Here is a 72089-nt window from a genome sequence, read left to right as displayed (position 1 = left end):
TCAGTCAAATAGTTTATGAGTGCAAAACAACTACAAGTTGGGATTCTGTTTATCGGAAAAAACTACTTGCTAACATTACTATCAATTTCATTTACTTTTCAATTATTCGAATATTCTCAACTTTGGTACCTATTCTCGTTTACTTTAGTAATGGAAGTGCCAATTACTTCAAACGCCATAATCCTGTTAAAATACGACCACTATGATGAAGGATAATTAGTGAAACAAAGTGATCGCATCAATCTATCGTTTTGCACCGGCCCACATTTTCCTAAGATATGTATCCATCTTCCCGATAAACTCAATTTTTACCGCCTGTCAGCCATCGTGATGGTCCAATCATATTTTTAAATGTTTTTATAGCATAAGAACCTTTTAGCATTTGATCTATTATAAAATGGCGGACTTTAATACTTTAAAACTAAAATATTACTTGTATGGTGCTTACTTATAACTTTTGTAGAACGTTGACACGGTCGTGAAAGTAATGATTGGGATAATTTTTTTCCACAAACCCACTGTGACCCACACCGCACCAAAGATTACGCTCTAGATTACCCAATCCCAATCGTACACGCGCATGTTTTACTTTTATACTTATTGCCCTTCTCGTCAGCTGCTTCATAGAACTCAGAAAAAACGTCGTCATACCATGGAGTGTCTTTTTATTTGATCATTGTCTAAGACAGCAGCAGTGTGCAACATCTCCAGGTACCTTTTCGCTTTTAATTAATAACAAATCCCATATTCCATCTATCAAAATTTGATTCTGCCTTTACTCTCGTAGCGAAAAAATAGCCGGATGCGTCGTCCATCGACCGGCGGAAGGCAACAACGCATTCGGAGACCGCACTTGCGTCGTCCGGTCGCTGCGACGACGTCACGTCACGTCGTCGCGGCGACCTGCTGTGCACAGTGAACGCGAGATGAACGCGCGCTCGCGGTACTACAACGTCGACGTATGCGCGTGTGTGTGTGTGTGTTCTCGCGGTGCCTTGCTCTTCCTTGCCAGGGTCAAGAAGACCACAAATACGGCTGCGCTGCGTCGCCGGACGTCCACAGAACGGAATTGACTGCAGGATGGACCGATGAAAAAGGAATCTTTTTTTCCCATGAACAATTCGTGATGACGATTGCAGTGAAATTCACGTACGACCACACGAATTTTCCAAAAATAGTAGTGCACATAATGCTTTTAATAAATACTTGTTCACATTACCTATTGTTGGGGTAGTGTTCTAACACCCTCTGCCATACCCCCTCCTGGCGGCTTACACGGCATAACGTAGATGCGTGCGCCAGGCTTAACTTGATACAAGCTCTATGACGACATGTCTTGATCCCATTTATTTGGCACCACAAGTCTCGCTGGAAGAATCAAGCTCATTGCAGCTGTTAACAAATATATCAGAGGTTGTGAAATTCCACGCTTGTTTTGTTGTTGCTCCGCAAATACGACATCACCAAGTCAGACTGATAGATATAATGAAGCCTCCCATTGGCGGTCACTTTCGGGTGACAAAAAAATTTTTCCGTTTTGGAAGGTGTCCGCATTTGAGAGGGAGGCTAAGCACATGCACCAACTATTTTTATGCTGTGAAAACATGAACAATGATTTTTCTTCGACAACTAAATTCAGTGATTTCGGTAGTTACAATCTAAAAAATCGTAAATTTTAATTACTTAAACAACCTCAAGGCCTGAGGCATTTCCTCAAGGCATTGCACGCATAATTTATTTTGTACGATTCTGAAAAGTATTTAAGGGTGTCCGGTGAGAGAGGCGCTTTCCCAAAGGGTGTGCGTAGTCCATGTCCATTTTTTAGAGTGTCCACTATTTAGAGGTCTTAGTCCCGTAAACGTCCATACTCTACTGCTGGGGAATCATAAAATATCCTTTATTGGGATGTTCCCACTATTTAATGTCCGTTACGGGAGGTTTCACTTCACTTGGTAATCCTCGAAGTATATAATACCGCCAGGAGGGGACTGGTGAGTGTTAGGTAGTTAGGTGGGAGAGGGGGCAAAGAGGCAAAAGGGGGAAAGAGGGTTAAGATCTGCGATGAGCTCGATGGGAGGCTGTGGACGTCGGATACTATCTCACAAAGTCCAGGATTTACTACAAAGCTATTGAGAGGGGGGGGAGTATGGAATCATCGTGAAGTCATTTGAAAAGGGTTGTCGGTTTCAGTGGGGTAGAGCGTGACAATGGGGCGTTGGAAACTGTTAAAATCAGTGTGTCATCAACAATAGCGGGCGTTACCTAAAGTATAATATTTATTTATTTCTTAGTATTTCAATGAGATTCTCAAGAAGTAGGAAGACTTAAGTAAGTGAGAGTGGTGTAGCACTTATGCCTCTCGGAGGAAAATTAACATCGTGGTGCGGAGATCGGAAGACGATTAACGATGAAGAAAGGAGCATTGGGAAGACTAAGGGATTTGATGGCAGTTACGTTTTGTTAAGAAACGATTAGCAAAGACTCCAAACATGGAGCGTAGCGTTGTATGAATCCGAAACAAGGTCATATCTTACAATTACGAGGGTTGCTATTAACATTTTCAGCCCAATAATGAAAAGACAGTTATTTATTGTTGAAAATGGCTTTTTTTGTTTTTCGAAGAATTCTCCATGATAATCAATACACTTTTGCAAGCGCTCGAACCAAATTTTCGTAACACTTTTTCCACTCCGATTGAGGTACCTCCAAAACATGGTTTTTGAATGCATCAACGGCTTCTTCACGCGCCGAAAAACTTTGGTCACGCAATTTTTTCTTGATAAACGGGAATAAAAAGAAGTCATTTGGTGCTTAATCAGGGCTGTACGGAAGATGACCCATCAATTTGACGTTTTGGCCGGTCAAATATAGAAGCAAAAGAATGGGCGAAGATTAGAGGCTTGTAAGAGATACAGGGTATGGCGAAGAATGGAGAAACTTGGTTAGGCAGAAAGGAAGAATAGCGACGAAACTTTAACCATGGTGGGAGACGAGAGGATGTTACCAGATGAAATCGTAAGAAGGTAGAAAAATTGGGAGGGGTGAATATGAAAGATAGTGGGGTGATGCTGGCCATGGGAGAATGTAATGTTTAGTGGTGTGGAGGAAGGAAGAGCATGGGCTACTTAGACAGAGCGTGATGACACGCCGAAAGTACGAAGAACAGGGGGAGGAGTGCATAACAGTCGTTATAGACCGTCCTTCCCCCTTAGGCACCTTTGGTTGTTTCATGATTCGGTTTTAGACCTTCGTTATTCTCTGTCCAATAGTATTTTTCTTACTCCCTGACAACCCTTCTTTTATGTTCCTAATAAATTTATTGAACCTACAGATGTGCCTTTTGGTTGCCATTCTCCATTTGGCATTTTTTTGTCACCTTTATGTATATTTTCTCATTTAATTGGCTTCTAACTTATGTCCCCGCTACGCAATGGCTGCTTTTAGTTTCTTTCTTCAAACGATTCGAGGATCATTGCCACTAAATTTGCCTATTCACTTAAGAGTGATTATGCGTGCAGTTTCTTGGGGAAGAGATTAAAACTGATGCCCTTTGGGTTGTCTAAGTCATCTTTGAAGGGACCTCTGCTTAATTGCATTGAAATGTATCATCTTAAGGACATAAGGTTAAGCATTCCATGATAAAAATGTCAAAGAGTAATGAGATTTTGTATTTTAACTACTGAAAAATGGTTGGGGGGTGGGTATGGGTCTCAGTCTACCTCTAAATCGCGGACGTCTCCCAATGGCGAACTCCTTACAATGGCTGGACTCCTCTAAATAGCAGAGATACTTCCAATAATGGACACCGCCAAATAGCGGACTACTCTCCTTAGCGGACACCCGATAGCGGACGCCACTCAATAGGGGACAATACCCATCCCTCCACCCAGAGAGATTCTGCTACTGCGACGTTTCACTGTGAATAGATTCACACGCGCTCTTATGCGATTAAACTTACTCATTTCGTCAAGGGGCAAACCCCCACATTCGCGTCTTGAGCGATAATCATACCGGACTTTTCTCTGAATCCTACAAATCCCCACCCTTCTCCGTGGAAATCGCCCGAGAAGGGTAGGTGGGTGTCCGGGAGAGGAGGTTCAGATGTCCGCACCGTGGTGCGCCTCCCGGGCGCTGTCTGCCCATCCATCCGCTCTAACCCCCCCCTCTCCCCGCACACCCCATCCCACCTCCGCTGTCATATGCGCGCCCTCCCTCGCACACTCTAGCCTCCTCCCGAGTGAGGGAAGGGAGGGAATGGGGTGGTGCGGGCGGGTGGGTGGTCGTGTGTGTGTGATGGGAGAGAGAGCCCGCTTTCCTTCACCGGCCATATGCGCGCCGCCCCCGGACGTCAATCGTGATGCATGGGCCTCTACCTCCGCCCCGCCATTTCCCCGGTCGGCGAGAGCGCGCGCTTCCCGCCCCGGCGCGGGCAAGGCGAAGACGGGGTCTGAGCGGCGAGAGGATGGCTTAGGGTTGAGGTGAGGGGCGGGTGGTAAGGCAGGGAACCCATGCACACCGCATGCGGCCGACCAGCGTAGTATTTCAAATTCCACACACAACCCCCCCCCCTCCCTGCACCCACCCACTCACTTTAGAATCCCTCCTGGGTGGGAGAGGCGTCCGGGGAGGGAAAGCAAAAGAGATTCCTCGCCCATTATTTCAGGGGAGATTTTTTTTCTCCCGGTTTCCCCACCCCGGAGAGCCGGGCCCGAAACCACCAGCGGCGGTGTCGGAAGACGGGGGGCATTCCGCTCCACTCCTGGTTTAGGACCGCCAACGATAAGTCAGGTTTCATTTAACGCCAGCTCGCTAAGAGGGCGCGGGGTGAGGGGTGTGCTCTGTGCGCTCGCCTCCCTTCGGTATTCCGTGTTTTAGTTTCGGGGGTAGCGACGACGGAAGGTCACACCACACCGTAGATTCCGTTTGACGTAAACAACCAACGTCCATGACCTAGGAGGACGAGACCTCATGACACTATAGCCATTACAATCTCTTGCGCTGACCATAGTATACTACATGACCTTAGTATTGTTACGGCCTTTGGTGATCTTTTTCTCACCCTGTTCCATAATATTTCTGTGGATTCCTGTCCTGCAAGATTTCTTGGTGGTCACTCTGGGGTACATCTGGTTAAGTGCTCTAAAAGACATTTCTAACAAAATAATTCTTCCATATGCTAATGTCATTGATAAATAGTAAACAAGGTAGCTGCAAAACTTCTCTTATAGGTAATGAAAATGTATGAAGAATATTCGAAGTTGATAATTTGCGGAATTCCATTTTCGACTATAGGAAAATTGCCCAATAGAAACTTTGCGTTCGACAGATATTATGTGTATTATTGGACTAGTTTCGCTATACTGTAGCGTCTTCAGGAATAGTGTCATTGGTTATTCCTGAAGATGATATTTTGTACCGAAACCAGTTGAATAATTTTTACATTTTCTAAGTAACGCAAAGCCTATATTATGTTTCTTTCGAAACAAAACAACTTGATAAACATGGATATTTCTGCAGAGGCACAGCTGATCTAGGATAAAGAAATATCGCGGTACCTAATACGAGTGTTTTAACCTTATGAACAATGATGGGTATTAAATAGGAACCCAGGCTTGATTTGATTTAATGTTGTTTTATTTTTGTCAAAAATTCAGTCATTCTCTTTGCAAAGTTTAACCACCCAAGACAACTACAAACATTAGATTCAACCGGCCCCTGTGAACGCGATAATCAGACAATTGTTAGCATAGGATAAGGGTATTAAAATATTATCAATATATGTAAGGGCGATGCGGGTCGCGACACTTCTGTTAAAAGCCCATTTATTTAATGAGATAACTGTCCAATTCTCCCTCTGACGTTGAACCAATGGTGGAAAATACGCATTTCGTATTTCCTTATGTTTTCGGCGTTAGAGCGATCATCCTCCGCCGCCTACCCTCGCTCACGGAGGGGTGCCCGCATCTCTCTTCTTTCAGCGTAGAGCCCTCGAAGAGCCTTCCTCCTCCCCTCCCGTCCCCTTTGTCTCCATCGGCGGAAACCAGAAGTGCTCAAATGCCGGTTTGTCACAGCCGAATGGTATAGACGCACGAGAAGCAGGTCAGCATTTCGCCAGCGCTGCTGATGATAGCCTCCGTCTTTGAGCCGACGAGAACTGAGAGTGACTGCAATCCTTACATATTTGAATGATAAAACTTAACAGGAAGTAAAATGTAAAACATTTTTACTCCTTTATGCTTATTTCTGATTCCCAACTTGTCCGAGAAATTCTCTGAAATATATCTTTCAATGAATTTTCCAGAAAAGTGATTGTTACCACGAATTTTAACGTATTGCGTGATTGATATTTTAAGCTCCTCGTGCCGGTTTGAGCTTTGGGAATCCGGGAGAAGGATTTACTGATCCGTAATGGGTTAATTAAATCTTGATAGACGTCCAGTTTTTCAATGAGATTGAAAATTTGGGTAAGAATGTTTAATTACTAGAGGTTAATCATCACAGAATAGTTTACGTTTGAGCGGGCAACCTAAAACGGCTTTAGCGAATGTTAATTTGTCACTCATAACTGTTTAGCAATGAAAGGATTATATGACAGTGCAAGTTTGATTATGTTATGAAATATTAATGTGTACCAAATACGTCACAATCATCAGTTCTTTTACAACATTTAGCAACGAAACCACAGTTCGAATGTGATAGAGAAAAAAATCTCTTAATTCAAAGGGAAAACTTCCTCAGGCATCAGTGTATTAGTGTATTATGGGAAGGCGAAGGAATATGGAGAGCGATTTTGTCACTCCAAAAGCGGAACTCTTAGTTTTTACCCGAGTTTAAATTATTGAACATGACCGGTTTCAATGAAAAATTAACATGCGGCGTTGCATTCAGGAGTAAACATTTTCGCTTGCTATTTTTCTACCTTCTGGTTTACCCACTGGCGTTTGTGAAAGGGTTGATTTACGGTCTCATAGGAGGTGCTCTATTTTTACAAATAAGTGATCCTGGTTTATTGATTTTTGAGTTACCATCCATTAAGGCAGCACTCTAAATGTTTTGTTTTCAGCAGTTTCAGGTCTTACATATTGAATTTAGAAGAGCGTGCATTGCAAATGTTACGGTTCGACTTAATGAGAAACAATATGAATTATTTAGGAATTAAAAAATGATGTAGATTTGTGTTATTAGATGTAAGCCTAAGGTTTTCATCGGTTAGCAAAGGTTTACTTTATTTTCACAACGCATAGGGATTCCATTTAATGATTTTCCGGGGTCTAACGTGGGACGCCCTTTGGGAAATCTGAGCGTGTCGCATGAAGTCATAGGCATTCACTTTCTCAGGGGGCATTCTTCGAAGGCCCGAGAGCTCTTGACACCCAATGTCGGGGGTGTCAAGAGCTCTCGCCATATTTTCGGAACTTTTTCATGTGAGTTTGGGGTCCTATTTTATGGGTTATACGGAAAAAGATCACACGCCGTGTCTGGTGATAAACAATTAGACGATCACCATGACGTATCGATAAAATTATATCACGTTTACGAGATTGTAAAAAGTTCCCTCTATTATTTGACTCATTATCAAACACTTTTGGCATCACCTTGCCGGAGCCGGGACATTTCCTTTGTTTTTTCTTATCTCTACTCGCTTTTATTTTTAGATTATAGCCGGAGAGCAAATTTCAATGAAGTTTCGACCACTGAACATCCATTTCCGATTTTAAACCTTATTTAGATCGATGGATTTTCGATCTTTCGACCTATTCGACCTATCGACCTTTCGCATTTTTTTGTTTGGCCACCATGGGAGCTGGCTACCCCTCGTTTGGGATTACGAAGGAGTATTTTTTCTAAAAGGTGAGACAAACGTGACGTGATAACTTCACCAAACCTTCGGAGAATTTTGTGCTAACGAAATAAACTATCGTCACCGATAATTGTTTTGTTATCGGGAAAATCCGCGTTAAAATAAAATAAACGGTGTTCGCGAGTGAAAATAAAACGACTTCCATCGTATTTAAGTCATATAACTATACATTAGTCACGATCGGAAGCGATGAAATTAAGACTAATGACGAGTTTAATCAACTTCCGCGAAACGAATAAACCTAAAATTTTAACTCTGAGATCGTTTTCTGTAAATCCGATCCAAACTTGTGGACTGTCTGTTGGCGGACACGCACGTTTCTTCACCATCCACCCACCCGTGGATACAGGATACGATTTTGGCAAAGTCCTGTTCCTGATGAAAATGTCTATCTGAATTCATGCCTGGGTGGCTATCACAAGGAACCAAATGGACAAACCTTATCAGTCGTCTGCTGGATTTTGGAACGCTCGGTACTACAGTATGATTGTATGATTGATTCCTTTAAATACTTGGGTGTAACAATTACTCACGATCTGTCCTGGGGAAAGCACATACGAGAAATATACGGTCGTGCTAATGAAAAATTGGTGTATCGAGTTCAGCGGAGGGGGGCTGGATTAGTCAAAAATTGTTATGACCAACGCAGTAGCGTAACTACTTTGCTGGAAAATTTAGGCTGGTATTCTCTTAAACAGCGGCGTTTACAATATAGATTAAACTTATTAAAAACATTTAAAGATGGGTCCTTTTTCGATGACATTAAGAACATAATACGAACCCCAACGTATTACGGGCGGAGGGATCACGAATATAAGATTAGAGAGATTGACTGCAAGACTGACAGGTTTAAATGGTCATTTTTTCCAAGAACAATAAGAGTCCAGAATGCTTGTAATCGAAATGCCCCACTAGTCGGCTCGACATAATAAGTATTAACCTACAAGGTAACGACTGCGCATGGTTATACTAGTATATTTATATTTTTTTTCACAGGTTCCCCCCACCTTTCCCCATCCATTTGAAAACCCCTAACCCCCTCATCCCTTACCCTTTCCTCCTGGTGCTGCACTCCCTGCCACACACCTTTTTGGTGGCTCGCAGGGTATTGATGTAAATGTTGATTGTCTTTGACAACGGGCCCCAGTGCTCATTTGCATTCGTATTAGCGTCTCTTGAGTAGCAGATGTGAACAGAATGGGTCGCTCGGCCAAAAGTTTTGTCGATACAAAAATCACGCATATTTTTAATTCATCGCCAGAACTGGAGTGGAGCTTCGTACACACATGCTTACCCATTTAAACAACTCCATAACGCAGTTACGAAGTGCACTTCCGATGCGTACGTATTGTATGCGCTACTAGTTTTCAAATTTATTTGCGATTACGGTGCGAAATAGCTTTAATTAGCGAAGCGGATGAAAATCAATTTGTCTCCAGGGTGGAAACCATGCACTTTATCCACCATCCTCGTTTTGATCTGACTAATCAAACCTCGAAATGGACGCGGTTCGACGTAGAGCGGTCATTTTTTTTTATTTTGAAAATGTGTGAGTTTAAAAGAAGAGGTGCATATTGCTTTATCGTCTGTTGCCTTTCGGATAATATGTACGGCCCTGGACATGGAACTGAATTTTCTGCAAATCCTATTTACATTTTTTTCCTGTTTATTTTATATATTATCCACTTGATCGACCCTTCTAAGTACAAATGTATAGCTCCTTAATGAGAGGATTTTGGATATTTCTTTTTTTTAATTCTTTTTTCATTTCTAAATTCATCATGTGCACTTTTTTGTGCAGGGGTAAAATTTGGCTGGAGTTGTCAGTTTTGATACATTTTATACATATATTCATCATTGTCGGTGAAGGCAGAGTGATAGGGGAGGCCTGTGTGAACTTAAATGGATTCAAGGTCGGATCGTAGTCTTCCGTGGCGTTCAGGGTTCGTGGATGTCTCCATTTTCCGGGTTCCCGCCGCGTTGGTTGTCATGGTTGACGACAGTTTCGCCTGGATTCCACCAGGCGTCTTCAGGTCGAAGTGCCGATATCATTTTGGCTGCGCTTATATAGCCCTCGCTCTCTCGCTGCTGCGTTGTGATTGGTTGGTTTCTGGAACACTCTCTTCCAGGCGTTCGTCAGGTGGTAACCGTCTTCCCGGTTGAAGTTTCTCGGCGTTTTTGTGATCTCAATTGATTCTCTAATCAGCCGAGGATAGTATCTTTTTTCCTTGGTGATTATCTCGGCTTCGTCAAATTTGATGTCGTGTCCGGGTTCGCTCCAGGCATGCTCGGCGACTGCTGATAGGCTGAATTTCTTATTCTTCGTTGCCCTCTTGTGTTCTTGCAGGCGGGTCTTCATGGACCTGCATGTCTCGCCGATATACGATATCCCCTACGTCGCCGGCACAAGCGAAAAGATCTCGAGGGTCCTGAAGAAGAAAGACATTGTCACAAGATTTAACTGCGTGACCAAAATAAGCCAGATAATTCCAAGGCCCAAGGACAAGATCCCGAAAGGTCTTCTCGAAGGTGTGTACCGCGTGCCTTGCTCTTGCGGCAAATCGTAGAGAAGTGGAAGAGAGTGTTCCAGAAACCAACCAATCACAACGCAGCAGCGAGAGAGCGAGGGCTATATAAGCGCAGCCAAAATGATATCGGCACTTCGACCTGAAGACGCCTGGTGGAATCCAGGCGAAACTGTCGTCAACCATGACAACCAACGCGGCGGGAACCCGGAAAATGGAGGGATTCAAGGTCGTTCGAATTCGGTTTTCGGCTTAGTGACTCGCATATTGCCATTTCATTTGGATTTTCAATAAATTCCAAAATCAAATTCTAATTCAACCATACCAAATTCAGATTCGTCTTCGACGATTCAATTGATATTTGAAAGGCTGTTTCAATCGCTGGAAGGAAAAGGGACGAGTATGCGGATTCGTGACGCAGTCAAGTAGACGGAAGGGTGACCAGTTTTTTTTCTTCTTTATTTCTAATGAGATGATGGATGCAGGAACAACCATGGATTTGTATTGTCCGAACTCTTGGTTTCTACTTAATTATCCCACGAGAGGCTTTGGATTGGATTTTTAAGGCAACAGATTGATTTATAGAAATGAATGTTGATCTCAAGAATGATGATCCGGGGCACTTTCTCGAGCTTCCTCACACAGAGTGACCAGCTGATCAATTTTCCTCGTGAAATGCAGTCTCAGACACGATGCCTAAGTCTCATGTTACTCCGCGTGTCGGGGAGCCTTTCGGTTTGGCGAACTTTTTAATATAAACTATATTTGTTTTAGGTCCGGAGTGATGAAACGTGCCATGGGTCAAATCGTGCTTTTGTTTTAAATTTTAGTAAGTCTATTAATTAAATGTCGAATGACATTAACATCATACCATATTTTTTAAAATGTTTGATGGCTCTGTCCGGAATCCGGAAATTAAGGAAATTTAGATGAATGGGGGATGAGAAATAAAATTGAATGAACCAGCCACTAATAATTTATTCGTTCTCCGGGGTTTGTTCTGCAAATGTTATCGTGAGCAAAGGAATGAGACACCTTGCCATTTCCATCTTAGTATGATACATCAGAACATACCTGTAATTGTAAAAGTTCCGGGCTCCCTGGAATCTCTGCTTTTGTCATGGCAGGAGCCTCATAACACTTCCTCCCGCAATGAGGAGGAGGATCATTCATACATGGTACCCTGCAAGCCACCGCTACGGGGTGTGGCAGGGGGTGGTAACACAACTGACTACTTATGACTCAAAAATCGTTCGAGGAAAAAATGACGTCTTAAATCTATCTGTTCTACACTTAATCCCTTTAATTTTATTTACATGACCTCTCCTACCATAATGCGATGAGGCTAATATTACATTTTCGACATCAACACGAAATAGACATCCTTACAGTATATGTAAGTGATTTAATCTGTACTTGAACCTTCGCTCCATGAGTAATTCTCAACTTAGCTGCTCCTATACTTTTGATACGCGACTCAGTTTTTTATGACGTTTTACATATCTAGCTCCTCCTACGCTGCACGCGATCTAATTCGGCAATCAATCCAATTTCATAAAGATCCCATATATTAGCAGCATATTTCAAATGAGGCCTAGCTAGCGAAAAATAACATTTCTCTTTAACCTTTTCATCAAATTTACCCAGTACTGATCCAATAAATCCTAATTTTTTGAATAACTGATCGTAGCACTTTTCCACTTGATTGCTACGATCAGTTATTCATTATGTTCGACTTCCACCACATCACGCCTGAAGCTACTCAATTTATTCCTAATTTTTTGTTAGCTTTTCCCCATATTCCCCATATATGTTTCACCCAGGAGAGGTCGTGAATGAGGGTAATGCCTAATCATTCAATCGAGTCTACACAGTCCATTTCGGTGTTCTCGATGCAGTAGGCGTTCGGAAGGGAATTACTCTTTTTCCAAAAATTCATCACTACGCCCTTTTTCATGTTCAATTATAATTGAAAGGTGTCGTGCCAACGTTGTATAGCATTAAGGTCATCTGATAAAGCTGTTGTATTCTCAGGATTACGGATATCACGGTAAACCACTGCATCGTCGGCAAATAAACGTATCCTACTAGTGACCACGGAGTCAATTTCGTTAATGTAAAGTAGGAATAAAAGAGGTCCGATAACACTTCCCTGTGGAACACGTGAAGTAACTTCTAGTGCATTGGAGCTGACTTCCATCTATCACTACTCTTGGTACCTGGCTATTAAAAAATTCTTTAATCTAACCCCGAATATTTTTATCTATGCCATATGCTTCTAGCTTTGTGAGTACTTAAATATGGGGTACTAGGTCGAAAATGTTTTTAAAACTATATAAACCGCATCCATTGGAACATTGACTACGATCTAAGTTGACGACTTGATTTGACTACCCGAACTAAGGATATTCTATGAACAAAAAGTGCAAGTCGTGTTTAGCAGGATTTTCCCTTTCGGTAGCCTTGCTGGTTTTTCATCAATAACTCTTTAATATCGAGGTGTCTCACTATCGAACTAGCAATTATATGTTCCATAACCGTGCATGATATGGATGCGAGGAAAATAGGCCAGTTGCTCGGTTTCGCTCTTTCCTCGTTTTAAAATGTAGGTGTGAAAAACTGAAAGTAGTAGAATGATGTGTCAACGTCAAAAAAAGTACCGCCTAAATAAAAACATGAAAAATAATAAGTCGAACCTTGAAAAGTACCTCTCGCCTTCTCAAAACGGCTTAGGTAATGAAAATCCTCAACGACAACCCGCAATCAAACTGCGTGAAGCTGTCATATCGATCACATTTCTCGTGCAAATATACGTATGACAGACTGACACATGTAGAGGCAACGTTAAAAATAAATAGTACCAACAAAGGGAGTCGATTGTGTGAGAGAAAGGGTGCGTGGGGAGATGGAAGTGTTGAAAATAATGACGGCCGCTGCTACGGTACGTGAAATATCGATTTCGCCGCTTTTGATCCTCATCCCCTAGTCCCTCTATAATCCGTCGGGGATCAAGAAACCATTAGGAATGGAATATAGCAGGAAGGCTCAGGGAAAAATAATTCGAGCAAGATTTATGCTCAATTTGTCGTTCTTTATTGGTGAAGTGTTCTCTTATGACGTCCCGTTTGGTTTACTCGTCGAAAGATTTATTTTGTGAATATAAGAACTTTCAACATACTTTTAGAGATTACGGATGAGGGAGGGACCTTCATATAATTTGCTTCAACTGTACTTTTATAATTTCTATTGTATATCTAAGTCATTTTTCCTTCTTTCTTAAGAATATTAAAATTTTCTCGTTTTTTTCATCTCTTCCGTATTTTTCAACCTTAGTCTTTTTTTTTTAAATAAAGTGAAACATAATGTTATGTACCCCAAGGAACTTGATCTCAAATGAGTTCGATTGAGTAAAAATTTGAAATTATGATTAAGATTTAATACACTTTCATTTTTGAAACTATAACCTGAGCGCCAAATTATTGGACCGCTATTAAAAAAAACAGCTTCGTGTGGATGGAAAAATGAAGAGTGTAATGCAGTCGATTCGGTTACCCCATTAATCCTTCCGTCCTATCTTCATAAAATATTCTTAGCCAATGCGTGTCGTCAATTTGACTCAACCGTTTATCAACTTCGAATTTTATGTGAACAGTAGTGAAAATTACAGCTTTGCCTCAAAGTTAAATTCTGTTTCCATGAAGAAAATTAAATTTTCGTATGTTGTCCGCCGACTCATACAGAACGAAATATATCGTCATCATTTGCACACTCACATATGGAAAGACGATTCTTTTTCACAAAGACATAACTTCCTCAACCCGTTTGATAACTCCCATGAACCTAATATCGATGGAGAAGTCTTGTCATTAAGTTCCTTTCCAGTCCTTCTCCCTCTGCCCTCGCTCAGGATTAATTTTGCCCAGAAACTTGCGCCCATCTATTCGACGCGAGCCGATTCGCCCGAGGTGTTTGCATTCTGTGCAATGACCTGCCTCGATTCGAAGCGATGCCAGTGACCTAAGCACTTCTAATAGATGTCGCACCCGAGGTGACCGTTGTAGGAATTTGCGATTTTCATTTCCCAATTTCAACCATCGATATGCATGAAATATCGAGATAGTGATCGATTAATAGCGATAGAATTTCAAATAATATCGATCAATGTAGAATAGTGGCCGATCAGCTCCCTTTGCCGTAGGTCCAAAGGGGCAGTGAGTTCAATACCGAAGCCGCTGTCAGTAGATTTGCGATGAGTGACACAAGGCGTGAAGATTGTGTTTCATTTTCTCAAACTACGTCAAAACTGTGACCTCAAAAATCAAAAATGTATATCCGCCCCTGGTCCATATCGTCAATGTAGACCATGTAGCATATAGAGTGTGGTTGATTGTTCACGTTGATTGCCGATAATTTTGCCCACATCTTGTGTCGAAAATCTGGTACTGTACTCTATGGATTGGATGTCCCTCCATTGATGTCACATTGAAGGCTCTCGCATCATTCTCTTCTATCGTATGTGATCATGGAAAACGTCCCTCGAATTATCTCGATAGTTCATATTGTCATTATCATCTGTATCGCATAACGACTAATTATATAGTCCGTATCGCCATTATGACAACAGCGGAATATCGGAAATATCATAGTATAATATAGCAAATAATATCGTCTATTTAAATAATCCATATCAGTCCGCTCGACATGAAAAAGAAATATAGTCATGATGTCGATATATCGTCATTTCGCGCAGCTCTATACGTTTGGTCACACTTGTCGGCTCGCAACCTCATTTTTCACGGCCTGTCCTTCTGTTCCAGGCTTCCGAAGAACTAGAACCCTTCCGCGTATCCCGTTTTCCTCGAAAAAGGGAACCATTGGACGAAATATTCATTGCCTTCCACCGGAACGCTGTGGAAATGGGATTTTTAAAGATGCATCTGAGATTTCGATGAGAATCAATGTAAACAAAGCAAAGGTCATGCAGTTTTTAAAGAAAAAGAAAAGCTAAGTTAAATATTCAAATAGGAATTCATAAACTAGAGCAGGTGGGACAGTTTACCCTTCTCGGAAGTGTTCTGGACCAAAATGGGCAAAGAAGATAATAGGGAATGGGAAGAAGTATTGTATAGGTCAAAGAAGTTTTCTCGAGGAGGAGGAAGGGAATTGATGACAGGGTCGTTGAGTATGGATGTTAAGAAAAGGCTTGCCAAAACGTTGATATGGAGCGTGGTTTTTTAGGGCGTTGAACCATCAATGAAGCAAGATAATTGGCGTAGATTGGAGGTTTTCAAAATGTGGGTGTGGAGAAGGATGTAGAAGGTGAAGTGGACAGAAGGAAAACAAACGAGGAAGTGCTAGTCATAGCGGAGGAGGAGAGACAATGAGTAGGTGACAGGATAGGTGAATTCAGAGTGTTTTGATTGGGAATAGGATACTAGCGACTGTGATAGAGGTGAGAATATTAGGCAAGCGAAGAAGGGGCAGGAATAGGATAGGGATGTTGGACGGCATAAAGGGAGGATGGAAGTATACGGAATTGAGTTTAATTACTATGGCGTCGCTTGTCAGGTTGTCTCGTATTGGGAGAGGCAAGTAAATGTATTTTACAATTTTATACGTTGTGTCCCTCCAAAAATTACCTTAACCGGTGGAATACCAATAAAAATAAGCCCACTATTCAATTCCTCCGTGGCCTAATTTACATTTCATTTAGGTCGTCGGTAGATGAATGAATTCCCGTCGCAAACCCCGTGGCTTTGACGGGATTCGATCTTATAGTTATTGCGTAATCCACAGGAAAAAGCAAATGGTAATTCATTTCCCGGGTAAAGATGCTGCTGGCAGCGTTAGTGGAAAAATCGAAACCTGGAAAACCAGCGAGAATAGGCTTTTTTCCAATATTCTATCCTGTAATGAGTTTTATTGGAATCATAATATACATGTACAATTTTATGAAAACCATTAACCAATACCAGTTTTAATGTGGCGCTTTGTACTAAAATGTCCTTAAATGGAGTAGTTGCGGGCATTATGTGATGGAATTCGAGCATAGTAAAGTACGGATAGTAACAATTTTCCTATTTTATCTTGTGGAAAATTGTTACTATCCGTTCTTTATTAAAGTTCCTTAATTTGAACCGCATTTCAAATCCACAATGAAGAATACAAATCCCATGGTATATGTACTTCCTTACTTAATTTATTTTACCGAATATAATTCTTGGATACATTGTAGAGAATGCCAAGTGATTTTACTTGTAATTCTTCAAAATGGGCGCAGAACGCTTCCATCAAGTGATCTCGGATACCATTTCTTATGTCCATTCAAGTTGGCCGATTTAACAGTCTTAACGTTCTAAGTTGCCTATTAACCCCACTTACCAGTTAATCATTTAAATATATCCGTCGAAACTTTGGAAGGAAATGTTGAATGAAACTCGATCGCATACCTCATTCCTATAGGATACCTAACTTTGTTGAGAGGAAATCGTAAAGTTCAGCCAAGTAGCAAATAGAATACGAAGAAAGAATCAACGACTTTGCGTTTCCACAGGAAAGGACCTTTCAACCATCTCTCAAGTAGCAAATGTTTAATTTTCGTAGAGTATTTTTTCTTTTTATGTGTTCTTACATGGTTTTTCGCTATCCAAGTTATATATATAGGTGTGTGTGTGTGCATATATGTGTATATATAGTCACATGAAGTGATGTGAGTCAAAATTATTTAATTCGAGCAATATTTTCATCTCTATTCAGTCAATCAATCAGTCGATCACATGCACTCTCACTTTGAACGGACGTTATCTCATCACTGTGTAAACCAAAACACACGCGTAGATTTCTGCACGGGGTCTTGATCCTTTGCGATTCGCCAACTGTCATTATGGCTCGTGTGCGCGGCGGGCACGGTGAAGAGAATATGATAACTGGTTATGGCGGGAAATTGGAGACCACGCTGAACGGTGTGACGCGATTAATCGGTTCGAGAGTTTTAGTAGGTTATCCAGTGTTCCTGAGATAAACCGCCTCACCTGTTACAGTAGGATAACCGATTTTGGAAAATCCACCACTTGTGGATTGTTCTCGAGGTATCTCAATAAATGGCTAAATGTTTTTATTAATGTTATTTTCCGTTACTTTCCTTGATCTTTACAATTCCGAAAATTGATTTAAAAAGAGGCTTTAGGATGAAAAAATCGAGGTTTCGTTACAAATATGTGTGGTGACGTCAATAAAAATATTCACAAGGTGAATAACAACGTCCACATACACATAGCTTTTCACATAGTATTATTATTACATAGCATTTTATTATATCATATTAAAGTAATAAATATTGTAGAAAAGCGTTTTCGAATCCCGTATGAAATTATGTTTTCTACAGGCATTTGCGAGACATTTGGAAGATAGGAATTTTCATCTAAGTACTTCTCTCGCTTTTCATCTCTATTCAGTCAATCAATCAGTCGATCACATGCACTCTCACTTTGAACGGACGTTATCTCATCACTGTGTAAACCAAAACACACGCGTAGCTTCTCTCGCTACATGACAATGACGCGACCTCATCCTTACTACCCCAATGCCCATCTATCGCATACAGACGACCCGCCAATCTCAAAAACCTTCTGAGATCCACCAACCCTTTGGCGCCCCCCCGTGACAAATTTCCCAATATTTCCCCAACTTGCAACCGCCCCCGATGTAAAACCTGTCCTCTTATTATGCCTACTCCCCTCTCCCTACATCCCCTCATAGCCCCCTCACCTCGTTCCCACGCTAATTGCCTCTCAAAAAATATTATTTATCTTTTATCATGCAAGCATTGCACTTCCTTTTACATAGGTGAATGCATTACCCCCTTATCCATCCGAATGAATAATCACCGGTACTCCTGCAATTCTGCCTCACTCTCTTCTCTTCCCATCCCTTCACACGCCAATTCCCACAACCTTTCATTCGACCAGTGTTTTGCTCTAAGCATCCTAGAATCCCTACCTGATTCAGCCACCAACATAGAGGTGAGAACTCGTGAATCCTCCTACATACTATCCTTCCGTTCCTTTAAAATTCCCACCCTAAACCGCCATATTTAATTTCCCTCCCAGCATTCCCTCCACACCTCCCCTCCACGCCCATAGCTCTTTCCCCTCTCCTCTGCAATAGCAATACCGAATTGAAAATGCTTCAATATCCAACGCAAGCTGGCGTAAGGATTAGCAAAGTAAAGATTGGCAGGACAGTGAGTACATTATCATAATTTAGTAGTCTACCGTTTAAAACAGGCTTTGGAAGGACACAGAAAATCGCTCGCTATATTTCAATGCTTCGCATTACAAGGCAACCTGACACTCCTCAAAAAAATAAACCCCTCTCCAATTCCGCATACGTCCGTCCTCCCAAAATTCCTTCCAACATGCCTATCCTTTTCCTTCCTCTACATCTTGTTTGCCTGAAATTCGCCAATATGGCCTTCAACATTCTTTCGTATCGCCAGTCAAAATGCTCTTCACCCATTTTACATGCCTCCTTATGATTTCTCCCAACAATTCTCTCTCTTCCCCACTTCCTCGTTTCTTTTCTGTCCACTTCACCTTCTATATCCTTCTCCACACCCACATCTCAAAAGCCTCCAATCTACGCCTATCATCCAGCTCCAATTACCATGTTTCCGAGCCGCAGTAGTAGTAGTATTGTTCATCATTATTTTCCCTAATCAAAAGGTCCCTCTCATCAACTCCGTATTCCACATTAAAACTTCGAGTGTATTATACTCCGTGTAATATATGAACCCTTATTTTGAGCAAGTTAAAATAATTTAAGCATAGAATAATGCATGTCTAACCAACCTTTTGTCATTTACTCCGCGCAAGTATATAGTATGCTAAGAGGTATCTCGCCTGTATTCTGTGCGCTCGATAATTCAAATCGTACCTCCTTTTACAGTAGGAATCGGATGAAATTTTAATTATTCAATGCCATAATGGTCTTAAAATATTTCCGCTGAGGTAGAAAACTTCTCAATAGATTCCAGTGCTTGAAAAATTGTTTATCTACGTATTCCTCAAAAGGACGGAAACAATCACTGTCATCATACGATTTCCCTCACATGGAGCACGAGGCATATGCTGTACGGAAAATTTAAGATAAAATAAATCCACGCAAAGAAGGTGATTCCTCTCCAATGGGAAGATAGAGGGAATCACCATAGCCTTAGGAGAAGATAATGCTATAATAAACTGAAGCCCCCCACGTCTTCCTTAAGCATCAAAGAATACGCGTTCCCATAACGATCACAAATAAAGACCACACTAAGGGAATGATGTTCTTCTTTCATGGACCCGCAACTACCTCAATCCGATGGAGATTGTCTGTTTGACAAACACATGTTAACCTCAAATGGGCGTTATGGCATTTAATCGGCTCCATTTGATAAACGGTCTTTGAAAAGAGTGAAAGTGTCTGGCTGCATGGGTTGGGGAGGAAGGCAGGGAGCGGAGAGGAGGCTGAGGAGTGAGGGATGATGATGATGATGCATACACACCCCCCCCCTCTTTCCCTCTCCCCATTCTATATTCCTTAGCCCCGCCCCTTGTATCTTCCCCTCTGCGCTCTCTCTCTCTCTAAAACTTGGAGGGATGAGGAGGAACATGAATCACCCACAATTCGCACCATTAGACGAAAACGGGAATTTTCCGACCGCTCGCGGCTTATATTTACTATTTCGCCCCACATTGAAAATAAATGCAAAGATTTCATTCGGCTCGCTTAGTCCTATTCAAAAAAAGCGGACCAGAGCTAGGTCGGTCTTTTCGGGCTTGGCAATTCGCGCCATTGATGCGCTTAGATTTCGTATGTTGTAATGGTGCGATCGCTAAAGCGTCCCTTTTCCGTACCTTGAAACTCCCAGGGCCCTCGCTAATATTCCAAAGAGTTAAGATGTGTTTTACTTCCCCATTTTCCCTAGTTTTAATCAAGAAATCTCTTATCATCCAACTTAAAAAGTCGCGACATTGCAACTATCAGATCCACCGTCTTATTTCTCCTTTCAATTTAGTGTTCTAGCGCCCAGTTTCAGCGCCCGTCGAATATATAACATTTTACTCAACGAAGTACTGGTTTTAGTTTACCAAATTGTGATTCAGACCACATAATGAACGATCGCACTCCATTCGAGCAAAATTACCATCCAATCAGTCGCCATTTTTCGAGCGATTGATTCCAATTTTTCGCCCGTGCGACGCGAGGAGGTAAGTAATCCTCGGACGGTGTGGGTCCCAAAGAGGGGGCGACAAAAGGGTTTTCGTAAATGCCGTCCAGTTTTCTGCTGCCATCATGGATTTCTCCAAGTCCTCTTGCTAACATCTGAGCCGTGCTACACTCTTTATTCACCTTCCTAATTGAATGATGTCAAGAAAAATAACAGGATGGCAATGATTTCAATATCACATTCAACATATTCCTTAGATAACACGTTAAAGCCATTTCAATCAATAGAAATAAATCCTACTGCTCTTGTTCTCGTTTTCTCAGTCAGCGTCGAGACATTTCACTACTTGAAACATGCCGCCTTATTAAGAGTTTTGAAATGGATGAGGCGGTAAAAGGTGCTGTCACTTGTAAACTTATGCAATAAATTTTTTAGACGTATCATCACCAAGGTCTTGAACCATATCATGAACGTACGCCATCTCACGAATTTTTCAATAACTACTAGAGTGCCATAACAGGAATAACATTCTTGACCTACAAAGTATAACGCGTTTCATTTTTTCTCGGACTTTCAAAAAATGAAACGTGTGACATGCACTCGCAAGTTGTTATTTGGAGAATTATTTACCTTAAATAACTAGACAGTAGCTAAGTACGATAGGACATAGTGATTTAATGATCGGCTATTTTTTGGAGTGACATATCAGGCTGAATACTCGCCTTGGATGTAAATTACAACTCTATGGTGCTATAGGCTGTAGCGTTTTTACGCTCCTAAGTGAAATGCTTTCAATCTTAGTCTGGAGTGCAGATAGCGTCTGGCCAAGAGATGAGTACTTAAACGTTACAAATATTCTGAGATAACATATTTGTATGACCGTTTCTCTTGGACTAAGAGTATACAATAGGCACTTAAAGATGTGAAAGTAGACATCGATTCTACGCTAGAATTATGGATGTAAAATGTGTAGGCGATGAGATGACTGAGGAAATCCTTCGTGGAGTAGATGAAGGAAGACTTTTCTGGAAGGCACGAGTATGTAGAGGAGGAAGACTAAGGAGAAATTTTAAGGGAATATTGTGTGCTAAATACTTAAAAGGAAGGAATCATATAAAAAGAACTAAAGGACTGAGTAGTGAGAAGCAATTCATGGAGAACGTTAGCGTTAAGTACTGCGACGGAATGAAGAGGTTGGTAGTGAGGTACTTAATGGCGATTGGTTGGAAGGATACGTAATTCGGGGACTGCCTCAAACCAGTACGAAGAATGATAACCAACAATGAGACGTGATTGCTGTATGGGTTGGGCGCTATCATTTCTTTACATAAATCAGTGCATTCTTTTAACAAATCCCAAATCTCTTTTGATTCATTTAGAGCTATTTTGTTTTAACTACTCATAACAATATGTTATTTTAAGGAATTGAAACGCCCCTTCGAGTAAAAGAGAAAGCTGAATGGTTTTCTTGACTTGTAATTACATTTAGTGTTGCATACACATTCATATAACTTGCGATGAAGCTCGCGGAATATTATTCACCGCAGGAAGTTCTAGTGCTATACCCACTCCACTGGAGGCATTTTTAATTTTCTGCTAATTCGGTGCCTGCACCGTCCCGAAAAAATATTAGATCTCTAGCCTTTATGGTTTGGACTGAAGATTAATTTCAAGTGAAGTTTCATGGCCACGGACAACTCTATAAAAAACTTTAGTTTAAATAAGGACGTACTTACGAAGGTGCTGCTGTTGTGGCCCCTCCAAAGTTATAAAATCGAAAGGAAATTAGGTAATTCACTTTTCAATGTATCTTTTTTAATACAACGCCTTCGAAAGCTCTTTCTTTATAAATCAGCCAAACAAGTAGTGGTGGTTCAAATTCAATGGAACTGAAAACAATTGTTAGCTCAATGTTCATCAGACGATGTTAAGAATTGACGCATTAATTGTATTCATTTTATTAAAATATTCAGTTGTAGAATATTGTCCATTAATTAGTTACCTATCAGATTAATGTTGACTTGACTAGGAACTTTTTCACCCTCATATTCACACACATACCCTTGTTGTTAAGAATATGTGGTATGCATTTTGCCTTCAGTTGAAAAGGAAAGGTGATTTGTAATTATTTGCATAAATGGGATTCAATAATCTACAATGAACAGTAGCCGAGATGGCTGTACAAAATTTGCAACATCCTCAGGAATTTGAATGGTGAATTACATTTTCTATTTTGGACCAATAAATTGTGGCAATTCAAAATTCTCTCCTGGCCAATGTAGCAAATAAATTTTCTTGAAAATGTTTTTTCCGTTTCAAATTAATTTCTCACTTTTTAGGTGCTGCAATATACAATTGAGGTAAAGGAACCAAAGTATGTAATTAAGCCACCCAAGGATCTAAGGAGCAAGTTCATTCTGGAAATGGAGGCAAGGGAGCTGAAGAAACTGGAGGATGAAAAACAACAAGCATTGGAGGAAGAGATGAGGAGGATTGAGGTTGGTCTTCCACGTAATCCAGCAGGAAGTTCTCATTGTGAAAATATATTAGAGCAGTCTCTATTCCTTCAGTAAAGTATAAATTTTAGTAATAAGTGGAATAGCATGGCATAACATGGAGCATAAAACTATTGGTCTGCTATATGAGCTAATGCACTAATCCTGTAAGATGTTGGATCAAATATACTAGAATATTTTTATTTTTTGGTGACTGGTTTCGGTCTGGTGTTCATGTATACAACCCTCAAATAAATAAAATGATGGAGTCAAGGAAAGGGAAAAGTAATTACCCAAGGTTTATTATTCTTGCTTAAACCTTGGACTTAAGATAATGCAGACTTCACTGGATAGGGTGAAATATAAACGGTAAATTCTGTGTTTTTGTGGAAGAATCTCAGGGTTGCCAGATCAGTTTTTTTGTATTTTTTTGGGGAGACCAAGAAAATTGGATCATTACTTTGGGGGAAAGGTAGTCATAGGAGAGAAATAATTTTCACATTCCACATATGTATGGATGATGGCTGAAACTCAATGTTTTGAAACTGCTATTATACTGACATTTAATGCTAAGTTGATGCAATAGTGAAATGATTGTGATTTTCATAGTTTAGGCCAAATGCATAATCAATGAAAATCAGTGGCAGTGACCTTGCTTCAGCTATGGCAATGCTATATTTAAAACATAGTATAAAATAGTTTTTAGAAAAATACAAACTCCTTGATTACTTGTCATCAGTTGAGCTTTGCTGATGAAACTCCTCAGTTCAGATGATCAACATGAACATTTCTTTCCCTTTTATTTCCTTGACAGGAACTTGAAAAACCACCGCCTGATCCACTCTTTGCTCGAAGAGTGCATAGCTGGGTGGTTGTACTCCCAGGGCGACAGGATATCAACTCCCCATTCTTCATTGAACCATCAACCGGCGTCCATCATGAACTGTCAAGTCCTTTCTACCTTGGCCTGGAGAGTGTTTGGGATCATCGCAACTATTGGGTCAACCTGCAACCTTGCACCACAGGATGCCGGGTAGAATATGTTATAATATTCACTTTCGTGTTGACCCAAGAATATGGAACATGCCCTGTAGCAGAGTAACACAACTTAGAATACAAACATATACACACAGTTTATCATGAGATTTCATACAGTTTGATAAGCACATTCTGAGATTAGTCAACATTTATTACCCGAGAAATACTTTTCTTTTGCATCATATTATTTTTTATTGCAAAACATAGTTTTAAAGTCATGTTTAAAACTAATTAGGTTTTTGATAAGGTTGAGGATATAATATATATCTTAGAGATGGAGTATAGGAGCCTGTGATGGCACTGCGCGAGGTAAAAATATATAGCTGAAAGTTGTTTTTAACTCTAATTTGGCACTCATGCATTTGTAGAAAAATAGTTGCAATGCTTATTAACAAATGTGGAACAATGAAGTGAGTATGAAAATGGGAGCGTGAAATGTGTATGTGCTGAAACATGCTGTAACTTTACCTATAAAACAAGCCTCTGGTTTAATTGATATGTTGGCACAGTATAAATTATGCTTTGGTGAGCATATAATAGGTACCATGCCTCTTATTTCAATTCCAGCAATTACATATCTGATGTGAGAGTCACCTTTCATTTATGCAAAACCCTGAAGTGAATTAAAATGAGAAGGGAAATGCAAAGAATTTCGAATACCTTGTTTTCTAATTCTATTTAACCCTTTTATGTACTGCTTCTTGTGCCCAAAAATATTTTAGAGGGAGCCAATAATTATCTGCAATGAATTCATAGAATTTAATGGATTTTGTACTTCAGCATTTACTCTCGGGCTTATAGTGATGAATCTGTTTCATCTCCAGTGTCGATTTACTTCCAAAACTCTCCATAGGGATTCAATAGGTGGTAGACTGTATTCAGAAGATTCCTGCATGTGTACTCCTGTAATACAGATCTTCAAATCATTTACTATATGGTCCTTTTAGAGGGCATCACCATTGTCATACGCTGAAAAAAATGATGACCAATGACTTTTATTGACTCATTTTTGGCCGAATTTTTATCAGTCCTTCTATCCTTAGTAGCAAAGTTAATTATAAAATTTCAAGCTCCTCAATAATATTTGAGTCATCATGCCCACAAAAAGCCTATCACATTCAAACAGATGCACAAAAATATCAAACATTCAGAAAATACTCTGAATGCACCATGATAATGCCTATGGTGAATGCTTCATAATAACCTGAAAGATCATCTGCTGAAGACAATCCTATCCAGGTAATTCCTCAGGATGAATTCATTATATTTCTGTAATATTATTATTTTTACATACCTTACATTATTTGTATATACAATCTAAAGTGATTTTTGACTTGTCATTTTGAGTGGTAGTCGAATGCCCTTGAAGGCATTTTACATGGTCTGTCCCAAAAAAATGGAACAAATCCAGGAAAAAAATTTCATTGCAGATCAAAGTACAAATTACTAAAATTCTTCAAAATAACATCCATATTCAACGACAAATTGATGTCAGTGCCTCTGTCAGTCCCTGCGACACTTCCTGGAAGGTGTTGATGGGATCCTCATTCAGGAACCCTGTCACACCTCTGTGGTATTACCCAGTGTTGCAAAATAGTTGCCTATCAAGCTCCTTTTTATTCTTTGGGAAGAAAGAAGTCTTGCGGTGCCACATCAGGGCTTTAGGGAGACTGGGGCAGTATTGCCACCTTGTGTTTGGTCAGGCACTTTGTACTTCATGAGGAAGGTGATGTAGAGCAGCGGATTGTCGTGGTGTAGCCACCAGTTTGCAGATATCTCCCTCTGAATGGATTGCACTTATCTCTGCACCCTTTTGAGGTCTTCCAGATAAAACTTACTGTTTACTGTCTTTCCCAGAGGTACAAGCTCTTTCTGAATAATGCCTTTTGAGTCGAAAAATTCAATGAACTTGGCTTTGGGATCGACCCTGTGTGTAGGCATGTAGGTGTGCACCCAGAAGGAGAGTATGAGCCTATTTTTCACCTTTCCATCATTTGTGATACAATTTACAAGCAAATTTAATTAAAGCTTGCAACATTCTTCATAATGACAAATTGAGTAGCTTCAGGCTTGATGTGGTGGAAGTTGAACATAATGAATAAGCCATCAAAGCACTTTTCCACTTGATAAATTTATCAAGTGGATAAGTGCTTTGATCAGTTATTCATTTTCTTCATAATGCTTAATTGTATTTTTGAAATTTTTGCAGGATCTTGATTTTAAACTCTCTGACACCGAGAAATGGGAACATTTGCTTGTAGCAGAGCCATGGATTATGAATAAGGTTGAAGGATTAAAAGCAGATGAAGTTGATACTGGAGAGGATATGAAGTTAGCCAATAAGCATTTGGATATGCCTATGTCATGGTCACTGAAGCCGACCATCAGTCACACAGGTGGTTTTTCTATTTTTTCATCGGTTCCATTAATCTAAATTATTACAAATTTATTCATTCATTGCCATTATGTTATTTGTTTTATGTATTCCGTCTATAAATTTAGAAAAATCGGTAGTGTATATTTATAACCTACTTCTTTGACCCTTTCAAGCTGTCAAAAGCATATTGACATGTCATTCAAATTAAAAGGAGGTTTAACAATATGAATTCACGTTTTTACCCAGAGAGCAGGAAATAAAAAAATTTGCATTCAGGAATGCACTTCATTCAACAAATGAAATATACAAACAAAATACTGGGACCTTATTGAAAGTCTTGGATGAAGACGTTCTAATTCCACTAGTATGGTGGAGCAACTCGCTGCTAAAAATAAAAAATAAATGTAATTTGTTATAAAATGCATGATACTGTTTAAAAATAGGAAATACTGCAATTTCATGAATGGCAAGGAGAGAAATGAGATTATCTGGTGCATGAGTTACTCAGATCAATTGTTGCAGAGATACATTTCATTTACAGAATTGACAACAGTTTCTCATAAAATAAAAGGAAGGTTTTAGCATTTGATGAAAGTATTTGTAAATGCGTCTTTTGTATTGTATTATTATTTTAAAAAGATTAACTCCATTTTAGTCTCCCTAGAGCTCAGAAGTTTTTCTAATTGGTCTTATTAGGCTGAAAACATGGTCCTTTCTTGTCCATGGCACAAAAAGTCAATAAAATTTCTTAAAAAACTCAATCTATCAACAAAGAAAGAAAAAAACTAAATTTTGATAATTAACGTAATTAAATTTGATAAGCTACATATTATCCACATAATTAGTCATAGGTTAACCCAAGTATAAAGCCTTTTAGAGCTGAATTTAACTTAATATGACAGTGATGAACAAAATAGCTTTTTATGAATCTAATGTTAGTTTAAATTTGAATGGTAGCCAATAATTTCTGTTAACTGTTGAATGATTATTTCATGAGATACTTATTCTTTTCTAAGGTGATTGCAATATTGATAGAATTACCTTAGCCACATTTCATGGAAAAAACCTTGGGCAGAGAAATTTTTTTATTATCAAAAGTAGAGGTTTTAATATTAATTTGGACAGTTACAAGAAGCATGATCTCTCTTGAAGAACACTTATGGTTGTATGGTGTTAGTGTAGGGCTGACTCAATGGAAGCATGAGTGATAGCAAAAGAAAGTCTTGCCTTGCTCACATAGCTGAATGATCGAATTGCACTGATTCATTGAAACATTCCGAGTAAGTCATATAGCTCTTTGAGGAGGAGGCACTTCTATTGAAAATATTTTTACAGATACCACCTTAAGAATGTTCCTGTTGAAACTGAGTCCTGTTTAGAATCATCATGGATTAACTATTGATTTTGCACTTATTAAGGATTATCCTTGAATATACACAAAAATATATTTTCCCACTTCTGACCTAGGCTACATTTCGTAATCCTGAAAATTCTTGCCAGCTTTTCATACCATCAAGACATGCAAGCCTAGTATATGATTAGATTGTTGTTTCAAATGGCAGTTGACTCAGAGCTGAAAGAATGTCTTCTATATTCTTCCTTTTGGCCTCAGAATATTCTAGGAAATCACTATTTTTTTCCAAAACATTGCCCCCCCCCCCCCCCCCAAAATCAAAAAAAGCTAAAGGTAGACTGTGAAAATGTGGTGATTAAGGTGAATCATATAAATATCCGGTGCCTACGTAGCAATATAGGTAAATTAGAATCTGCCCTGCATAATAAAGAGCTGGACTTTTTATGCTTTGGTGAACATTGGATGAAGAATGAAGAGCTAGAGGTAAACCACATAAACAATTACTAATATGAAATGAGTTTTTCTTGAGCTTGGTCAAAAGATGATGGTGTGGCTATCTTTGTCCACAAAAGAGTAAGTTGTGAGATAGATACAATAACAATTCCCATGGTGGAAGAAAAGGTTTTTGAATTTGCAAATCTGTTTCAGGTGATATGGTATTATTAGTATTATACGAGTCCAGGCAGTGATTTTGATACCTTTATCATCAAATTGGATAAGCTTTTAAGCTTCATTTTTAACATAAACCGAGTAATATTGTTAACAGGAGATTTTAACTGTAATTTTTATGTCTAATGCACCTCAAATTGCTGATCTGCAAAATGTTTTAGATTAATATGGATTAAGTTGCTTAATAACTCAACTAACAAAGTTGACTTCATCATCAAAAAGATTTTTAGACAATTTTATTACTAATTATAATCCTGCCAAAACCAATACAATGGTATATGATGTGGATGTCTCTGATCACTATATGATAGAGTGTAGTCTCAGTATAAACAAATATAGTCTCCCATTATTGTATTTGTTCACTAGATTAATCTCTGATAGTAGTTTGAATCATTTGCTTAATAATGAAAGATAGAAAGAAGTTGATTATGAGGATTCACTTGATTTATCTTTTGATAGTTTTATCACAGATTTTGTTCAATTTTTGATTTTGCAATGCCTATTACGAGAGTGAAAATTTCCAGCAGAAAAAATGCAAAAAAACCATGGTTATCTGATAAGATAATTTGGCAGTCTAGAAGAATAAAGGACATGGCCAGTTATCTGATTCATATCATATCTACCAGAAATACCATAAAGCAAAAAAAGAGTATGGTTTGTTGATAAAAAATGCCAAGAAATCTTTCAATGATCAGAGGTTAGCCAAAGCCTCCAACAAAACTTAAGAAACATGGCAAATAATTAGTGAAGTGTAGGGGAAACGTTCACTTAAACATATTTCTGTTTTTTTTTTGACACTCAAGGTGTAGCCATCACTGACCCAGTAACTACATATGATAAAGTAAATGAATGCTTTCTCAATATACCAAAACCACCAAATGCCTCAAATTTTATCAATAACTATCCCATAGTAAATTAAATCAGTTGTAATAACTCACTGTATTTGTACCCTTACGATGAGAAGGAAGTGAACTCTTGCCTCTATAAATTATGTACCCCTCGGTTGATGAAATCCCAGGGAATGTTCTCTTTAAATATAGGATTTCTAACACCAAACCATTGGTGGTTTGATTAACAAATCACCTAGTTCGGCATCTTTCCAAAGTCATTAAAAATTAATAAAATCATCGCTATTTATAAAAATAAGGGTGACAATAATGATATTAAAAACCATAGACCAATTGCTCTTTTGCCACAGTTTTCTAAACTATTTGAATTAATTAACCATAAGAGGTTGATCATATTATTGGAAAAGTTCAACATTATTATTAATTCACAATGGGGCTACAGTTAAGGAAGATCAACAGAAGATACACTTTTCAATGCAATGAATTTCATATCCAATTCCTCGGATGAAGATTATATTGTCCTTGCCACATTTTTTGACTTATCCTGTGCATTTGACATGGTTGACCACTCTCAGTTAATATTCAAATGCAACAAAGTTGTCCTAAGGGGAGTTGCCTGGGACTAGTTACATTCATTTTTGATTGGGAGATCACCAAGGGACGAAATGAATGTAAATAATAAAAAATGTATGTTGAGAGCCCTCAACATCTCCACTGGGGTTCCACAAGGTTTCATTTTAGGCCCTATCTTATTTATTTTACTTATAAATGGTCTACCATTAATCACAGGCGGCGACAATGTGCATTCAGTGTCATTTGCTGATGACACTAATTCAATTGTCTCTGGGAAGTATGTAACATCCCTTCTAATAGAATTCCAGGTGGTATTGTCCCAGGTTTGAGATTGGTGCAATAATAATTCCCTTCGTTAAATTATGAAAAGACTCAAGTTCTTCCATTCATCCAGAGTCTTTTACATAATGAAGGAAGTTAGACGATGGTCAACCTATCTATTATCTTTCAAAGATGCCAAATTTTTGGGACCACATGTGCAACATACCAGCAGTGGCTGGACTATTCATATATCCAAGTTATGTGTTATATAGTGTCTGCTTTCTTTGCAGCAGTGTCTCCATTGACATGCTGAAAACCATCTATTTTTCTAATCTCCAGACCCGTATGAATAAGGTAATGCTTTTTGAAGCTCCTCAGTGTGCATGTTGCATAAGGTATTTCTGTGGCAGAAAATATTTTTAAGATGTATACTAGGGGAGACTTATTTGACTCCTAGCCGGCCACTATTTATTAAGCCAAATGAGTTAACTATTCCAAGTTGGTACATTTATCACATTGCTGTGTTGGGAAGAAATAACCAGAACAAATATTGCTTCAACAAAGATATTCATTCATATCTCACTAGAATTAGTTACCTCATCCATTTAAAACACCACCAAAGGGAAATATCTTGTAATAGCCCCTTAGCTAGAGGGTATGAGTGCAAAAAAATACGATGTGTTACCCTGCCATGTAAAAGAGGCCAGCTGTCTATTTTTAAGATGATGTTCCAAATTTATCTATGAAAGAATGTTTACTATTTAGTACATGATGGTTTTGCAAAGCAATTGCAATAATCTTTATGTAGGGGGATCGAGATGGTGTGGTAGCTATCCTACTGGCTTCCTACCCAGAGGGCCCGCGTTCGAATCCCAGCGGCATTGAATATTTTTCAGTGGTATCTTGATCCCTACTTGAGGTACTTTGTAGAGGGCACTTTGAGGGAGTATGCCATCTGTCGGATAGGACGTTAAGCTGCGGACCCCTTGGTGCCTTTCGTTAAGAGTAGGCTAATGCTGACACCAGGTTTCTATCCACCCTTCATCCTTTTCTGTCCATCCCTAGTGGTGCAAATGACCTTAGCTGTTGATCCCCTCCCCTAAATACTACTGCTAATCTTAATGTAATAATTTATTTCGTATATATGTGTAGTGAGGATTATTCTATGCCTAACATGTATTTGTCAATGAATGCTGAAAATCTGACGTGTCTTATATCTTGTACAAGCGGTTTTTACCTGATCTTTAGGCAAAGATATATATTATTATTATTGTAAATGTCACTTTTGCCGTTTGATTTATAAATAGGAATGGCACAACCAGTTTTTAGAGTATCACGGAAAGAGCCCTCAGTAAAATACATTAAATAGGATAAAAAGAGGGTAAGATGAGAAGAGGAGAATGATATTTTTCAAGACTTCTGAATTTACAGAAATTAATGGTGACTTAAGGAGTACAAAAGTCAATTTCATAGGGAAAATTATAAGATGGTAAGACATCAGGGTAATTCGAATAGCTCCAGAGAAGTGGCTTGTGAAAAGTTCAGTAATTAGTTCATAATTCTCTCCATCTAAATTATTAAGGAACGTACTCTTGGGCCATGAGTCCTTTAATCATAATGAGTTGACATGATTCCAAAAAGTTTTGATGATCCCGGATAAACTTGAAGAGAGATTGCTCATTTAATTCAATTCAATTCAATTTATTCATTCACCATAAGCATAGAATTATGCATGGCCTTGTCAATACATGTTTTACACTTCATATCAATAAAAAAAACATTGTGCAAAATATCAAAACAATATGAAAAATACAAATGCATACAATTTACAATTTTTTGAGATTAACACATTTCAATTTTACATTTAAAATGGTATGCATTAGAAAATCATCTACACTATAGCATGATTTACATGAAATTAGTTTTTTCACGGCACACTTGAATTTAAAGGAACTTTTGATATTTTTAATATAAGCAGGCAATTTATTGTACATAAGTACATCATAAAGGAGTGACAGTATTCTTTAGCTAGTTTCTTGCATTTTGCTCTCTATTGTGAAAAGGAGTTATAGTTGTTGGCTGACCCTGCAATCTTATACATACAATGATATACCATGTATAAAAATAAATTTTTATATTGAAATTATAGATTATGAAAAGCGATACCCTGGTGGAACTAAGACTATCTTCTACAAAAAGGCAAAAATGGAAAACTTCTCCCCATACCACCAGAGTGATGGTTTGATGACCAGAGTTACCACTTATGAAAATTATGACTGGACTGACCCTGAATGGGTTTACGAGTACTACTCCAACAGAATGGATAAATTATTTTACAGAAAGCAAAACATAAAGACTGAATCGATAATTGAGTCATTCCAAGAAGGACGGGATGATGCACTCAAAGGTCAGTATCTCACTATGACTTCAAAATAATTCCAAAATGAACTCGTCCATTCTCATCTCATGAGATGAGTTAAGATAATTTGTAGTGAGTTTTACGAGATGGAGGCAATATTATTTTACAGAGCACATGCATATCTTCAATGGCCATTCCATTGAAAATTTCCACAAGCTAAAATTTTATTGTAAATCACGGTATGATTCTTTGGAAGTCATCACATTGCAGCCTTTACAACTGACAGAAGAATTTACTGGTCGATCAGACTATCTATATTATCGAAATGCAGATTATGGACAAAAAGTTCGAATGGCTGGAACAGGTGAAATTACAAAGAGGCCAGTAATGGTAGGAAACCCGCATATGTCTATAAACTCTTTCATATGCCAGTACATACTAATTTTTTTTAAAAAGTATATATCACTGCTATGGCAAATGTTGTGTTTATAAACTTTTTCAGAAAGTGGTTGAGTGCTACCATCGCAATCAGAGCAAGCCTGCCAGCAAGGACATAGCAAAAGTTGAATATGCTCTATCTGAAAATAAAATTAAAATGCAATACCATTATGAGGCAGGTAAAATCACTGCAGCATCAAGGGAATTCACAAAACCAGAAATTGGAGAGGCCGTATTTTCACCTGAATTGACCAAAGCATACACTGTAAGTTGCTCAGTGGCATATGTTTTATAGTTTTGAATTTGCCCAAATATGTGTGTAATTCTGCTATTAAAAGTTCATCCAATTCAAACGATTGTCATTGTATTATGTCCATATAATTCAGATGTTAGATTGATATGGAAGCCCAAAAGAATTACGTAAAATTCTATAAATTTATTAGATTTAGAACTGTCCCTATTAGTATTATCTTACTAAAACCAACTTAGGAAACAAGAATTATGTTTTGTCTTTACTTGCCACTTTGGTTGCTTATTATTAGAGGTATCATTATGATTTTCATTCTTATATTACTAACCTATGAATTTTACGAAGTATACTCTTCCTATCCTCAATTTATTATTCTTCTTTAACCTTCTCTGCACTTATTTACATAGCCTTTGTTGCTTTCTTTGATATCCCAAACAAATCTCTGTCCTCTTGCCTCAGTTCATCACAGCACATCTAATCTAATTCTAGCCTTATGATATTAAAAATGAATTAATATTTCAATAATTATTTTCTTAGTGCATATTTGATCGCTGATTTACTCTGATATATTTTAGGGAGATCTAGATCTACCTCCTGAAAAACATATAGATCTCTTCTATTTATTAAAGAACATGGTGAAGTCAGAAGAAAAGACTTTAAATCACCTACGAGAAATTGTTGATGAGGTAAGTCAAATGACAATCAAGGTAAAAATCGATAATTATTATATTGTTTACGGTACGTTGTGTACAGTGGAACCTCGATACATCAACTTTGATGGGGCTAAGGAAAAAAAAGATGAATATGAGAAAACCATGGATGCTGGTGGAGAGGAAAAATTTCAAATTACTGCAATTATAAATGAAATATTGTGTTTATTTTTTTATGTTACGTTCAATTGATTATGGATCCCTGACATTGATGAAATCATAGAAATAAAATTGATTTCATTTATGAACATTCTTAATTTTTTCATTTCGAAAGAAGTCTTCCGTATTTTTTAGAAAAATGATTTTGAATTCCTGTAATTTATTTTCTAGCTTTTAAATGTCGTATTTGTCCAGATCATATACTGAATGCTCATGAAAACAGTTTAGTTCAGAGTTTTGAAAGCTGCCAGGGTTTCCATGAATGTAAAAATTGGCTACTCTTTTATCTCATCATTGTCTCCATCCCCTGCATTAACCATCCCTCAAATCCAGACATCAGAATGTGCTACTCTACACCAGCAGATGATTTTTAGTTGACTCCAGGAATTATCAGTTGATCCCTGTCATCATCAAATTCATATGCGCTCTCTTCTATCGTGTTTCCTGAAGATGGTAAATCAGGGGCATCACCAGATCCACATTTGTTCTTGCAATTTTATATTGTTAATTGCTTCACTTCCTGTCAAGCTTCATAAAGGTAATACAAAATGCATAAAGATTGAGGGGCATCTATCTTTGAAGTACTTTTGCGTATATTTTTGTCCGCATGTCCTCTTAACCACTTTTTTTTCGGTAATGCACTGGGAGGCAATTTCTGACTTCCATTTCTAGTGGCTGCTATATACTGGTACTATTAGGAGGATAAAATAGCTCCTGCATGTTCTTCAGAAATGATATATTTACTGGGTGGGCGGCATGGTTATCAACAAATATTATTTTATGACATTGCCCTCCCATATTGACGTCCAGCTTTCGCAAAAACACTATAAAAATATCTGTGATCTTACAGCACTCAGGTTTTAACGCTTTCTCTATCATGATTGACACACATTAAGTTGCTGTCATTCAATAGCAAGATTGAATTGCACTCTTCGAAAATTTATCTACCATGTTAGGGTTTGTCTTTAAAGGCAGAGTGGGAGATGACAAGTCTCTGCAAAATAAGCATTTTTCCTCATCAGCATTATAAATAACACGTAGTAACTGGGGTGTAGTAGCCTCCATCCACTATTTTGTTGCTTTGGTCCCAATAAGAGCACTTTCTCATCCAAGCTTTTATGTGAATGACCATGATGATCTTTGAACCATGTAAGTCAAATATTTACCTCATAAAGTTGAGGGGAGGAGAATCAGCAAGGGGTGGCAATAATATTGAACATAAAGGTAGGAAGAAGTGTGGTAAACATAGAACTAACAAGTGGTTGATAGGATATTATTAATTGACGAGCTTGGCCATCATTCATGAATCCATGCCACCAAGCAATCATAAGGAGGAAGAAGTCTACAAGAAGAGGTATACAATCAATTAGAGGATATAATAGAGTGTGTTCCTGCAGGGAAACCTTGATTGTGATGGATGATTGACATGTGATGGTAGGCAAAGGAATAGATTGTGGTGAGGTGGGAGACAATGGTTTAGGGACGTGAAATGGCCATGGAGAGAAAGGAGCAGAGTTCTGCAGGAGATTAAGGTTAATCAAAATGAACACTTAGTTTAGGTGACACAAAAGGCATATATATGCCTGGGGATTCAGGAAGATATCAGTCAGACTACATTATGGTTAGCCTCAGATTTAGAAACAGTGTGATTCACGCAGTTTCATGGAGAGGATGCAGATACAGATCATGTGCCTGGATATGTTCAGAGAAATAAAGTTAAAATGTCAAGATTCTTTACAGACATGCAATTGAGAGGAATGGAGTTAATGGTGTGGTAAAGGTAGGTTGGATTTTTAGTGAAATGTGTATTGCATTGCATTTATCAAGTTTTAGCTAAGATTCCAGATATTGCAACATTCTGTGGTTTCTTTTAAAGCATTCCAAAGATTATAGCAGCATCCTTATGCTTCATTTTTTTGCCTGCACTTAAAGCTCTCTCAATTGCAAGAATTTCAGAGAGCCACATGGAAGCCCAGTAGAACAACACCAATGCCTCTCACACATCCTTAGCCCCCGGCAACTGTGGGGTGATTTGTGATGGGAAAGGTGGTGGGAGGGCTTGGGAAAGCACACAACCCACATCAGTTATCTGCAGGCCATTACAGTGGGCAGATTGCCACTAGGCTGGAACCCTATTCAACGGTCATGTTACAAATTCGCGTTGCCACATTCCATTGAGCTACAATACACAATAAAATGTGTTAATCTTGGAAAATCAGGTTTGAGAGATGAGCCAATGTCCCAAGGAATGGTTTTCTGCTGGCACAAGACATTTTGGGAGGGTAGAGATGAGGTTGACAACAAGGAGCACCCTGGATGTCCTTGAATGATACAGTATAATGAAAATGTGCGCAAAGTGAGAGACATGCTGAATTCTGATCAATGTCAGAATGTTAGCAGAAGAGTGCAATATTTCAAAAACTACAGTTCATTACAATCTTACAGGATATTTAACCATGAGAAACATGTTTGACAAGATGGTCCCCAAGGTGCTGTTGGAAGATCGGAAGACTGCTTGTGTGTCAAACTGGTGTGGTCTCTTGGACCACAGTGAAAGTAACCCCAAGCCTCAATGTGGTACTGATGGACTTCTTTTTGCTCCCAAGAATAAAAAGGAGCTTGAAAGGCAATTATTTCAGAATGCTGTATACAGTCAAAGAGGCCACAATGAGGTACTTGAGTGAGGTTCCCATAGACACATTCAAGGAAGCATCCTGCAACTGGCAGTGGCACTAGTATGTCGCTATACTAGGGTGCTATTTTGAAGAACTTTAGTAATTTGTACTTTGATCTGCTATTTCTTTTTTCTCCAATTTATTTTATTTATTTTTGAGTGTGTCCTGTATGCATCATCAGGCTTTTTCCACTGAGGTGCATCAGAATAGCTTGCTTCTAGCCAGATCAGGTTCCCTGATTTCTGCCTTTGTAAGACTAAGGTTCCTGTGTTCATACTGCTTTGAGTAGTAGTATTTAGGGGAGGCGACCGACCGCTAAGGTCATTTGCACCATAGGGGATGGAGAGGAAAGGATGAAGGGTGGAGATAAACCTGGCGTCGGCATTAGCCTACTCTTTATGAAAGGCGCCAAGGGGTCCGCAGCTTAACCTCCCATCCGATGGATGGCGTACTCACTCTAAGTGCCCTCCACAAAGCACCTCAAGTAGGGATCTAGATACCTCTGAAAAATATTCAACACCGCCGGGATTTGAACCCGAGCCCTCTGGGTGGGAAACCAGTACGGTAGCCACTGCACCAATCCCGATCCCCTTGTACCGCTTTGATCTTCCCTTCAGTGTGGATATTGTGGAAATCCCTTGAGGCAGCTTTAGAATGTTTCAGATTGGCTTTTGGGAAGGTAATAGCTGTGACCACGCCCGTCTTCTTCCTCAACTGATACTGCTTTTGTGATCCTAGAGGCAGCAGTTCCCTGTGTAATTGCAGAGGTCCCAGAATCTGAATCATGTTATTTTTCAAAATAGGCATTGGTGCATTTTTATGCCATCTCATAGCATGAGACATGATTCAATGTCATGATTTGCATATCAGTGATTCCAACAGAAAGAGTACTTTGTGTATTTTTTCCATTCAAGGTGAAAAAAAATATTTTCAATATATTCGGTCTAATGTCAGCTTCTTTCTTGTAGAAAATCTGGGCAGTGTAATCATTGTTGAATACTGTATTAAATTGTAACAATTTCATTAAATGTATTATCAATAGCTTGGAAAAATTTTGTTTAGTTAAATAGTGTTCTAATCCCTCAATGTGGCTCTTCCTTTAGATGACATCTCTTCTCAAAAGACGAATGGCGGAAAACTCTTCCCCAGAGCTGAGAATTTCAGTTTTTGACTTGGAAAGAAACCAAGTGGCAAGATCAGAACTCAAGGAGAAAGTAAATATTTTGATAGATAATCATTTTTAATATTATTCCATGTCTATATAGAATAATTAGTCCAATATGTTTGCTGTTCAATTGATAGTTGCTTTCACCTGTGACAAATTAAATTACTGCAAAATGATTAAAAAATATTTGTATTTCAAATCCAAATGAGTCATTATTATCAATACCTGTAATTATGATTTAGTGATTATTATTTATTCATTATTATTTGATTGCAATTTCATCATTATAAGGTTCATTTTTCTCAATTCTAACTGCTGAGTGTACGTAAAAGTAATTGATGAAGCTTTTAACAAAATAAAAAATGCATACATATGTTGTGGAAATGAACATTTTACTAGTGAAATTCAGAGATTCCATTCGGTGGGCAAAGCCTGAGCAAATAAATTTAACCGAGCACTATACTATTTTCATAATGCAATAACCATTATCCATTTAATTTATGCATACTTACTGTTAAATTTTTGTCTACTTTCTCACAATAAAATGCTTGAGCGGCTGACATTTTTGAACTCTTGTCTCGCAGGAACTTCAGAAAATTCAAGACAGTGCACGTGAGGTAGAAGAAGATGTTGATTACCTTGCACCTTTCTTGGCTCGCCTAGGGAACCCCCCTTCTCTGACATTAGAGCAAGCTTGGACCATCAGAAATGATTGCCTTGCTGATTATAAACAATTGCATGCCAGCAGGGAGAGCCGAATGGTGGCGGAATTAGAAACTGTAAGAGAAATTTTCTTACTCATTCTATTTTTTTGTGAAAAGGATTATGGTTTATGGCAAGTCTAAGATTAGGTAGATAGGTTGTTGACGGTCAGTTGTTGTTAAGTGGGATGAGGGAAAAGTAGGGAATACCAAAGGAAATGGCAAGTCATGGGGCTCAATTTCTTGCTGGAGAACCTCTTGAAGATGGGCACCTGCGTGAATGAATGAATACACCTTGAATGTAAGTGAAACTTCTGTCAGCATCAAGCTGGTCCTGCAGGTACCCATCATCGAAAGATTCTCCATGAAGTGAACAAATGCCCTGAATTACTGTTCCTGATTGTAATATTTACCTTTCCCCATCCCCCTTCTAGCTCCTCACCGTTTCATATTGGCCATTGACAGCCTCTCCACACCTAATGTTATTCTTTCATGCATTCCTTATCATCAGAAAATTATTTCCTCCCCTGAGATTGAAACTGTAAAAAAAGTTGCATGTGCTTGTGACTGAACCATGATTTCAGGGTTTTAAGTAAGAATATGAGTAAATTAAATAAGAGTATCCCTTAGAGAGAAATCAAGTGGCGACCAGTGCTATTTCTACCCTAATCAGAACAATCTCATTCAATGCAAATGCATCTCATTGAAGCTTGGTTGGCCATACCTTGCCTTGTTTATAAGGCATGGTTGTTTTCCACATTACTGTGTAATAATGTTGCTAATGTTCTGCTGTTTTTTAAAACTGATTTTTTGTGACTACCTTTTGGATTGAGATACCTTTGACTGTTTGTTAATGTTTTGCTTTATTAGACATAGCTTCTTCAGTACTCACTTCATTACTTGTACTTTGTTTTGTTCATGAGTGCATTGTCAGCAAGTTTAAAGGAGTAAAATGCCCAGTATTCTTCAGAGAGAAGATTTACTGTCCCATAGGAAGATTGCAAAATGGAAGACTTACTCAAACCAAATGATTTTTTCTTCATTTTACATAACTCATATCAGCATTAATTATATTTATATTTAAAAATGATAGATCTCAGTTCTTAGAAAAATTAGGAAAGTGTATGAAATATAAATTCCTACTTGAATTTTTAATCAGTGGAAGGGTTTCTAAATCTTCATTTAATGGATAAATTAATTTCCATCACTGAATAATATATATAGAAGCTCAAAGTTATTATTTTTACTTCTTTATATTTGCCCAATTGTTTAGCCTTATCAGTCTCTTTGCTTGACCATCTTGTTGGTATTGTAAAAGAATGTCTCATTCGTATAATTTCAGTTTGAAAGCTTTGCATATCATTTTCAGATTGAAGACTCTACCTAAAAATCTCATTTTCAGTTTTAAGAGAGTCATGTAGCATCCAGCATAGATGATCTTTATTTCAAATAAAGTATAGAGTAACAGTGTGGGATATTTATATTCAATTATTTTTAAACAACAGAAGACACTCAGTTGAAAATTACACTCCTTCTTCACATGTACAGAACATTACATACAATCCTGTAATTCTGTACATTCTTCTTTGAAAAGTCAAAAAAGTCTTTCATATCTGGATGAAAATTCTTCATGAAAATTCTTTCTTTTCTAATTCTTCTATTCTTGATGAAAATTCTTGGCTTACATTTAAGCATTAATTGTGAGTGATGATACTTGTAATATTATTTTTGCTTGTGGCTGTACTGTAAAATTTTCTTTTTCTTTAAGTGAATTCAACAAATGTTGTTCTAATATTGACATTGTTTTCAAATGAGCATTGTTATTAATTTATAAAAATAAGACCTTAGCTAATATGTCAAATATTTGCTTCAATCTAATGGAAACTTTAAATCAAAGCACCTTTATGAACATTACTATTACTGCTATTGCATATTTTAATTAACAAGCTCATGAGAATTTTATACTTCTAGCAAAATGCAGCTCTTGCCAAAAAGCAGAAATGGTACGAAGAGAATCAAGATGCACTGACCAGTGATAAAGAAGATGCACATTTATCTTATTGCCGTGATAAAAAATGCTTCCTTCATGCTCTTGGACTCCGTCTGGCAAGGCATCGGGCACTTTATTTATCAAGATACAAAAAGCTTGAGATTCTTCTTGACAAAGATCCACGCTTGTCCATTTTGTCGGGAAAGACTTAGGTCATGGTGGGAAAATAGCCCAACAGGTCATATCTGTAAGAGTATACTTTAAGCTCATAACTGATTCAACTTAGTAGAAGGTTGTTACTGGACATAATATTAATGGATGTTGTGTACATTTTCGGTATGATGCATGTGTAAGGTTTCTTCAAATGATTTTATTTAAATTATTTATTTAATTAAATTAAAATTTGAAAAGTCGTGATGCTCCTATTTTAATTCTGCAACATTTTAGGAGTTTAGTAGATTATTTCTTCAAAAATGTCCACTTTTTGTTAAGGTACACAAGCCTTGATGATTCAAAATGGGTTTCTCAATTATCAGGGTCTTATGTTATTAACAGGATCTCAGTATTGGAGATAGCCTTCATACTGATATGTATGGCTGCATTGTAAATTGTTTGTCATTTAAAGTTTACTGGCAGCAGTTGATTTATAATAATGCCAGGTCTAATTTTATTCCTGTGATGAATTGTTTTTTATAAACTAATATTTATAATAGGAATTTCAATTCATTATAAAATGAGAAGTCCTGTTAAGGTAACTCTGTTAGATATTCATTGTTTGCAACAAAACAGATTGTCTTCTACTAAAAGTTGTCTAATTGGAATCTTTCCCAGGGAGTAAATATCAAAATTATACAGGTATTATCGGAGAAGATATGCAACAATTCACATTTTAAAATGCTGTCTAATCTCATCATGAGAAGGCATTTCTGCCACTTATCCCGATTGTGACTTTTTGGTGTATTCTATTGCTGATGCTAGACTTCATGCCTAAATCTCCGTAATGAAAAGAGGGTCAAGTGTTATTAGCATTTACCATTTCCTTCCCCACGATGGGCATGTTTTATTGACAAGTTAATGCAAAATGGATTAATTGGGGCCAAGTGAGATTTTCACAATGCAAACATCTGGTATAATAAGCACCAATGGAGTTAGTTGCAGATAGATTTTACGAGCATCCTTGGTAAACACATGCAAAGAAAACTCTGACTGGATTTATTTATGAATTTTATTTGTAAATTCTGTCCATCACAAAAACTTATAAAAAAAAAAAACTTTTTTTTGAGAACTCAAACCAAGTGTGTATTTTGCCATGAAACAGTATGCAGACTATATTCTAGGGACTTTGCAGGAACAAAAAAATAGGATTTCATTCATTTTACTTTGTTATTAAATCTACCCAATAAATGAGAAGTAATTACCTTGATGCATTCATCCCTCATTTAGCACGGGGAAATGTGTTCCAATGGGTTCCTGTGCTATGCAATGTTGCTTAATATGAGTAAATTTTAACATACAGGAGATGGAATGCATTCTCCATAGCAGAAAAATGTATCAAATAAAGAAATAGTGACAAAACTCCATTTGGAAACAGCCTTGAAAATGTATTTTTGTAATGACATTATTATTATTATCCTTAAAGGTAATATATAAATTACCTTTTTCTGATGTCTTCTCACTTATGCCATGTCACAAATGACTGCCTGTACAGTAGGTATCAATTAACTACTTCGAATCAACCCATGGAGCATGAAGTATTTTTTCATAGAAGTGACCAAATTTTTGCTTTTTTCAAAGTGGTAGTTCATACTGCCAAAGTTGAGGACTTGAAATGATGTGTGAATTTGAAATTTTGTGCAACTTTTTTGTCACTTTGACACTTGTCAGCACAAAACTTGGAGTACTTTCTGGTCTTCCATCAACGCTTTCGGCACTAACTGTGCGCACAGCTTGTGTGTACCGCAAATGTGGTCATGTGTAGGGTGTCAGCAATTTGCTGGATGCTCAATCGACGGTCGGAATGCAAAACTTTGTGCACAGGATTCACGTTCTCATCGGTTCTGGCTGTTGTTGGGCGTCCAGAATGGGGTTCGTCGGTGATCTCCTCCTGGCCCTCCTTTAATGCCTTGTGCCACCTCCCGGACTGTGACCTTGAAATGTATTCTCCTGAAGCAAATGGAATGGTTTGGTTGCATTATTTCCAAGCTGCACACAAAACTTGATGGCATATTGCTGTCCAAACGAATGCTCCAGTGCGCCGTATTACAAAGTCGAAAAACATCCCTAATGCGGAGACATGTCTTTCCTCTCAGACTGCTCGAGCAAAATGGTGACCAGCTGTGTTAGATGGGTAGACTCCCATCACATTTCCTTACTGGTTTTGCCGCGCTGTCATGTACAGTTGCGTTAAAATAAAATCATACACATTACTTTCATAATGGACCATGTAAATTACAAGCTAACTATTACCTTCAAAATAAGTGTGAAACAGTGTTTTTTGTTTGTCATATCTCCAAATTTTTCATGTACAAATATGTACATAAACAGGATATGGTCACATAATCATGTAATCTCTGAAGTTAAGATAATAGGTATCAAAAATTATGTCTGATGGCTGATATGTTGTACTGCTTTGTTATAATGATTTGGATAAGATAAAATTGATAATTCTTGTGAGAAAAAAATATATAAAAAAGATTGCATAAAGCCCAATAATAATGATAGGCAGCTCTTAGCACTTTAAAGTAATCTAAATATGAGTTTAAATCACAAATTCAAATGTGCATGTTAAATACTCGTAAAATTACTCCCAGACAAGAAACACAATAAAACATGAGGCATGTTCAGTCGTAGTGTAGTGATTAAGTTAAAGGCTTTGCCTAGAAATGAGTTCTCTCGTTAGGGAGCTATCATTGAACTCTCATTAATTGGGCTCTGTTGAGGTATCAGCCCATATTCTTCACTAGTCTACAGTTCGGTTTGTCATCCTTGGGCAAAAAATTCTAGTTTATACTTGTGTATGGATCATTTAATGATGATTGAATGCTATTAAATATCTATTGTGCTCATGTAGATGTAATGCAGCCATTTATTGCAACTCTGTTCAAGATATTTCATTAGAACTCGTCATTTAGATGGGCTGAATGCCTTAAGCCACTCTATTGCCTTCCCCTTCTTGCACGACGAAAGACATATAGAGGGGGGTATATGACTGACTTCTTAGAACCCACTAAACTAAAGCTAAATCTCAGGAATTAAGTAATTTTCAATGGAAAAAATAAAAAAAACAGGTAGATTTGAGCAGGGAGAGTAGTGATACACTTTTTCCTAATTGTGGGCTGTGAATAAAATATTTAAACAAACTTGTGGATCAAACTAGGAAAATAGTTGTAAATATAGAAAGTATTCTGTGGATTTGAAATATTTTAGAACATGACTGGATTGATAAAGTTGGTAACTAGATATTGCTATTTAAATCACAATGAAAAACCAGAAGGCAATTGGAAAATTGAGTTTAATTTTCAAAAATAAGTGATCTCTGACAGCATAATAGGCAGTCGTAGGTTGTGCACCACTGAGGCAGAGTGTTGGTTGGCTGCTGACCTAAGGGATCCCAACTTAAAAACCTGATAAATGCATTGGACAACTGATTTTAAAACTGTGTGTGGAGTAATTAATCGGAGATGATTGATGCATGGTAAACTTGATGTGATGGAAGCTTAAGGACTTCTCCCCTAAATTTGATGGTTTGAGACTCTCTCTGCTTTGTGGAAATTCATGATCACTGAAAAAATGAACTTAGTATTTTTTCACTCAAAAAACTTCATTACACTACTGCTGGTTTTGACGCATAGGCATCAAGTACACCTGATGCCTATGCGTTGAAACTGATAGTAGTATAATAAAGTTTTTGATTTGAAAAAATACTAAGTTTATTAATTCAGTGACTTCTCTCCTACCCTGAATGCATTATCTCACCTGTTTCATAGCCTTGTTCTGAGTAAGCTCTGTCTGAATGAGTCTTTTGGTTTTCTACCTGTAAAGGCACTGTTACCTCTACAGTATGAATTCATTTCTTATATCTATACAATTATATTCATTTTTTTTACGATTTTACTTGAAGTTACAAAAGTAAATTCATCCTAGGCAGAAACTACAGAAAAAGATTTTGTGGAGAAAAGAAACAGTATATACCACAGAAGTACAGTTTATTAATTAAATGAATGTATTTTTTATGAATGGATGTGTAGGTTACGAGTGATTGTGTGAATGATGAATATATATTGTTTGTGTAACTATGGGTAAGTAAGTAATATTGTGCATTAGCAATTGTAACCATGTAGAGCCTTATTTCAATGCATTATATCCTTCCAAGTTTCCTTTTCTTTCTTTGTTTTCAAATTCATAATTCACTCTTTATTGTTTCAACGTTGAGGACATCTTTTCGTCCATTTTGAAGCATTTAATTCAAATTCAATGGCTGTGTCATTGAAGAATAAGTTTTCCAGTGGATGTACGCAGGTTATTCTCAAAGCAATATCTTTATGTTTTTAGAAATAGAAAGAAACGTTCATTTTCAATAATTAATACATCATTTTAAAGCTTGAACATTCCTCTATTTTTATAAATAATTGCCATTTCGGTCAATGCATTTTTTTAAGGCACTGGATCAGCTTTTGTATGTCCATGTCGTACCAGCTCGCCGCTGTGTCATTGGGAAAGCGTTGGAGCTCATCTTTCACCTCGTAATCGCTGCTGGATCGCCTTTCGGCCAAATGTTCTTTGAACTTAGGAAACAAGTGATGGTCACTGGATAACAATTCCGGACTAAAGGGTTGATGAATGATGATATCCCATCCAAACTTTCAGGAGAACGATGGTTTGACGGGCGACTTGGGGGCGAGCGTTGTTGTTGAGTAGATTTCCGCCTTTCCTTAACATTTCTTTTCTCCGGATCTAAGTCACCCGCCTGGGTTGTTTAGGTGTCCCACACTACCTGTCAGCGTGTATTGTGGTACCAGAGGTCATGAAGTTGACCAATAATAATCCGTTTCGATCCTAATACACAGCTGCATATTGTGCTTGTTTGAATTTTCGCGGCTTTGGCGAAAAGGAATGCCGCCTCCTACATGATTGTTGCTTGGTCTCGAGTGTGAACTGGAACTCCCAGATATCGTCACCCGTCAAAATGACAATGACGAGGATAAAGAAGAGAACGGACGCTTCCTGAATGACATGGCGGCGAGCTGGTATAACATGGGCCGACAAAAACTGCCCGAACACCTTCAAAAATTCATCGACTCAAATGACAATTATGTAGAAAAATAGAGGAATGTTTGGGTTATATAATCCATTCGGATATGTTTCATTCGAGCGGAAACGTGTAGGTAGTTAAGAAAGAATATTTTCGAACGGCGGAAATCTGTTCGGAAATTTCTGATAAGGAACATAAACCGCTTGAGGGAAGAATCAATATCGTCGCCTTCAAACAATGCATAGCTGAACACAATAATCGCATTGTTAGGTAAGCATTTCAGGGAAATTTTAATTATGGAAATATGTGTGAAACATTATGAAAGTATTGCACGGAACTTCGTGTTTTTTTCCTCACCAACTCGTTTCCAAGAAGATATGTTTCTCCTAAAGAGTGAGTATGATTCTTCCTCATCTCTATATCAAGCTCAGCGAAACGATGATGTAATACGTGCGGGCATTACTCATAAAATATTTGCCAATATATCTGTAGGTTTTTGAGGTGCGGTTGCGGAGAGGTGTGAAAAAAGTAAATCGGACCGGTAAACCCCGGTCTAAGAAACACTAGGGGTATTTATCTAATTATACATACTACCTTGATCAAAAATTTCCCGGAATTTATTCAGAAAATTAAAAATACAAGTTTATTCATCTAAATCTATATTGTCCCCTTCAAAGTAATCCCCATCGACTGCAACACACTTATGCCAGCGCTTGATCCAATCCTCGAAACATTTTTTATATTCGGTTTTCGGTATGTCCATCAGTGCTTCCTGCGATTTTTCCATTACTTCCTCTCGGCTGCTAAAACGCGTTCCCCGTAATGGTTTTTTAACTCGATTGAACAGAAAGAAGTCACAGGGAGCCAAATCAGGTGAATTCGGTGGCTGTTGGATGGTATTTGTTGCATTTTTCGTCAAAAAATTACGAATAATGATAGCACTGTGCGACGGTGCGTTATCATGGTGCAAAATCCACGAGTTTTCTGCCCACATTTCTGGTCTCTTTCGGCGAATTGCTTCACGCAAACGTCTCATAACGCCCAAATAATACTCTTTGTTTACTGTCTGGCCTTCTGGCAAAAATTCATGATGCACTACACCGTTGTAATCCATGAAAACCGTCAGCATTGCCTTCTTTTTTGACTGAAAACGACGTGGTTTTTTTGGTCTCGGCTCATTTGGTGAACGCCATTCACTTGCCTGATGTCTGGATTGCGTGTCGTACTCATAAACCCACGTCTCGTCTCCAGTAATGATCCTTTTGATGAATGTGGGATCGGATTCAGCCTCGCAAATCATGTCTTTTGCGACGTCAACACGGTCTCTTTTTTGCATGAAATTGAGGTCTTTTGGCACCAACTTTGCTGCTACACGACGGAAACCCAAATCATTAACCACAATGTCTTGGGCGGATCCATAGGCAATGTTCAAGTCCTCCGCTATTTCTCTGATGGTTAATTTGCGGTTATTGACCAACATTTCTTTTACTTTATCAATTTTTTCACCGACTTTCGATGTCGATGGTCTGCCACTGCGTTCATCATCTTCGATTGACTCACGACCACTTCTGAACCGCTCGTGCCACTGGTAAACGACCGTTTTTTTTAGAGAATCGTTGCCGAAACACTTTTCCAACATTTCCAACGTCCGTGCGCCACTAAATCCGTTTTTTACGCAAAATTTAATACAAGTTCGTTGTTTCAAATTTAAATCCATTTCTGCAATTGTAAAAAATCGCCAACACACACAGAGATAGATGTACTCTTGGCTACGTAACTTTTGCAAATGTCAAGTTATGACACTAAGATTTAAAGGGAATATCAACAACAGATGTACCAATTTAACAAAAAAAACAGAACTCAAATCGGAACGATGGGAGCGCCACACGGTGGTTATTCCGGGAACTTTTTGATCAAGGTAGTATGCCCTGCAAGCCACCGCCAGAGTGTGTGGTAGGGGGTGAATACACACCAGACTAATTTTACCTGAACATGACCCTACTGCGGTCGAACAATGTTATTACAGTATGATCCCACATCGTTCGTGGAAAAAATATAATCATATCTATCTGTTCTACGCTTAATCTCTCTACTTTTATTAGCATGATCTCTCCTGCCGTAGTACGATGGGGGTAAGAATACATTTTCAGCAACACTGCTAAAGAGACCTTCCAAATTATGCAAGTTTCAATTTGTAATTGAATCTTCGCTCCGTGAGTGATTCCGAGCCCAGCTGCTCTAATATTTTGGATACGCTACTAAGTTTATCATAACTAAGTTTTACAAATCCAGATTTACGCCGCACGCGATCCAATTCGGCAATCAATCCAACGTCGTGAGGATCCCATATACTTGCAGCATATTTCAAATGAGGCATAACCAACGACAGATAACATTTACCTTTGATTTTTTTCATCGCATATACCAAATACTCTTCAAATAAATCTTAATTTTTTGTTAGCTTATCCACATATTTCCCGTATGTGTTTCCCTCAGGAGAGATCGTGAGTGACGGTAGCGCCTACGTATTTAATTGAGTCTACAATGGCGGTCATAACGTACACAGTTCTCTGCGTCAGCTCTGTTCAGAAAAGCCCTCTGTTTCTTGAAAAACCACTTGGTTTCTCGGAAAACCCTAATGGACACCCGAAACGGCACACTGTTTAAGAGGCGTCACCCGGAATCGAACTCGAGCCTCGGGGTCAGTTGAAACTGCCTGCTGGGCTACCGACACCTTCTGAAGGGATTCAGTCACTGAATACATCTCAAGGAATGGAGTGTATTTGCTGACCCTCCGTCCCTTCCCGCTCGTTCATAAACTTCGAAAAAGAACTCGTGAATACACATGCGATAACTTCATTGCATCATTTGGATCTTTTCGTCATTATTTTGCAGTCGTCCCCCCCTAAGTTACCGCGGTATGAAAGATAACAATCATCTCACACATCTAATCTACTCCAGCCTGATGCGTGCGTTCATGAACCATGTATTCACATATACCAAGGAACCTAACATATTTCCTGAAAATTCCTTTCAACCTGTGTGGATGTTGTATCTACGGAAGGATTATGAAATCGACAGATATGTATATAGCGGCCACACGTGCGATTTTTTCAATTTCTTTGACATTTCTTCATCCAACTTTAACTCAGCCTCACTCGGGAGCGTAGATTGAAATGCTGTCAGTGAATCCCATTACGATTCGATTACCGAAGGGCGTGCTATAAGTAACGCAGGCCGTGGACGCAATGAAAATGCTGGAAATCCCCATATTCTTTTTGGCGATGTTTACATTTTTTCCGTCATGGATACATTCATTATAACCATAAAAAGTAGTAGTCCGTACTGTCGGAGGATCATGCATATAAAGGTATACACTATTGGCACCCCGGTGAAACTTATTGTAGGATCTACAATTGGTTACTATCGAAAATCTGTTAATTGATGCATAGAATGGGTAACAATGTTCAAATTTTGGTTTGTTTGAGTTGACGGTAGTACTTTCACCAACTACTTTTGTTACGAGTATACGAATAATTATTCGAAAATTAGTTACGCTTTGTTCATGCATGCATATCTTTCGTTGCGGGGCGTGATAGCGTGCGGGTTCGTACCTAAGGAATATGTCTCAATTGATTTGGTTTGAGTGGCATATTAGGCAGGTACGGGCAGTCTACACTGAAACCCAGGGCAGATTCAAGAAACGGGGGATCCAGCCCCCCTGCGCAGCCCCACTGAAGCACCATTTTTACATTCACGGAACAACAGATATACTCTTCAATGATAATCATTGCTTCTTTTTTTGTCATTTTTCCATAATATTTTTAAATATAGGAGCATCTGATTAAGAAATAGATAATAATTAGGGAATGAAAAGAAAAAATGGAATTCGATGGTTTGAGGCTCTACTATGTGAAAATTCCTGATCACTGAAGAAATAAACTTGGTATTTTTTCACACGGAAAACTTTATTATAATATATAAATAACAATTATAATTTGATAATACCTGCTGATGTCGCCTATGGGTCAAAACTGGTATTATTATAGCCACTATATACACGAGCTTGTGTGGGCGGATTAATTATAGTGAGGGTAGAACTACATAGACGTTAAAGGTGTGTAATAAAAATAAAATTGTAGGTGTGTGCATTCCTTTATAAAAAAGGAACAGCAATTCTCGGATGTGAAAGAATATAGTTTTTGGAGATAGCAGAAATTATTTTATGCGCGTTTTAATAATCTTGATATGCCAACAATTTATGATTAAATATGAGCTTGGGTAAGTAAATGATTATTCACTTCCGATTCCATTTTCGTTAATATTCTTTATTCCAAAGATTTGCGATTTCTCACGTTAAAGTTATAGTGGTTTTCGTTACATAAAGCTGGGAAAATTGTAAAATATTTCTGATAGCCAATTATATTCTTCCGCGAAATTGCGTCGTGCATTTAATAAGCATGTGACATCGAATGAAAAATATAACTTACGCGCCATCTCTGTACGGATCACACGATGAAAAGCATGAAAAGACAACTGCGATGCGAACGGAACTGTCGATCAAAATGGCTGAAGATGTTCCGTGGTTACTTACAGAAGACGGTTCCCTAAATGTAGAAACAGATTCTAAAAGTATATTGTATCATCCCAATTTAAATATAATTTTAGTGATAACTAATTCATCGGATGTTCATGTAATTGATGTGAATTCTGGTGTCATATTACTTAGAAGCTCTCTTTCTGGTAAGTCACACGTTGACTAGTTTCGGCTACTTGATTGTAAGCTTAAACTTAAACTTCCCCTACAATTTCCGGACAAATATGTTCTTGAAGCATAATAATGTACTTAATTATTGAAATTTAACCCAACATCTATTAGTGCTGTAGCTCTTTTAGCGCGTGTGCATGGGCATTAGTGTATATAAACAATGTAGCAAGTTAATTAGAAGTTACCAAGTATTTGATTTACCTATAATACTTCATTGTCACTTTCACTACTCTGCCAATTTAATTAAGATTTCAGTTTACTTTTTTTGATAGTTCATTTTAGGGTTCATGTTTATGATTTTTTCCTGTCATTTGCTTGAAATGTAATAATATATTATCATCTTTTAATACAATAGCATCTTCGAGCGGGTATCTTCGTGGAACGTACTTATCAGGACAAGATAAAGTTTTATTCACCGATGGAGATGCAATTGGTGTGCGTTCGGACTATAATGGGGTGCTACTTTTGGATACCATTCTTCAAACGCCTATTCTAAAACCAGACGACGTAGTGAAGTTGGAATTATTGATTTCTGAGGTAAGTGAATATTGGTTGTTTGCCGTGCTTTAACTTATAAAGGAAGAGTTAATTTTTCTGGATAATTATTTTCTCCCTGAAGTAGTAATCTGTATGTAAATTAAGTCGTAGTGTTTTCTTTATTGCCTCATGAGCTAAGTTTTCGCTAGAAACATATTTGCAATTGCTATAATATCAATGCCGTATCGAATTTAGTAGTTTTCTATTGATTAATTGAATTCCAAATGTAATTATGATGTTAAATAATAAGATCCAAGTCATCTACTCTTTATGTAATACAATGCAACTATGTAAGTTCCTACTTCAGAAATTGAATAAGAGTTGGTATTGAATGAACCTAAACTCCAATGATTCTGAAAAGAGTTAATTCTTTTTTCTTTTTTGTATTTTAGGCAGTTTTATTGCATAATAGTTTACAAACATTAGAACTTCCTGGTGTCGATCAGAGTAATGAGGTGATAGAAGAATTAACGAAGAAAATAAAAGAAGGGCAGTCTCAGCCAAAGAAGGGAACAAAAGCCATTAAGGTGAGTTTTAATCTACAATTCCTCTAATGCTGAATAACATCATCTTAAATTTGCCATTGAAGTTAATATTGTTATTTTACCCTTTAGTCAGTGAGTAGGTTTGTCTCCATCGCAATTTTCCCTACTTATAACATGACGGACGGCGTTGAAGTTCCATAGTGTGTAGCTGAGATGGAGAGAGACAATGTGAACTTTTATGATGATACATATATATTGTAATAAAATGGTATCGATTAATATGGACGAGTGTCCCGATTTCATGGATAATAACGGTATTCAGTACAGTCATTACCACTAAAAATGAAATAATGAAAATGTTAAAAAAAATAGATATCGGAATAGCAACTAGCATCATATTCAAATCATGAATGTTATATCTAAATGACCATAATAAGTTTGGACATCATTTGTGGTAGTGTTTGATAATTTGGCAATAACTCTGCATGTAGTAAGATAATTTCTGTATCTATGTGGGAAATATTAATGCCAATTTCATTTGATGTGATGCTGTATGAACGAATTAAATTAGTGACATTGAGCTTAAACGGCTTTTGCTATATTAAGCAAGTAACATCGTAGAACTTCCAACTGAGGTAGCCTGGTAATGAAAGTCTGAGCAATGGTAATAGCTTAGCTAATTGTTATATAGTTTATATAAATTATGAGGTAATTTAATTTTCATCTTATAGTGTAAGTGAATTTCCAATATCACCATTGTTTCAGTGTGCAGGATAACTTGTGTGAGAAAACTAGAATAATAGTTAGTAATTCTTAAGAAAAAATTTCACTCAGTCAGTATTGTTTGTCCAAAAAAAATTGCTTAGATTCCAGATTACAATGCTAACATATAGAATAGGACAGGCCATAGATCAGTGTAATAAAGCAAGTAAATACTTTTAGTATCAATAACTGCTCCTATAATGGATTCCAACGTATAAAATACTTATGATATAATTTAATTTTGAACACAAAACATCATAAACACTCCAGTCCTCCACAGTCAAATCTTGGAATGACTGCATCATGAATTGTTGAAAAATTATAAATATGGTTGTGTTTTCTGTGCATGAAGTTAACGACACTACCTTCATTAATATGCAGTGTCATGAAATTACCATAATGGCAGTCAGACTTTCCACTTAAAAGGACATAATCGTGTGAAATTTAGATAGTATAATGTATCATAATTTCATAAGGTAATGGAATATGAAGGATGGGATGAACTATTCTATGTATATCATTTATAAAAATTAACAAGAGAACTGGACCAAGATGGTAGTCCTGGGGAACCCCTGACAAATTGGAATGAATGACAAGTAGTAGTAGTTATCAAACTGATAGCTGAGATCTTAATTGTTTTTAGTGGTAAGTGGGTCATTTTGTAGGGATTTTATTGTTCAGAAATAGCAGAGGAAGGAGAGCCACCCAGGTTTGGCATTAACTTACTATAAATGAAAGGATAGACCATTTAGTGTCTCTTGTGACAGCCAGCATACACATCCTGAACATCCATCTCCTTCTGAGGCATCCAAGAAGGAATCTGGATATCTATAAATAATTCTGTCACTGCTGGGATTCTAACCGGGGCCCTTGAAGTGGGAAGTCAGGTAGTAATGGATGCGTGTCAAATGTGCATTTATGAGTTCGTCGCGGTTCAAATTAGGCCAGATATCATGTGACAACAAACTCATGAAGTCTAGACTATGGGTCATCATTGTAGATAGCGATTATTTAATATATGATTAATATTTTTAGAGGAATTGTTCATTAAAACACTCAAACGAGCATTAAGATTTAGAATCTGGCGGTACACTTCCAAATGAAAAGTGTTATGAAACAATTTACACCACAATTAATGATGCTGACACAGTTAACTTTTGCTTTTCTTGGTACTAGTCATTTGTAGTTATTTTTTTTAAATTGAAATTTTGATTATCTATCTTCTAACTCTGAAAATCAAGAAGTAAAATTGTCATGTTAGGTTGTAAGCAAATTGGACATAGCTGGGGGAAAATTCTCATCCTGGATTTAAGTAGTTTAGCCCACTTAGTGGTGCATGATAGGATAAGTTAATAACACACATCGTTCACTTGACACAAGTGGCCATGTGTTATGCATGGAGAAGTGAAGTTTTAAATTTTTCGATTGTAATACAATTTGAAAAGTCCAAGTGGAAAATTATCTTTCTTTGGTTGATTTTGATATGTGAAAATACTTCTGCTGTTTTCCTAAGAAGAATATTTTTTCATTTCATTCAATTTTCTATTTGAACGCTCAAGTCAATCTATGATTAATATAATATGTTTTGCCATAGTATAATTTTATTCTAGGATCTGACGATATCCACCGAATTTAAACGTCGCATATCCATTTGGAAGCAATATAAGAACATTTCTATATTAGCTCTCATTTTGAGGGGAAAGAAAAAACCTTGCTATTCCGTATAAAAAGATTTAATGTATTGCAAAGTTTTTTCTCTACCCTCATCATGAAGGAATTCCCCCTAGTTAAGCGTGAAACTGTTATGTTTAGCTCTCATTTGCTGATTTTCTAATTCCTCAAAAGTTGTTTCTAGTTTGCTACATAAGCTGAATGAACAATACATGTACAAGTTGTCAATTTCAAACTTCTGTAGCTGCGTTTAAATTATAGTTGCCAGTACTATTGTGGTAGGGAATGATGTGTACTATCTCCACCATTGCAATTTATTATTCATCAGTTTACTTGCTGTCATTGCTACAAAAGAGAACGCCCATAAATGGATCACATCTGGCCTATATTGAACAACGTTGAGCAGAATCACTCGAAGGATTAAAATTTAGAAGTTACTTGATTCTTTCACGTTAATGTATGATGAACTTTTTGACTGGTTTCAATGTTTATGGTTTTCATTGATATAAAGTACATAAATAGTTGAAGAACATTTTTTTGTGTAGTGCCTGTTGCTGAAATAACATTTTGGGCTTGTCAGGTGGAGATTAGTTTGGTGAGGTCTTTAGTTAACCTACTTCCCTATTGCATTTCCTCGATTCTCATTGTTTTCAGCTTCAGTGAAAGTGTGTAACCTGGGGTTTGGCTCAATGGGATATGACTAAGTTTGGAATCAACTTTCATGCTTGTCATTTTTGTTGCCAAAGACCTCCAAGACTTCTTAACTACGAGAAAAAATACTTTTTAATTGATACTACATTAATTCCAAGACTCATTTTGGGAAAAAGTAGGATTTATATCTAGTGCAGTGCTCTGTATAGATTTGTGTGTGGATTGTAGACTCAAACCAGTATAAATGAGTTTATATCAACTGATATAATTTCATTGTAGTACTAAGCTGTCAGTAGAAAAGATTTTTACCACCTTCATTATGGAAATGATGTGTGATATTTTCTCATGATAATTTAAGTAAGTGGCATAAGTTACATGATCACATTCAGGAGTTGCTATGGGATGGGTGTTAAGCAAAGGTATACAGTAAGTTTGATGGCAAGGTATATTTAAATAATAATTCCTTAATGCACTTTAAAGTCAGTAATGCTGTAACTATAGTTATGTTTTAGGACAAAAAACTTGATGTTTTGGCACTTGAGATAGTCAACTATATTAATGTGGGTATATAAGTACTTATAGCCTGCAATAAATAAGTATTGAAAAACAGGTACCAAGGAAAATATGCATTTGGGAAAGTTTAGTGGCAGTCCTTCATATAGCACTAACACAGGTAGGGGTTTGGGAAATAGTACTCGAGCATCTCAAGCCCCAATTAGGGTTCGACCAAATTACTGGAGTGTCTGTTTGTCTAAGCAAGGAATCTTCCAAGAGAATTCTGTTTTTTTTTCACATAAAGAGTAGAAGAGAGAGAGAGAGTTCAGGACAAAACCTTTAGCTCAGATCTGGTAATGATGAACTTGAAGTATTGTCGAAAAATTGCCCATACCAAATACACCTCCAGACATCAGCAGGGCTGCGATGTTATTTCTTATTGAAAACATTATGTTCATCAACAAAGTTATCGTCAGAGAGTAAATGAAGCTGTTTCGAAATAATCAACTTTTGACTTAAAAATGTGTATAGGAATTTTGTCTTTCACTCTGCGGTGATCTGGAAATAAATTACTATTCAGCTACCTATTCATGATCTCCTTTATCACACCATTTAAAATCCATTTCGTAATAGTGTCTCGGACTTAAATTTCAGCCTCACCAACTGTATAATAAACTTCAAATTGATACACTGGCGAATAATGGCAGAATATACAGCTTCCCAAATTCGGCATCGTGTCGGTGTTATTCGCTATGTTTGCACCATCATCGGTTCTTATTCTCCAACGCGTCATTGCTACCAACTTTTCACTTTTCTCTTTGCCTTTTATCTGAAGTTCTTAAACTCCCATCCAGTGCACTGCTGAAGCAAACAATGACTTAACGGAATCGTGAGAATGATCGTACTTGATTTTGAAGTAGTTATCTAGGAATATTATTTCTTACGCAATAAGAGTACAGTATAGCTGCTGTTTGAATGCAAAAGTAGCATGAAGTGATAACGTGCATTCGTGAGGTACATAACTAATTCGAATTAGTTGCTCGCGAGTGAATAGTTTCTTTCGAACTTTTAATCATGCCTTTGTTCCCGAGTGCCCAACTCAAGAGTACCGGTCTTCTTTAATCTCCCATAAGCATTGATAAAAGTTTTATTTTAAGTATCTGCCGCATAAAGCTGATTTCAAGCACTACTTATTTGGCTGGTATTATGCCAGGCTCAATCGTAGTTCATTTGTCTTGCGTAGTTCGGTTGTGTCCCGTATTTAATCGAGAAAAATGTCGCTGGTATTTACACTCAAAAAAGGAAAAAAATTCGGTCAACAATGTATTCTCTCCCACTTCGAGGAGGCTAGTAGCCTATTAGACAGCCCAGACGAGTATTTTGTGTAATTTAATTTCAGAAACAGGCCTGAATATATCATATACTCTGAGCCGTAAATTAGTAATAAAGTTTCGATGAAATGAATTTTTCATATGTCATTATGTGGCTCCCCCAGTTCCTACAATTATTTACTCATCGTTGTATTCAACCTCGGAAATAAAGATAAAATGGATATATATTGTGTTTAATTATAATTGGCATAAGAATATTTATGAATGTTTATCAGTGGATGCATTTCTCTTATTCTTTTTAGTACTGCATTTATGCATTAAATATCTGTTTGTGATTCATTATTCCTCCCTCAATTTCTGTGCTAATGACTCGGCCTCTATTGTTCATCGCGTCCTCAAACTGCATGACGTTTAATCTCTTGAGAATATTGGATAGTGGATGTACATTTGAAGCTAGAACAATCGAAAAGCATCAATTGATTTATGGAATTGTATAATTTTTTATAGCCATTATGGCACTGTATTATATGATTCACATCAATTATGGCTGAAAAAATGTAACATGACCAATACTTGGTGTGACATAACTTTTAGCATGAGGTAATAATTGTAATTACATGTTGACTCCTTACTGAAATTTCAAACTTGTTTATCCATTTAGTTTTGATTAGAGTCAATGGTAACCAACCTAAAGATCTCAGGTTCAATTCTTATTCCAATGGAATATTTTGTCAATTTTTACTGATTAACAAAACTAAATTATACTATGTATTCTCATACCATTGGCTGAGCAAAATATATAATGATTCAGTCGCACAGTTAGATAATAGGACAAGTGAATTGATGTGAACACATGCACTGCACATTTTTGCTTTTTTGCAAATTCTATAACATGACTTTGGTTTGGTTTTGGTTCATCAATCCATCAATCGATCCATTTCTTCGCCCATCTGGCTGTAAATAGCGACTTTTACAAACTATGATACATAGAGGCATAGGCTATAATTTTTCTGGAAAGTAAGAGCGTTTTAGTTCATGACCAATATATTTTTTTTAATGCCGCGAGTTCTGGGATATTTAGTGGGTGATGAAGATTTGAAAATATTTAGGCAACTGCATTTATTACCAAATGGAAAGGCTAATCTCACAGGAATCTCAAAGAAATGAGTCATAGAACTTGCATAAAATGATAATATTATTAATTTGGTTTAATATGATATTCTTGTATAAGATTCTAATTAAAAGAACCACTTCTGTTTATGGATAAAAGTAAACTGTAGTCCTTAGCATGATGCTTTAGGGGTGTGGGATCGGGATGGTGTGGTGGCTAACATACTGGCTTCTCGGCTGGATTTGAATCCTGGTGATGACAGATATTTTTCAGTCTTATCCAGATCCCTAATTGAGGAGCTTTGTGGGGAACACTTGTAGTTAGTATGCCATCCATTGGATAGGATGTTTAACTGTGAACCCCTTGGTACCTTTCGATATAAGATTAGGCTAATACAAACACCGGATTTCTCTCCACCCTAACTCCTTTCCCATCTATCCCTAATGGCACAAATGACCTTAGCTATTAGTTGCCTCCCCTAAAACAACTACTACTACTGCTTTAGGGTTTATTTTGCTTATTTGTATTTCCAGTAATGGAACATCAATGTATTAAATTGAATCATGTAAAGTAGTTTTCTGTAATGTGACATTAATTTGGTTATTTCTCTACTCTAATTTGAAATCCAAGGATAAAAAATTGCCCAATGTTGAAATGGCTATTCCGTACATACCATGCCATTCTTGTTGTTTGTGATTTGAGTATTCTCTGTCTGATAGCTTGAATGTTGACTTGGTGTTCCATTTAATTTTTATTTTGTCTGGAAGTTAATATTGCCATCAACTGAAGTTAAATTCAAAAATAGTCATTCCTTCATTGTAATTGTAATCTTTTATTGTACATATTTGGTTTGGCATATAATTTGAATCACATTAGGCCTAGACCTTTATCTCCAAATACCACCCTTTCTATGAGAATGTTGATAGATCATGGCCAGCAGAACATCTAAAAACAATACTTGTTTTGTTCTTTTCTAGTGGAATTCATTATGCCTCCAACTCATGTACTCTGCCTTGAAGCCCGTGGCGGCTGGTGCAATGCACGAACTGAAGCGTCAGAATGGGCTTGTTCCCGCCCTCCCAGTGGCATCGGCGATTACAGAGCGCTTAAACTGCCTCCTGCCAGGCATGAGACCAAGTTCTGGTTTGGTGGCCGGGAACGGGCAGGACCGATCGACCACAGACCGTGCCTTTATGTTCAGCGAAGCGGCCCGGAGGGAGACATATGGGAGGTGGCCCCACATGAACTACAAGTGTGTATACCAATTTGGAAGGATTGAAATGAGATTGTTTCCCAAGTGCAAAATATCTTAGTTGTATTATAATCTGATGGTGCATGAGACTCATGTGCACAAGCAATTCACCTTGAGAAGATAGTAACTAATTTTTAATGAGCCGGTATCTATTTCTGGCTGATTTTAGTGGCTTCATGAATTTTTAGACTGAAAGGTTAAATGCATCATAATTGCCAGGCCAGGGTACTCTTTTTGGATTTTAAATTTCAAGTCGATTTCTTCTGAGAAATTTCCCCTTTTCCATCGATTGTTACTTGGAACTATGGTGAATGTTTTGCTTCAGTCCAAATCTTAATGGATAGGTGTGTTATTAGTAAATTTTGTTAGTAGGTCTTTGCTCAGAAAGTTTTTGCCAATGGGCCATAGAGGGATAAATTGGAGAATTTCAGGGGAATGTTGTTCACTGGTGTTTAATATCAGATTTTTAGAATGTAACACGAGAATGTTTTTTTTTTCCTTCAGATGGGCTTTGCCAGATCAAATGGCTCAGGCTGGCTTCTACCATCAGCCCAGCTCTACAGGAGATGATCGTGCCATGTGTTTTACCTGTAATGTCTGCCTAGTTTGTTGGGAACCTACGGATGAACCATGGTATGCTGTGGTATTTTGTAGGGTTTTTATATTTGTAGCTACCTTAATTTATGGTAGACTCATCACTTACATGGTTTGCAGTTGGCAGGGCCATCCTGTTCTGCTGCCACATCTAAAAGTTAATATTTTTTTGTGTAAATTGCCTTAATATTTACCCCTTTTAGGAGACAAATAATTAATATGAACTAATATTTTTTTGTAACAAAATGGCTGTATTAAAATAAGCATTTTGTGTCAATTTGACTTTAAAATACTTGACGAGCAAGCATTGACGACACGCAGTTCAACTAGGTTTTTGGATACATAAGTGCATATACTGGGAAGAAGTTCTTTATATCATTGTGTTACACATGGTTTGTAGAAAAAGTATTGGGAAAATTTTCTTAAAAATAGATTTATTTCAGATATTGCTACAATTCTCAAAATTCTTCCACGTACATCTCTTGAGCGTTGGCTTACTATTTCCAGGGGAATTTCCGCTACTCAAATGTGGATTCTGTTCCCATAAGGACCGGTTGGTCCCTGGAGATGTTGTACCCTTAAGGATCGGATGGTCCTTATGGGTACAAGGCTGTGACAGAAGGCTAGAAGGCCAGTCACAGAAGTTAATATACATGGGTGACCATTAATATGATACAAGAGGAATAGCGCTGGACCCATTACTTAATCCTGTGGGATACCAGCGTACACTTGTTTTGTAGGCGAATTATCTAATTCCATTTCTGTTAAGGGAAACACATTTTTGCCGATCACTCAAATATAATTTGATTCAATCAAAGGATGTTCCTCTTTTACCAAAGCTTGAAAGAAGACATTGAGTGTTTATTTGGTCAAGACCTTGGAAAAATTAATATTGTGAAAGGAAAAGATTGGACATCTGCATTCAGTCAGTCTTCAAATTGAAGCATGAATTATTGGAATAATGACTGTTTACTTGTAATCATTATGTGAAATAGTCAGTCCTGTCGGTTACCATGTCAATTAGAATTTATGCTTGAAAATTGTAGAATTACTTTTGCAAATTCATTGAAAAAAGTCCGTTGTACTAATTTCATAGTTACTATTGGTGTACAAAGAATAAACATCCTGGAAATTTTAAGCGACAAATGAAAAGGATTTTGTAGAAGTTAACATCTGGTGCTTTCCCGGCGTAATTACTTCATGAAATTTTCTCGGGTCTTCCACTGGGTCAGGGGTTCCATGTTGGCCAAGGTTTCGATGCCCGACTCATGTATCGTTCTCAGGGGAGATCTACCCTGAGGACGATGCACGAGTCGGGCATCGAAACCTTGGCCAACATGGAACCCCTGACCCGGTGGAAGACCCGAGAAAACTTTATGAAGTAAAAGGATTTTTATGGAAATTGGAGCTGGAAACCTTGAGTTGTCAATGCTGATTTCACTTGCCATTAATGAAATGGTATTATTAGTACAATTATAATTTTTGTTAATAATCAATAATTTTTTTCTCATTTAATGTGCACCTTCAAGTTGGCTTACTACAGCTATGCATATATCCAATGCAAAGTTTTCTCTCATGGGTGTAGAGTTAACATGGGTGGGCATCAGGCTGATCATTGGCCCGTTTTTCTGAATTATTCTAGGCTTAAATAATATTATGTAATCTTTGACCTTTTGGAGTTCATTAGTATCTTAGGTTCTCAAGAGACTGGGGGTTAGGTTTAGTTAAAGCTAAGCATTAGATCATTTCCCTGACTAAGAACTATAAAATCAATGTATGTCCATTAATGTACTAGTATACCTATATATTACTCTAATTTAACAATGATAAACCCATGAGCACTAAAGATACAAATATTTCTTTTGATATTTGTATTTATCATATTTTTTATGAGCTCATGGTTAAGATTCGAGATCTGTTCAAAAAGTATCGTGACTTTTGTGTTTTTTAAATAATTATTTATTTGTCCATGGATATCTGTTTTGTCCCCTTCAAAGTAATCCTCATTAGATAACATGCACTTGTGCCAACATTTTTTCCAATCTTTGAAGCACTTCAAAAAATCATTTTTTGTGATCTTGTTCATCTCCTCCTTTGATGCAGTCTTTATCTCGTCAATAGTAGCGTAGCGTCGTCCTTTCATGGGCCTCTTCAGTTTCGAGAGCAAGAAAAAGTTACTGGGGGCCAGATCTGGGGAATACGGTGGCTGCGTCATTATTAGTGTTGTGTTGCTTTTGGCCAAAAATTTGCGTGCAAATAACGATGTGTGAGCAGGGGTGTTGTGGTACTTTTTGAATAGACCTCGTACATCTATGCACTAACTGGAGGAAAATATGAAAATCGGTAAATTAAAGTGAATTTTGTTGTTAGCACTATGTGTGGGTGTAATAATGTAGCAGAGTTGGTTGAAATTTAACTTCAGGTGCCTTGGACTTATGTTTTTTGGGGTCAATTTGCAGGTCTGAGCATGAGCGCCATTCTCCAGCTTGTCCATTTGTCAAAGGGGAGTATACACAGAATGTCCCCCTCTCTGTCACTTTGGCGACATCACCAGCAACCCCCCTGAGGATAACGTCTGGCCCTAATAAGACTCCTCCACCTTTCAACTCTCCCCCTGTTGTCCTGGGAACTTCTTGCATCTCTGGTCTAATAGCGACAGCCACAGTTTACGGAGACCCTTTCACACCTCCACTTGTGAACGTTTGGAATGTATCTGGGCAGCTCAAGGTAAGACCTTTACTTAATACATTTTATCACCTTTAAAAATTAAATTTATGCTCTGTAAATGTGTCTGAGAAAATTCTGAGCTACAATAATATCTCATTTAATGTTAGTTTGTTTAACATCGGTTAAGTAATTACGGTTCAAAATTACATGGTATGCTAATTTAGTAATGCATTGGTTTAACATAAGAACAAAATGAGAACATGTTAATCCCCCAAAGTTTTGTTCAGCACAAGCTTAAAATGTACCTAAGTCTCAACTGCTTCTTATCTCATTACTTGAAGTCATACCATCTACAAGATGTATGTTCCTGGTCCTAGGCTGCTGTTTTACATATCACTAAATAAATCCATTTTTAAATGTGCTGAAAACCATTTCTTTAGTTATCCAGTGAATAAATAATTCAATTGCAGCCAAATAAATGGTGGAACTTCTGTTGAGGCATAATCAATAGCTCTCTGGAATCATGGATTATGTACATCAAAATCCATGGTTTTGTGTATCAGTTGTTTGTGATTCCATCGATACATTAGATTAGCAATTAATATGAAAGAATACTTCATTTTATGATGGTTCATGGAATGATGCATCTTTAAGGAGCTCTGTTGTAATGCAGCATATGCCTTTATCAAAGGGATAATCGAAGAAGTAGGGTTTTTAGATGTGTTTCTTTTTTAATTCATCGTAATGCATACAAAGTAATAATGTGTTTATGCAAACACCTCTTTAGTTTTAGAATAAAATGGTTACTAATTTTTTTCATCAGTTGACGATTTCTTTGCAGAATAGCAGTTGTACGAGGGCAGTTCAATAAGTACCAGTGTTAGAAATGAAGAAACCATTTTTTCAAAAACATTTATCAACATAGTCCCCTTTTAGAAAGATACACTTCTCCCAACGTTCCTGCCATTTTTTTACCCCCTCCGAAAAATAGGATTTGTCGATTTCTCCAAAATACGCCTCTCTCTCGGCGATAATTTTCTCGTTTTAGGAAATTTTTTCCCGTGAGCCATTTCTTCATGTTAGGGAATGAGAAAAGTCGCAGGGAGCCAGATTGGGTGAATACGGGGGGTGCGGTAGCAATTCATAACGTAGTTCATGTAGTTCATGAAGTTGACAGCTGGATCAGGTTGTTGTCCGCTGTGAGCAATTGTGGCACCCATCGGGCCGACAATTTTTTCACCGCCAACTTATCATGTAAAATATTAATTGCCGTTCCGGTCGACACACCCACGGCCTCTGCTACTTCGTGCACTTTTGTTCGTCAATCAGCGAGAATCATGGTGTGGACTCTTTGAATGATTTCCTCGGTAACCATGTCTGCCGGGCATCCTGGTCGCTCCTCATCAAAAACAGATGTTCGCCCACGTTTAAATTCGTTGAACCATAATTTAACTGTGGTCATAGATGGTGAAGTGTCCCCATAAACAGCATCCAACTTTGCTTTCATCTCCATGCATTTCTTCCCATCCAAAAACAAAAAGCGAATTTCTGAACTATACTGCTCTTTTTCCATCTTAGCAAAAATCATTAAACACGTCTTACTCGAATGGCTGCCAAATTCAAACTAACCTTTAAATCAGTCTGAAATTTGTTTCACCGTCGTTTGATAGAGGGTGGCAGCACACGATGATACCATAAACTTCCCTCAGGAACGCCCTTTGTTGTCAAACGCGGGTACTTATTGAACCGCCCACGCACACAGACCTAAATGACATTCAGGGGGCTTAGTGGACAATTAGTCTATTTGCTTTTGTGACTTTAAATCTGAGAAGCCCAGGAAACTCAGGGCATTTCTTAAATGCTGAATTGTTTCACTCCCTGATTTACTGATGCACTCAATCCTCTTTATTCATTTGCAGAAAGAGGCCTCATTTTTTGTTGTTCCTCCAAATTCTCTGCAAAACCTCTCGTCCTGCTCAACGGCTGGAGTTGGTCCTCTTTCCCACATGAATGTAGATTTGGCTGCTGGAGAACAGTCTATGATTACAACGGATAGTGTAGCATCATCAGTTCAACAGCCATTAATGAAAACAATGGGGAATATCAGCCTAATAGCAGCATCTGCCAGTACTTCAGGTTAGACATTTGATCTAGTTTTGATTATAATACTATTGTAAATTCTTCTAATTCCATTGCTATTGCATTGCATTTATATTTAAATTGTTAAATTATGCACTGTTTTTTAGTTCACAAGTCTATTGCCATCAAAGCATTTGTCAAAACAAAAATCTCATCAACATTTTTATTTTTAATCCTTGCTCAGCTAATGGAGTATCTTTGGAGTCTCATGCTTCAAAAATCTTGTAAGCTTTAATGCAGAAGATTGCAAAGATTCCCTCATAGCTTAGAGATGGTTATTAATACAGGCCTTGAAGGATCCTAACACTTTTTATTAAAAATATCCTGGTTGATTAAAAGTATTTTGAAATGTAATATAAAAATGATGTGTTAAGTACAGGGTGATAAGTAAGATTTGTTTGCAAGGCTTGAGCATGTTTAATCATTATCATGTACTACTTCAGTTTCTTAAGCCACAGATTAGAATTATATTTTACATATAAATTTAAGCTAAGTGGCTCACAACTTAGCTGTTCCTCCATGATTATGGCCTCATTCATAGAACCTTCAATGAATTATCTGTGGTTGCTGCTTTGGAAAGCACGGCCTGATGTGGTGATTCTCTATCAACTGGTTTGCATTGAAGGATATCACCTTTTGGGGCAACATGATAAGTAAGGGGGGATCGAGATGGTGCAGTGGCTATCATACTGGCTTCCCACCCAGAGGGCTCAGGTTTAAATCCCAGCAGCTTCGAAAATTTTTGGTGGTATCTTGATCCCTACTTGAGGTGCTTTGTGGAGGGCACTCAAAGTGAGTGTGCCATCTGTTGGATGGGATGTTAAGCGGTGGACCCCTTGGCACCTTTCGTTAAGATTAAGCAAATGCCGTCGCCGGGGTTCTGTCCACCCTTCATCCTTTCCTGTCCATCCGTAATGGCGCAAATGACCTCAACTGTTGGTCACCTCCAAAAAAAAGATAGCTAACCTAAATGTGTGGAAAATATGATCGTGATATAAATTGATTCAATTTGTGTTAATCAAAATATTTAAAAGACAATTAATTGGCTGTGATTAAGTTACAAATTACTTCTCCTTTTTCATTCCTAGTAAATAATTTGAGTTTTTTTAGCAATGGAAAGTAAATATTTTTCTGTTTTTCAGCCATTTTTAAAAAGGGGGTAAATAAAGTTTTACAAGAACATAGAATTACCATCAAGTGAATAGCTGAAAATTTTGTCAGAAAGCTAAGCCAATCGTGTAGCAAGGAAAAAACTAATTAGTGAAGAGTGAGGACCACTGATTCGAATTCATATTTGTCAAATGGTATCCATTGAAGTAATGAATTCTAGATAGTTGATGACTTAATTTGTTTCACGGTAAAACTATATATTTGCTTACCTTCAAGGATAAAATGGAATGTATAGAGATAATGAATGTGAAGGAAACAATAATGGGAAAGTATGGATTTTACAAAAATGTTTGAATTAGTATGGCAAATACTATTGACATCTTTTGATTTGTGAAATTAAAAACTTTTAAAGAAATCCTAGGTATTTCAATTTTTTTTAAGTATAACAATATTTCTAAGCATTTAATGATCTTTACGACTGCGATTTTACTAAAATTTTAAGGCCCTAGGAAGAGAATATAGCGTTGATAATCTGCAAAATGATTAATCCAAAGTTAACTTTACGTTGTTTTGAGCTGTTATCATGGTGGGGTTAATTTTGAATACTTGTACATGATGAATCAGTAATTGCATTTCATATTGATTTTGTTAGGGTTGTAAGTGGGTTTTAAGGAGTCTCAAATAAAATTGGCTGTAGTTTTTGACTCTTTGCAAGGGAAAAAATTGCATTTAAAATTCAGACCACTCTGTTGTGTTTTATACAAAATCTGACATAGTATGTAGTTTATTAATACTTTAAGATTATCATTTTTGAAAGCCCATGCAGAATTGGTAGAAGCTGTTAGAAATAATTAACAATTTCATTCAGACATTTTTATATAAATTTGTTATTGTTTAGTCATTATTATTAAGGATCATATCTTTAAGTATTAGTGTGATGGCAATCCTCATGAAGACTGTTACTGTGAAAATGTCAATATACTAAAGTGCTTGGGGCCTAACACTTGGAAAACATGAGTCACATGCCTTTCAGTCTTTAGAATACTAGTGTCATGGTAGGTTAGAGATTAAAGTATGGAAATGCAAGGCAAGCATACTCCTGTTTTGCATCACATCGGCAGGTTGGTAAAACAGAAATGGGAAAATGGACTATGTGCCTATATGTTGGATTGAAAGACCCATTTTTTTTCTTTTGCATAGTTTCTGGCAAAGCAAACATAGAAATGCCAGCATTTAAAAATCCATCTTATCCGTGGGTGCACACTCTTGAGGCTGCCTTCATGGTAATTTTATTTTTGCAGAAGAATTCATTTTTATGTTTATTTTTTTTACAGAGCTTACCCATTGTTTTAACGACAATCTTATGGGTGTGAATGTGACAGCTTTGACCATAGTGGGATCTTCATACCATCAGAGTCGCAGTGCAAGTGGTCCCTCGGATGGACAGAACACTACGCGACCTGCCCTGATAGTGGGCATAACATCCCAAAGCAACTTCTTGGACCCTTCAGCCAATCCACCTCCACGGACAGCTTCATTTTCCACTCCCTACCTTTTAGTGTACAACCTCCCTCACTTGGCAGGCAGTCAGGGTCTCAGCGGTCCATCGGCCGGTGAAGGATCAGTCACTGCCTACAGACGGGAAGGGGCACGCCCGGACACGGAAAGATCTGGGAGTTCCTCCGGGACGAGGCAGGAGAATTCCATCACAGCACCCATGTTCCCGAAAATATTGGTGAATGAGGATGCGGCAAAAGACCTGATAGCTGATGTTGTCGATTGCATTCCCTTCAAGTTGGAATCGTTTTTGTCCGACTACGGCGGTTTGCATGTGCACCCCAACAACGAACCAATCGACCTAATGTTTGAGGAACTGGGTGCTCCGGGCGAATCAGAGACTTCGGTTGAGGGTACCCCGGACACCAAAAGGCCCAGTGTGTGGGAGGGGGGTGGTGGTTGCAGCAGTGGGACATCGGCAGATGCCAAGCGTCTTGGCATATTTCAGTGCATGCCCGTTCATGTGGAGGGCAAGAGGGGATGCGTGTGGGGGCTCTATCCCACGTGGGATGGAGCGCATGTGTTGGTGGTGACCCTTGATGAGGGCGGAGGGGGTGGCTGTCACCTGCTCCTCTATGCCTTGGAATGTGCAGGCGAGGGGGTCAGGCTGGGGGCATGGCCAGTAGTGTCCCGCAAACTGGTGGGAGAGGGACTCTGTCCTGTTGAGGTAGGTGTGCTGCCTCCAGAGGGTGACGATATGGAGAACTCCGCATGCACTGGTCCCACCGGCCTTGCGTCTCTAATCTGCACCGATGGTGTCCTTAGGGTGATCGACATGTCCACGTTGAGGATAGTTTCCATGGCAAAACCTGGGAAGGGAAAAGTTTTCGTCTCCGCAACATATTGTAACAGTGAGTAATTTCTTGAACTGGTAATAATTATACTTTTGACATTTAATACAGGCTGTCATAAGTGTAAATGGTGAAATAATTCCAATATTCCCTTTTAAAAATTTTATGTATTTTGACTGAGATTTGCATCATCTTCAAGTACAGGATGAAACAAGTGATTTGTCTTACGTACCCTTGGAAACAAGGAGGGGAGGGAAAGGGTGAATGGGGATGGAGAGGAAGTTCGATGGTGTAGCAGTTCCTTGTTTCCTTGTGGGCCTTGTTTCAGTGTGTGTATTTAAGGTGGCACTTGTTTCACTGTGTACTTGCAGATGATACAGTAACTTTGGCAGCTAGGATGAAATAAATTAAACTTATAAATTGGAAAATTTGCATGTATTTCACCATTTTGTTCAAATCCCACTGCACCATGATCTGGCCTGAATCATCTAATATTATGAATTCAGGTCTTATTAAATTTTATATTGTGTATCAAATAGTGCGACCATGTGAATTTTTGGATACCAGATCTTCTTGGTAAACTTAGTTGACCCTGGGAAAAGAGCTGCCCCACCATGCTTAAATTTCTAATGCCTTGGGGCATAACATGAGATATACACTTGTCTATTAAATCAACCTTTGGGTTGATGACAGTTGGGAACAGTGCCTTTTCTTTCCCTGATGAAGCTTTTAAATATTGACTGACTGCTAATAAGGGATGAGGCACCAAGATTCATGATGGTAGGTTTTTCTTGGTAGGAAAATGTATTAATAGAGAAATGAAGAAAAAAATAAATTTAGTTATTTAAATTTACTGCAAAATATTATTATTGGAGGCAAAGCAATAATTTATTTGTCTGTGTGGTTTGGTATGTGAATTAAATTTTATGGACGTCCTGGTATAGATTTTTCTCAATAGCTATGAGTTACGCATTTGAGTCCTGCAATGGTGCTCCAACTCTGGCTGTGGTCCCTTTGCCTTCAGTCTATAATTCGCGAGGAAAATTCTGTAGCATTTCTGCATGATCATTTTTGAGCAAGAAAATCATTTGTGTTAAGAAATGTATTTGATTTTTTTCTGGTATTAATACTTGGGCAAATGAAATATAGATTCTCAAATGAGAAATGTCATTCTGATGACATAAGTACAAGTACAAATTAATCACCTCTCCTGTGATTTTCTTTCCATTGTTCTACATAATCCCTTCATCGCTAGTCATCATAAAGCATAATAATATGAAATAAGTGGAAAAGGTAAAAGATATCTAAAGGAATAATTGGGTTCAGGGAAACTATAATTATCACTTAACACAATTAAGAAAGGTGCACGTACCCTGAAACATGTAATGTGGTAAACAAGTTTATTCTATCATACTGGAACATTATTGAGTCTATATTTTCTGCATATGGTAGATACTCTGCATGGAAACCACAGGAAGAAGTAACGCGCAAACTAGTGTGTACATTAATCTTGTAATTATCAGTTAATTTGTCTGTTGTTGTTGGAGCACATTAGTTTGCTTTTGCCCTGCCATGTTATAATGGGATACAGTGGTTCAGAGTTACATTGAGCAATTTCAGACTACTTGCTTCTCACGCACAATTTGGTGACTTTCAGTTCAGCTGAATAAGTTATCTGTAGCTAAATTTGTACCATCATTGATGTCTACTATTCTGAATAAGTGTATTCAAACCGTTTCAGTCATTTTTTTAAAGTATATTAAACGATCCAAATACATATTACTGACATTAATGTTGCTAGGCATTACTTGGTTGAGGCATTGCATTACGGAAGAAAAATACTGGTAAACTTTATTCACTTATGCAAAACACTAGCTAATGTTTTGTGGGGATCGAGATGGTGCGGGGGCTACCGCACTGGCTTCCCACCCAGAGGGCCCGGGTTCAAATCTCGGTGGTGTTGAATATTTTTCAGTGGTATCTCGATCCCTACTTGAGTTGCTTTGTGGAGGGCACTTAGAGTGGTACGCCATCCGTCAGATGGGACGTTAAGCTGCGGACCCCTTGGCGCCTTTCGTAAAGAGTAAGCCAATGCCGACGCCGGAGTTCTCTCCACCCTTCATCCTTTCCTGTCCATCCCCTATGGTGCGAATGACCTCAGTTGTCAGTCGCCTCCCCTAAATACTACTACTACTATGTTTTGTGCAACTCAACAAATATCTGCTATTTTTGCTACACTATTTTCTCTTTCAATTGAATGTGATACAAATCAACTTATTTACATTGATGTGACTTACAAAATGAGGTTGAATGGGCTTTTATAGTGGATCATGCAGTTGCGGTTACAACACCTAACAATACTGATTTGTTCTTAATTCTGATAGTCTACCACTAGTTGAAATTTTTCCAGGCCTCATTTTTTGCTCTACTTAAGTGGAAAAAAATCAAAATTATTATTATTTAACCTTTTTATGTATTCTTTCAACTTTCACTATGCTCACCATACCAGAGGTGCAACAGAACTGACTCTTGAATGTGGCTGAATCTACATCCTACCCTGGAAGCCACCAAGGGGATGTGTGGCAGGGGAAGTGAGGGTGCTAGCCATTAGAGTAATTGGCGTACTAGTTCAAGTTGTAGTACATTATGCTTTCTTCTAGTGTGATCTTGAATTGTTCAAGGGAAAATTCTCACTGCAGTCTAGGTAGTTCTGCAATGGGTTAAGGCACTCTGTCAGCTGTGAGATTTGAAGTTTAATCTTATGTTTCTTTTTAACCAGGGATGTTTTTCTGCATCAGGAAAATCCAAAAGTGTTGAGATAGTTGAGCTCTCAGGTAAGGTGATGAACACAGTAAGTTGTGTTCCATAGAGGTTCAGACTGAGTGCGTGTGTTTCCTTTCGGAAAAAGACTGAAATTGAGTTGGACAGGATAACCAAAGTGAGAAAACAGGGATACTCAAGAGCAAACACAATGCAGAATAAAGATAGGAGTCATGGTCAAACTCTGACTGAGGTGATAGATCAGAGTCAGTAAGGGTATTTCATTGGTAGTATCATTTAGGCCTCGTTTATTATGTATCAGTCCCAAGGGAAATAAAAGTTGTAAATTTTAAACAATAGGTGTGAGTGAGGTCGTGGGATAGAGCACCATCATTTTATTCAACTGGAAAGTGGTAATGTTGCAATAACATTTTACAATACAATCGGAGAGGCAGGCTACAGAAATGCACGCAGTTCAAATGAGAGCTGCCAAAGCTCAGGAGATTAAGGCCCTCTTGGAGGTTGAGCTGATAAAATTAGAAGTGGCACTAAAGAAAAACGAGTTAGAGCAAAAATTTCAATAAAATACTTGATCCAAAATCTAGTAAGCTTATTTCACATGCTTAGAAACTGAAAGACATGTTTATCTTAGGTATTTACTTAAAGTCCAATCCTAGTTAAGTTGATGAAAATAATCAAAATAAGGCAACTGAATGTGGCTGTATCCCAATGCCTCTCCTTCAAAATCTTCATTGTTTTCTACTTCTGCATGATTATCAGTTTGGTAATCATTTGCCTTTGCTTTTATTGCTAAATTATGTACTGAAAAAGTAACTATAACTGACATTGCTGTTTTTACAGGAATTCTCATGCCTATAGATGAAATTGGGAAATGTCGCTTCCATATTCCAAACAATCTTTCAATTACATTTCTTGTTTTAATATGGCTGCCATTAAATAAATATTTTTCTGGTCTTCTTGGAGTCAATAAATACTTCTTCAATCCATACCCAGAATCCCCCAGTAATAGACCATACTACAGATATATGTGACTGTGACTAAATCAATTCATTATTGTTCTAGGTCTGGAGAGGCTGTGTGCTTGTACAAACAAGGGCTCGCTGCATTTCTTTGTGCTCCAGGGTGAGGAGGAGGGGGGTGATAGTGGGGGAAGGGGTGAGCAGGAGGAGGCGGGTTGGGAGGGAGGAGAAGATGGGAGCGTCGATTTATCCCCACCCTCCTCTCCCTATGCAGGGGGTGTGGCGCCCTCTCCTCCCCCACTGAGCAGCGCAGCAAGCTCCCCCCTCATTGTGCACAGCTCACCCCTCACACTTGCCCACCTTCACCAGCTGCATCTGCTCACGCAGTTTGAGAACCTTGTGCCTTGTTATGCCGCCACCGTCCCCCCATGCTGGCTGGAGATGATGCAGGCCCAGAGGCAGAGACGACACCCCCAGCACCTCCAGAGGGGTGATGAGGTCCAGCACACCCGTAGCTGG

At 38.0% G+C, this 72089-nt stretch overlaps 2 protein-coding genes across 3 annotated transcripts in view; both read left to right on the top strand.

Annotated features, from left to right (window-relative positions):
* The first annotated feature begins 21189 nt into the window (after positions 1-21189).
* lobo (lost boys) lies at positions 21190-43715 on the top strand. Of its 2 annotated transcripts, none has more exons than XM_071597532.1 (11): positions 21190-22385; positions 22936-23094; positions 23906-24124; positions 26339-26525; positions 32361-32618; positions 32740-32960; positions 33073-33273; positions 33834-33944; positions 37906-38016; positions 38552-38746; positions 40640-43715. In XM_071597532.1, exons 2-11 carry the CDS (start codon positions 23020-23022, stop codon positions 40868-40870), a joined length of 1809 nt encoding a protein of 602 aa, XP_071453633.1. In that variant the 5' UTR covers positions 21190-22385; positions 22936-23019; the 3' UTR covers positions 40871-43715. The 2 variants fall into 2 exon arrangements, with proteins under 2 accessions (XP_071453633.1, XP_071453632.1); XM_071597531.1 differs by having other exon boundaries at positions 21190-22810.
* A 6735-nt stretch (positions 43716-50450) lies between these two features.
* Positions 50451-72089, top strand: part of Bruce (BIR repeat containing ubiquitin-conjugating enzyme) — a 107444-nt gene continuing 85805 nt past the window's right edge. Inside the window, exons 1-9 of the mRNA XM_071598069.1 lie at positions 50451-50652; positions 51033-51214; positions 51607-51741; positions 58698-58972; positions 59477-59605; positions 62026-62293; positions 64153-64369; positions 66817-67890; positions 71674-72089. The exon at positions 71674-72089 is cut by the window's right edge and continues 17 nt beyond it. Coding sequence (XP_071454170.1) covers positions 50451-50652; positions 51033-51214; positions 51607-51741; positions 58698-58972; positions 59477-59605; positions 62026-62293; positions 64153-64369; positions 66817-67890; positions 71674-72089 — 2898 coding nt within the window. The remainder of the gene's footprint in view (positions 50653-51032; positions 51215-51606; positions 51742-58697; positions 58973-59476; positions 59606-62025; positions 62294-64152; positions 64370-66816; positions 67891-71673) is intronic.

The sequence above is a fragment of the Hetaerina americana genome, unplaced genomic scaffold, assembly GCF_022747635.1.
Source record: "Hetaerina americana unplaced genomic scaffold, ioHetAmer1.1.p SCAF_9, whole genome shotgun sequence".
In the NCBI taxonomy this organism is placed as follows: Eukaryota; Metazoa; Arthropoda; class Insecta; order Odonata; family Calopterygidae; genus Hetaerina; species Hetaerina americana.
This window is presented reverse-complemented; position numbering and strand designations above follow the sequence as displayed.

What these genes read in the sequence shown, in the direction of transcription:
- lobo (XM_071597531.1), top strand. An exon ending in CTTGCACCACAGGATGCCGG is followed by an intron (nt 24,125 to 26,338) that starts GTAGAATATGTT and finishes AAATTTTTGCAG; the next exon opens with GATCTTGATTTTAAACTCTC. An exon ending in GCCGACCATCAGTCACACAG is followed by an intron (nt 26,526 to 32,360) that starts GTGGTTTTTCTA and finishes TTGAAATTATAG; the next exon opens with ATTATGAAAAGCGATACCCT.